The sequence below is a fragment of the Neofelis nebulosa genome, chromosome 14, assembly GCF_028018385.1.
Source record: "Neofelis nebulosa isolate mNeoNeb1 chromosome 14, mNeoNeb1.pri, whole genome shotgun sequence".
Classification (NCBI taxonomy): Eukaryota; Metazoa; Chordata; class Mammalia; order Carnivora; family Felidae; genus Neofelis; species Neofelis nebulosa.
The window spans coordinates 37,282,553-37,354,641 of NC_080795.1; the positions used below are offsets into that span (position 1 = coordinate 37,282,553).

Consider the following 72,089-nt stretch of genomic DNA (forward strand, 5'->3'; position numbering starts at 1 on the left):
TAGGCAATCTAACCCTAAGGCAACAGATGCGGGCCCCTTGGTTCTACCCTAACCATCTTACACCACTGGGTCAGGGAGCGATTACCTGTGAGTCTTACCACAGACGCTCACCCCTTTAAACCAGGAGATGCGATATGGCTAAAGGAGTGAAATGTCCAACCCCTAAAACCCCTCTGGAGGGCCCGTTCAGTGTCATTTTGTCCACCCCTACTGCAGTAAAGGTAGCCGAAGTGGGTACCTGGATTCACTACAGCAGAGTGAAGCCAGCATCCTGAAACCTGGAATGCATTCCTAACCCATCAATGCCATGCAAGCTGACCATATGGAAAAGGCAATCCGCAACTCCAGAGGCTCCAAGAGACTACAACCCTGCTTTAGTCGCTTAGGAAGCTGACTATCTGTGCATGGCAGAAGCTTGAGGAATTGACAGTCCGGTGAAACAAGACTGTCCTTGTTTTCTGTATCTGTTTCCTTACTGTGATGCAGTCACACCTTGTTTCTCACTATTATTGTGATTCGTGCTCCACTCTTTGCCATAGGACTGGCCGAGGCTGCCCTGGCCGGCTGAAAATGTGGTGAGAGGTTTCTGTTAGCACTCACCTTCCTTTTGTGTATCGGATACTTCGTTGGTACCAACAAGGGGAAACAATGGCCGTAAGAGACTAGAAAGTTAGATCCCCACAAACCTTATAGTAAAACAAAATACCCCAGTACCACTACCGGGGATTGGCTCCCCCAAAGCGCAATTATTGGGAAAAACCGTCTTGCCTGGTGGGGAAAAAGTGCATGGTCATCTTTATTAAAAACTTAACATGCCTAGGCCAACGATTTTGTAACTCAACCGCCTGGAAAACCCAATGGTGGGGGACCTCAGATCACCTTGAGCCAGATCCCCACACCCTAACTTCTCTCATCTCTGAGAGGCCTGGGACAGTGTCAACGAAGCCATCAAATGGCGGGACCCAGGTGGACTATACTAGATATGTGGAAGGACAGCCTATATAGTACTTCCCTCAATCTGGTCAGGGTCGTATGTGCTGGAAACTATTTGTCCAACTTTCTTCCTGCTCCCACTTGCCAGACGGAAACATTTGGGAGTCCAAATGTATGGGGACAGAGAGACTCAAAAAAAAGTAGCATGCCTCACAAATTGGCAATTAAAAAGATGATGAATGGCCTCCCAAGCGTATAATCCAATATTATGGCCTTGCCACCTGGGCAGAGGATGGGTCCTGGTGCTACCACACTCCCACTTACATGCTAAACTGCATACATAATCAGACTAAAAGCAGTTACAAAAATTATAACCAATAAAACTCAGAGCTCTTAATTTACTAGCCAAGCAGCAAACCCAAATACGCAATGCTACCTATCAAAATCACTTGGCATTAGAGTGATTACCCGCTTGCTTCTGAGAGAGGTTTGTAAAAAGTTTAACCTAAACAACAGCTGCGTAAAGATAAATAATGAAAAAAATGTCACAGAGGAGATCACAAATCAAACAAAAGAATTGCTCATGTCCCCGTCCGGCCCTGGAACTGTTAAAACCCTAGGGAGTTGTTTGGAAGATGGTTTTCAACTTTCGGGGTATTCAAAACTCTCATAAGAATTATCCACCCAATTCTGGGAGGTTACTCAATCGTACCTTGCTTGGCTCCACTGGTTGTGCGGTCTGTCTCCAGTCTATACTGGTTCCTGACAACATCCCTCAGGACGTCATAACATGAGACTACTTAATCAGACTGCATGTTTGTGTTACTATATATGGGAGACAAAGGAGTAAAAAAAAATATATATAAAAAACTATACCACGTGGCATTCAGGACTCAGTTCTTCCTGTACGAACCCAACTGAGTGGTGCTAGCAGGAATAAAGTTGTTTTCCTGAAACAAAGGCCTCAGTGTCAGCACTCTGTGCAAGAATCCTGCTACAAGGTAAATACTACTACTCTGATGACGTATAATTCAGCGCCACACTAACAAGGAATTAGACCTGGGGTCGAGGGGCGCCAGGGTAACAGCCATGAAGACACGCCCCACCCCGCCCCTACCCCTGCTGGCCCCGCCCCTACCCGTGGACCCCGTGCCGCCGGCCCCCCACCACCCCCCCCATCCCATCCGCCCGCTTGCAGCTTCCAGCTCCCGCCCACCGCGACCCCTGCCAGCCAGGTTCCGACCACTCTGGCTCCGCCCCCTTTCCCTCCTCCTCCCCCTCCTCCCCCTTCTCCCCGCCTCCTCCCCGCTCCCGTCTGCCGCGGCTTGTGCCAACCCGGCCCCGCCCCGCCCCTCCGGCCCCGCCCCTCCCCCCTCCTCCTTCCCGCTCCGGTCCGCCCCATCCCCGCCCCCGCTCCAGCCCGCCCCGGCCCCGCCCCAACACCGCCCGTCCGCCCGTCCTCCTCCCCTCTCCGGTCCGCCCCGCCCCCGTTTGGCCCCATCCCGGCCCCACCCCCTCCCTGCTCCGGCCCTCCCCGCCCCCGTCCCCCTCACCTCGTTCGACCCCGTTCTCCGCTCCCGCCCTCCGGGGGGGGGTCCCTGCACGCTCCTCCTTCCCGCTGGATTCCGCCCCCAGTGCCCGGGGGCCTCCAGTCCCAATCCGGGAAGTCCAAGATGGCGACACTAGGCCGAGTCTTCCTTTCTCGGGGCCCAGGTCCTCGGAGGGTAAGACGACGGAACGAAGATCCGGACCCGGCATGCGGGGAGCGAGGACGGGGGGTTCCGGGGCGCGGAGAAACGCGGGAGCAGTGGGAGCCGGGAGGCGGGGTTGGAGTTAAGAAGGGTCAAAGCCACATTTGCTATCTGAGAAAGTGTGTGAGGGTCATGCTGTGATTCGCAAAGTTTTCATGTCCCTAAGAAGTTTCAAAGTTGTGTGGAAATAGGTGGAAAGACTGGAGACATTGCGCACGTTGGCCCTTTGCGGAGGGAGAGGGACTGGGTGGGAGGGGGGGTCCAGAGGGGCATTGGCCTTATAAGAGACCTTGATTTAAGAGGAAGAGCCATTCATGTGTTGTGCAACTTAAACATTAATACAAGCATATTTACATAAAGCTTTTTATGAAAAGGGAGAAACCCCCAGCTATCTAGACTCCACTTCCCAGAGGTAAAGCTGGGAGAGAAGCACCTAAGGCTGGCTTTTACCTATATCTCCACCATGCTTTGGGAAAGACAACTTGTTTGCTGGTTTGTCAACTTATGTATATCCGTTGGACTCATAGTCCAAATAGAAAATGCGAGTGAAGGGGCGCCTGGGTGGCTCAGTCAGTTAAGTCTGACTTGGGCTCAGGTCATGATGTCAAGACTCCTGGGTTCCAGCCCTGCATTGGGCTCCACACTGACAGCAGGGAGCCTGCTTGGGATTCTTTCTCTCTCTCTCTCTCTCTAAATAAATAAACAGGTGCGGCGGGGGGGGGGGGTGAGGAATGCAAGTGAAGACAGAGAGGATAAGGAGAAAGGAAGATGAAAACAAAGCAATAGTGGGGGTGTGTGGGTGCTTCAGTTTGTTGTATCGGACTCTTGGTTTTGGCTCAGATCATGATCTCAGGTTTGTGAGTTTGAGCCATGGTGAGTTCGAGCTTGTCTCAGGCTGTGTACTGGCAGCTGCAAAGCCTGCTTGGGATTCTCTGTCTCCCTCTCTTAGTGTCCCTTCCTGCTCATTCTCTCTCTCAAAATAAATAAATAAACATTAAAAAAAAAACAACAAACAGTAGTATCCAAGACAGCCTCTTCCACAACCAAATTCAAAAATCTTAATAAATTAAACCAAAAAGTTCAATTTCCTTAGCTAGGTTGAAAAACTGTTTTGCCAGTTGTGAAAAAAACCCTTTTAAATCAAATAGAATGGGCAGCCATAGTAGTTTTTTAATTTTTATTTATTTGTTTGTTTATTAAACATTAAAAAATATATGTGTGTATATATATATATATATATATATTTTTTTTTTTTTTTTTTTTTTTTGAAAGAGCGAGCACAAGCGGGGGTGGGGCAGAGACAGAGAGGGAGACATAAAATCTGAAGGGGACTCCAGGCTGTGAGCTGTCAGTACAGAGCCTGATGCGGGGCCTGAACTCTGGAACGGTGAGATCATGACCTGAGTCAAAGTCGGATGCCCAACTGACGGAGCCACCCAGGAGACCCTTTAATTTTTTTTTTTTTTTTTAAAGGAGAGACACTAGCTTCAAATGTGAACACAAGGAAATAATAGTATGCTAAATCTCTCAAGTAAGAGAACTTTTCTTTTAAAAAGTGATAGTTGTTCAACACCAAAGTTTTGTTGATACTGTTTTCCTTTAAAGGTTTTGGATACAGATCGTTGTAAAAAGAACCTTGTGTTTTCTGGACTCTTCTCAAAGAACTTTCTCTTCCTACAACTCCGTGAGGCAGAAAAGTCCCCAGAGATTTTTTTTCCCCCACAAATCATTAAGCCTGTAGTAATAAGGTCACACAGACTGTATATCCCAGCTCTTCTGACACCCTTAGACAATGAACTCATTTAAAAAGTAATTGTAATCTGATAACTTTGAATTTCTTTTGCTTAAGAAAAATAGAAGTTTTGAGGATTGGGGCTCAGGGCCAAGAGAAGCCTGTTTTGGTGTGGTTTGTTTTCTTGGCACAAGCAGGCTTGGGCTTAAATTCCTAGGAGAAGAGACTTTACATCTATGAAGTGGGTTGTTCCAGGGAACATCAGATTTTTGTTAGCAAATACTAGTTGTTACAATTAAAACCTAATTTGAGTAGTTTTGTTACCAAGAACAAAGAGAAAAGTTTCATTTGTTGAGTTCTATTTATGAAGTGTTACATTAAATTGTTCTGTTTAACTAGTAGGCCTAAGTACAAACAATTACTGAGAACTGGCTCTGTGCCTGGCCCTGGGTTGGAAAAATTTTTTTAAAAATGACCTTTGCTCTCATGCTGATTTCAGTTCTACCCTGGAAAACATTCACATATTCAGCTGTTTATCAGGAAATGCTCATTAAGTGCCTATTAAGTGTTAGGCATTCTTTAGAGGTAGTTGGTTGAAAAGCTATGTGTACCATCATTAAGTTTCATGTATATTTTTCAAGCTAAGAGATAATCACGACTGGACATTGAAATCAGTTTTGTGGAACAAGATGAGTTTAAGAAAAATAAATTGAAATAGAATAGGAAATATCAGAATTCATCTCAGATAGTAAGGTTAAGTTTACTTTGTGAAACTTTTTTTTTTTTAATTTTACCATTCTTCCTTTTGTAGATTAATTCTTAGATCTCTAAGATGCACACTGCCAAGCTTCCTTTCTTTTTGTTAAAAAAAATTTTTTTAAGTATATTTGTTAATTTTAGACAGAGAAGAGCCAGTGGGGTAAGGGTGGAGAGAGAGAGAGAGAGAGAGAAAGAGAGAATCCCAAGCAGGCTCCGCACTACCAGCAAGGAGCCCAGTGTGGGGCCCCAACCCACAAACCGTGAGATCATAACCTCAGCCACAATCAACAGTCAAATGATTGAGACTGAGCCACCCAGGTGTCCCCCTTTCCTTTTGTTTTTATCGAGAGCAATAACTTTAGGATCTTTAGGATCTAACTCTTGCTACTGCCTGAAAGAACTGTGGCACTCATTTACTCACCTTTTTTAGGTCTTTGCTCAAATTCACCTCAGTGAGATCTCCACCCCTATTCTATGCCTTATTTTTTCCCATAGTATGTATTAGCTTATAATATACTATATATATTATTTAATTTACTTGTCCTCCTCCCTCCAAAAATAATCTCTCAAGGTAGAGTATTGTACTGTTTTTGTTCACTGCTGTGTTACCATTTCCTAGAACAGTGCCTAGGGCATAGGAGATGCTCCATAAAAACTTGCTAAAAATAAGTATATGAGTTAAATCTATACCAGCTCATAACATCATGTTTATCTCTAATATATTTTTTTATATAAAAATTCCCATATCAAAAACCTTTTGAAGAGTCAGGGTTTTATTTTTTGTCCCCCCAAAAGATAGCCGGGATGTGTGGGTGGCTAACTTGGTTAAGCGTCTGACTCTTGATTTTGGCTCAGGTCATGATATCACTGTTGTAAGATGAAACCCCATGTTGGGCTCTGTGCTGGGGTTGGAGCCTGCATAAGATTTTTTTCTCTCTCTCTCCCTCTGCCCCTTCCCTGCTTGTGCACTGGAACTTTCTCTCTCAAAAGAAAGAAGGAAAGAAAAGAAAGAAAAGAGAGAGAGAGAAAGAAAGAAAGAAAAGAAAAGAAAGAAAAAAGAGAAAGAAAGAAAGAAAGAAAGAAAGAAAGAAAGAAAGAAAGAAAGAAAGAAAGAAAGAAAGAAAGAAAAGTCAGGTAGTCATGTTAGTTTTGGCTAATGTGATGGGGATCAGTGAGATTACTCAATGAGGGGTTAGCCAGAGTAAAGATCCCAGTTGAAAATATCAAATTGCCGGCTCATTTATCTCCTTGATTTCATCTCCCTTTATTGTGTGGTATTGGTGAAGCATCTGTTTGGTCCACATCTAACTGCCAACAGGTAAGAACTGTAATAAAAATGGGAAGCACACCCTGGAGCACACAGCAGCTACTTTTTCAAGGGCTCATGTTCATTGCTATGAGATGTATCGTTACTTAAAAATGTAATTTCTGTCTTGCTACTGGCAACAACTACATAATTCAACCTAGCCACTGCAGCTAGGAGTCCAGCTAACTTTCTTTTATATTTGCTCAGACTTACCTTCAAGTTGCTGTGGCAACGAGATCTGTGTTCTGCAGTTGCTTAGAAGAGCCTCTGTGCAGTGCTCTGCTTTCAGTTAAGGAGAAGGAGAGGTACTCAAGCAATCCACACGCGCACAGAGCTCGAGAGTAGCATGGCCTGTGGCAAGCCATGGGTATGGGTAGAGTTTGGGTTCTTCAATTCTTTTATGGTTTGTAGGGTTGGTTTTGGATTAGTGGGTGGGACAATTCTTCATTCTGCAGGACTGTTTGTACAGGAGCATCAAGTAGAGCTTCCTGCCCAGCCTCCTCTTGTATTTCCAGATGTTTCTGGCTAAGAGCCATGTCCACTGTGCTTAAGTGGCAGTGGTCTGGACATTGAAAATAATGCAGGCAAGGCACAGATACGTGCCTTCTAGCAACTGGACAGAATAGACTGGGAAGTAGATAGTGGAGGTTTAACTGTCTGCACAGACTATTGAGTTGTGTTGGGAATGCAGAATTATGCATTTTTCAAAGTCATCCTTTGAAAAATAAGATTGTCAGGTCTTTACCAAGCTGACATCTTAATGTGACAGTCAAGGCCCAGTCTGCAGAGCTCTTTTCCTGTGAATTTGGGTCAGGATCAATTTGTTTTTAAAAAAATATTCATGTTGACCTAAATCAGCAGTACCTCATGTTGTACTTAGAAAATCCCCACCCCCCAAAAAAAATTAGGGTGATGTTTCATTGTCTTTGTAACTCACACTTCAGTGTGGAATATACAGTACACTTTATTAAAAAAATTTTTTTCATGTTTATTTATTTTGAGAGAGGGAGAGAGCATGAGCAAGGGATGGGGCAGACAGAGAGGGAAAGACAGAGTCCCAAGCAGGCTCCGTGCTGTCAGTGCAGAGCCCGATGCAGGAACTGTGAGATCATGACCTGAGACGAAATCGAGAGTCGGACACTTAACTATTTACACTTTAAATAGCACTGATCGTGTGCCAGTGTTCTTCTTGCTGACACTTTGTTTTCCTCTATACCCTTTTTATATTGTGTCCTTGCACATATGATCTGATACTGTGTTAACTATTTCTAATCAAAAATTAATTTATGAGCATACCAGACACTCAACAGTACAAAAGGATGCAATGACCGTACAAACAGTCCCTCTCCAAGAGATTAATGCTATGAATAGTTTCTTGTGGATCCTTCCAACAATTTTTGTTTATGTATCAACATATATATGGAGATATTTTCATTAAAAGAAACCACACAAATGAGAGCATTTTATATATATTTCCCTACCTTGGATTTTTCCCTTAACACATGATGCCTCACGTTGTTGGTACTCAATAAATTTGTTGAGTGATTGAATAACAACATATTGTTATTAGAATAGAATATATTCTAATAAAAGATACACAGTATTGTGTTATATGGATGTGCCCTAATTAATTGAGCATCCCTTTGGAAATGCAGATAGATTGTTTTTTGGTCTTTTTTGATTGCAAACAATGCTTTAGTAAATATGTTTGTTTGGCTCATCTGAGTGCCCTGTATTTCTGAGTCCCTAAGAGTGAATTTTGAGATATGCTTGTCAACTTTTGCAAAAAGCCACCTGGTGTTTTGATAGGAATCGCATTGAATCTGTAGATCAATTTGGGGAGTACTGCCATCTTAACAAAATTAAGTTTTTCAATCCATGAACACCGGATGTCTTTTTTATTTATTTAGGTCCTCTTTAATTTCTTAATGGTGTATAAAGTTTTTAATTTATAAATCTTGTACTTTTATTAAATTTATTAGTGTTTTATTCTTTTTGATGTGATTGTAAATAGAATTGTTAAGTTCATTTTGATCTTAGTGCCTTTCTTTGAACATAGCTTCTTCCTCCCACCCAAAAGAGTGAGTTTATCTGTTGGATTAATTCCTAAATGTTGAGTTGCTGGGTCAAAGGATATGTGTAGTTTAGTCAACATTTTGATAATGTGTTGCCAAATTGGCCTCCAAAGAAGTTGGCCCAATTCATTTCAACAGATTGTAAGAGTGACTTTAATCAGATATTTTTTAGTATTCCCAATCTTTTGTGAGAAAAATGATACCTTCTTTGTCTAATTACATCACTTGGTTGAAAGTATGGTTGTATATATTTTTTGCATGTGGGCTATCTTTTAAGGTCTTTGCCCAGTTTTTCTATTTGCAAATGATCTGTTCATACTCATACATCAATAGATTTGGATTAATATTTAACGTGGCATAATTTAGAGTCTTTGGAAGTGACTATTTCAACTTCATGAAACACGCGGCAGAGACCTGGGTTGTATCCATAGCTGCATAAGATTCTACTTGTCTTCTCTCATGTACTTTGGATGGCATCGGACCCTGGCTGATCAGCATTACAGAAAATAAAACAAGCATTTACTGAATGCCCAACTGGTGTTAGAAATCCTGTTATAAAGGGGAGGCTGGCTGGCTCAGTTAGTTAAGTGTCTGACTCTTGGTTTCAGCTCTGGACATGATCTCATGGTTCCTGAGATGGAGCCCTGCATCAAGTAAGGCTCTGCCCTGCTTGGGATTGTCTTTGCCCCTCTCCCCTCACTCTCTCCCTCTCTCTCCCTCTCTCTCTCCCTCTCTCTCTCTCTCTCTCGCTGCCCCTCTCCTGCTGATGCCCTCCCTTTCTCTCTCTCTCTCTCTCTCAAATGAACTTAAAAAAAATTATTCCTTAAAAAAACAAGACACCCTATTATAGTTATGAATGGAGACTGTTCTGTCTTCCTGGGTGCTCACAGTCTGGTGCGGAAGGCTAAGAAAGACTAAGATCCTGAGGGAGGGAGGGATTCATTTGGCCCATTTTTAACAGACACACATGTTTAAAAGTGTCAACAGTTCTTGACACTTTGGCTTGGTTTTGAAGGCTGATTGAGAAAGAAAGTGGCTAGTTTAGGCAAGTGAGAAATCAGCAAAGACCGAGCAAAGACCAGAAGGTGAAAGTTCTTGGTAAGTTTCAGGAATGCTGAGGGCTTGGTGAGCATAGAATAAACCTCTAAGTGGTGAAACTGATAAGTAGGGCTAGGAAGGTAGGTTGAGGCTGTATTATCCAGCTTGAATGCCAGTAAAGAGTTTAATTTTTCTATTTTCAAGTCTAGAGGACATCTGTACTTTTGAGGTATGCGATTTTAATGTGGGAGCCCTGTCAATTAGTAATGGTGACAATGATAGTGAGATAACTAAGCTAAGAGCTATTTAAATATGACCTTTAGCCCACAACTTCTGTGTGAGTGTCTGTTATTACAGGATTTTTACAGATTTGGAACTGGATTTTCTTAATAGTATACCTCGATCATTAAACAATTACTTTTACAGAAAATTGTTTTATATGAAACTTCAGAAACTTTTCTGTGGTACAAACAAGAACAAGAAAAAAGAAAAACCATTTTCCCCTTTTCTATTTTGTATTAGTTTCTTGGGTTTTATCTAGATTAGGAGTCATGCACTCAAATGCCTCAAGTTCTGAGAGGCTCTATAAATGACAGTGATTGCCCACTGAAAAGAGTTTACTTTGCCTGTGTGAGTGAGGATTGGGCAGAGCTTAGGTCTTGTCTCAAGTGGGCATTAACTCGGCCTTATTGGAAGCTGAACCTCAGTGTCAGTAGAGCTTCTGATTTTTATCTGAATTCACTCAGTATCTAAATATTGGCTCAAAAGTTTTAAGACATTGGGGGTGCTGGGTGGCTCAGTAGGTTAAGTGTCCAACTTCAGCTCAGGTCATGATCTCAATGGTTCATGAGTTTGAACCCCATGTAGGGCTGTATGCTGACAGCTCAGAGCCTGGAGCCCGCTTTGCTTTGGATTCTGTCTCCCTCTCTCTGCCCCTCCCCCACTCACACTCTATCTCTCTCTCTCTCTCTTAAAAAATAAATGAACTTAAAAATTATTTTAAAACATTGGGCAGGCCTAATAAAACATCTGGCCTAGGATCACCAATCTGCCTTTATTGTAGGTGTTTATTCTATACATTTGAGACTAGCCAAAATACTTAGGTAATTTAAGAATAAATCTCATTGCTATACAGTCCTCATCCTCCGGGGAGAAGACAGTCAAGACTCTTAAAGAATTGCCATTCTGAGGATTAAAAGTACAATCACTTTTCATGAGTTTAGATGGTATTGTTTAGGACCACATGAAGGAGATAGATATTGTTTATATGATGTGGGGGAGTTGTGCATATGGAGGCAGATGATAACTGATTTTCTTTTTCTGGGAGATTGTAGAACTTCTAATTCTAAAAGTGAATTTGTTTGCCAAAATGGAAGATGAGAGAGGGTTGTAAGAATTTTAGGTTTTAAAGATATCCAGAGAACTCAATCTTGATATGCAAGGTATTATTTCTATTTTCAAAAGACAACTGATTTCTAGGAAAAGCACAGAGCAAGATTTGAAAACTTAAAAGTCTATTTTGAATCTACTTTTTATGACTCAAAAAGAAATGGCAAGGGCACCTGGGTGGCTCAGTCGGATAAGCATCCGACTTCGGCTCAGGTCATGATGGCACGGTTTATGAGTTTGAGCCTGGCATCGAGCTCTTTGTGGATATCTCGGAGCCTGGAGCCTGCTTCAGATTCTGTTTCCCTTTCTCTTTGCCCCTCCCCCCCCACACTCTGTCTCTCAAAAATAAATAAATAGTAAAACAATTAAAAAAAAAAACAAAAAGAAATAGCCAAAATGCTATTTCAGGTTACTCAGAATTCTTTGTAGAAATAGGAGACCGAATACAACAAGATTCTATGAGGTCTGTTCACTTCATGTCTTAATGTTGAAATGAACAAGTTGTTTGTAGACAAATAGATGGCTTGAATTTAATATTCAACAGCATATATGCTATGAATTATTAGAAGGTAATGTGAATTAAAATAGCATATCAATTTCTTCACTTTTGGTTTGGTGGGAAAGATCAGTGTTGATTAGATCAAATAAAATACAACAGGTAAGCCTGTGCTAAGTAGTAACCTAATATGTTATAGACACTTATTAGGAACTGTTAATCAAACTGATTATTTTTACCTGTATATTCTTCTACCATTTGGGAGGTTGAGACAATGTTTTAGGATAAGTAAAAAAAGTTTATGTGCAAATATTTTGCATAATTTATCTTTTGTAAAGCACCACATCGCATTCCCTGTACAAAGCAACACTAAATAAATAAAAATTCATTTTAGAGCCTTTGGAAAATTGGAACACAGTTTTTTCATCATTAGTGAGTAATGACAGACTCCCTAAGCTACTTGTGCAAATTTCCTGTTCTGTCATCTTAATGTAATATTCTCGGAGGCGGTGGCAGCCTTAGGTAAAACTACTATTTATGTAGAGAAAGATTATTGTAGGTTGCTTGGATTATTCTGCTTTGGCAGAGGATACAAAAAGAAAATGCTTTGTCAACCTGAAGCCAAAGGATGTACAATGACCAGCCTGGAGCATAATCAGATTTACAAATTTATCTTCACCAATTATTTTATACATGCTTTCAGATTTTGTCTTTCAGTAACATGTTTTTCCTGATTGTAAAAGCAAGTCATACATATTGAAAAGATAAAAATGCTAAAACCCAACAAAAGGCAAAAATAATCATCCATAATCTCATCACCTAGAGATAGTAATTGTGTAAGGAAGATATGGGTGGACTCTGAAGTCAGACACATCTTGGATTTGAATCAAGTCTTTTCTACTTATTATTTGTCTTTAAAAATTAGTTACTGGGGCACCTGGGTGGCTCAGTCGGTTGAGCATCCGACTTCAGCTCAGGTCATGATCTCGTGGTCCGTGAGTTCGAGCCCCGCGTCGGGGTCTGTGCTGACAGCTTGGAGCCTGGAGCCTGCTTCGGATTCTTTGTCTCCCTCTCTTTCTGTCCCTCCCCTGCTCATGCTCTGTCTCTCTCTGTCTCAAAAATAAATAAAACATTAAAAAAAATTTAAAAAAAAGTTTTTTACTTGATCTTCCTGTGTTTCACCTTTTTCATCTATAAATTGAGGATAGCAATAGAATTTACCTTATAGGATTGTTGAGAGATAATGCATTTAAAGTCTTTAGTAGACCTTGGCACATGATTAATTGTGAATCTACTACTTACTGTTATTTCATTAGTCTTTTTCCCAAGCATATATTTTTGTTTACAGTTAACATATTGTATACTTCTTTTTTCATGTAACATCATATCATAAGCATTTTCTTGTGTAATTTCCAGTTGATAAACAGCCTTATCCTAAATCATTGACCACATTTCCAATTATTTCCTTAGGAGAAATTTCTAGATACCCGAGACCAACTGATAGCAGCTCACTTAGCTTATAGGAATATTCTAGCAGGAAATGATACATTTTGGAGTTGTAGTCTTGCAACCATGACCTGATGGGGAACATCACATGCCTTTTTGGTGTGATCATTAAGCTCTGTAGGAGTTCAGTGAGTAGAGAGAGGAAATATACAAGGTACTGATGAGGGAGGGCTTTGGAGCCTATCAGACCACATTTGAATCTTGGTTCTGGGACTTGGGCAATATATTTAAAATATATTTAACATAACTGTCCCCCCCTCTCCCCCCCCCCCACACCTCCACAGCACAGTGAGGTTAAAATAATACCTGTTTCATGGGCTGGTGAAGATATCGAGTCTTGACACATGATAAGCACTTAATGAAATAACTCTTTATTGTTATTATGTTCAACACTTAAAGTTTGTTTTTATAATTAAATGTGAGAAAATGGCAGTGATTTTCACAAGTAATGTGAGAATGTAAGTTGTAAGGCATAAGATAGGGCAATGCAAATGTTTTCAGTGTAAAATGTTTTAATTTTTTTCCCTATTTTAAATATAACAAATAATTATCTGTTCTAAATTTATTATCCAGAAGACAACATGGGATGAGATATTTGATTTAATAAACTTATAAAGACTTGTAATAATTTTCTTCAGTGATTCAAAGATGGAATGTGATTTTTATCCAAGTTATTCTTATTGAAAGATGAATATGCTTTATGTCAGTTCTTTTTATATAAATTTAAGCAAAACCCCTGTAAATAATAATGCTAGCATTTATAGAACATTTAGTATATGCTAAACAATGTTCTAGGTATTTTACTTATGTTAATTCATGTAATGCTTACAATGTCTCAAGAGTAAGGTTCTTTTATTGTCTTCATTTATGGAAGAAACTGAGGCACAAAGAGGTTAAATCACTTGCTGAAGTTTATACAACTAAAGAGAAAATATGTCCTATGTGGTCTTTGTCCAAAGCCCATGCTTTTACCCATTCCACTGTGTTACTTAACATTCCAGTGGGGAAAAAAGTAATAATTGGTTAAATACAATACCAGTACGTTTACAGTGAGTTTGTTAATCCAAGAATTTGATTAATAGTGAGTTCAAGAGTAAGTTTTTTGAAATTCATCTATTTTGTGGAAATGCACGTGTGAAAATTTCAATTAATCTTTTTTCCCTTTCAGTTTTTCAGTTATGGAACAAAAATATTGTATCAAAACCTTGACGCGTTTCAGTCTAAATTCTTCCCACCCCTTCAAAAACCGATGCTACCACCTGATAGTTTTCAAGGAAAAGTGGCGTTTATTACCGGGGGAGGTACTGGCCTTGGTAAAGGAATGACAGCTCTTCTGTCCAGTCTAGGTGCTCAGTGTGTGATAGCCAGCCGGTAAGTCACGCTCACCAGTTGCCTGGCAAGAGTCTAGTATAAAACATTTCTGTGCCACAGTATTGAAAACACTATATGCCAGAGTTTTTTGATTTTCATCATAATTTTCTGTGAATATCCTTTAGATTATTTAAGTAAATCTCCTTGGAAAAATCAGTTATACTTGTAATGATAGAAATGCAGATGGGATCCTGATTTGCATTGGTTCAGTTTAGGATTTTTCGACTTTACAATGGTGTGAAAGTAATACACAGTCAGTAGAAACTGTACTTGAAGTTTTGAATTTGGAACCTTTCCCAGGCTAATAATATGTGACGAGATACTCTGATGATGCTGGCAATGAATTGTAGCTCTCAGTCAGCCACTCAGTCATGAGGGTAAATAACTGATACACTTCCGACCATCTTGTGCCCAGATAAACCTTCTGTTTTTCACTTTCAGTACAGTATTCAGTAAGTTTCTGTGAGATATTCAACACTTTATGATAAAACGGGCTTTGCATCAGGTGATTTTGCCTAACTATAGGCTAATGCGTTTAAGGTAGGCTAGGTTAAGCTATGGTGTGCAGTAGGTTAGGTGTATTAAATGCATTTTCAACTTAGGGTGTTTTGAATTTATGGTGGGTTTATTGGGTGTAACCACATCATTAACTTGAGGAAGATCAGTAATGATTGATAATGGATAAGTTAAAAACTACTGTATTGAGGCTGCTTTTTTTTTTTTTTTTCAGTGAGAGTGATTATAGTTACTGCTTCAAAGGCTAGTTAGCCTTGTACCTGGGTAATGGATATAATCCTTCCATTTTCTATAAGATGGGTAGATATTTCAAAACATCTCTTGTGATAAATGTGGGAAGGATAAGGCCATGTAGATGGAATTTCTTATTTAGGCCCTATAACTATGTGACTATTTTTAGGACTCTATGCCTATGTAAGTGTAGAACTTTAAAGACTGGTCAAAAAATCGACACCTTCTTCCTATTTTGAATAGTGTAAAATTTTCAGATAGGCTGAATAATAATCTGAATGACAAGTCACAGGCTGAATAATAATCTGAATGACAAGTCACGATGTAATTTACAAAGGGCCAAAGGAATTTCTTTCAGATGTTTCCTTTAATGCAAATTGGCCAGAACATTTTTTTATATTGTAACATTTTTACAAGTATTAAAATCTTATTTTCTTTGTAACACTACATAATTTATGCTTATGGTTTATTTTTCATGTTTCTTTCGAGAGTATGAAACTAAATGCATATAATGCTTTTATATCCATAAATTTGGTCTAAAATCTACTAACATAAATTTTATACATAACAGATTTCATATAGTATAATATAAGCTTACATTATATCATAAATGTATTTTCTTTCTAAAGCAGGCTTGGGCAAGGGAACAGAAATTATTGTAATTAAGAAAATTTACTTATTTTTTTTCATGTTTTAAGTTTTTATTTAAATTTTAGTTAACATAGTATAATATTGGTTTCAAGAGTAGAATTTAATGAATCACTAAATATAACTTACATATAACACCATCATATCATAATCACTTACATATAACACCAATGCTCATCACGAGGGCCCTTCTTAATATCCATCACCCAGCTAGCCCATCCCCCTGCCCACCTCCCCTCCAACAACCCTCTATTGGTTCTCTATTATTGTTAAGAGTCTTTTATTTGCCTCCCTCTTTTTTTCCCCCCCATTCTCTGTGTTTATCTGTTTGGGTTTTTAAATTTCACACATGAGTGATATCACGTGGTATTTGTCTTTCTCTGATTCACTTATTTCACTTAGCATAATTTTCTCTAGCTCTATCCACATTGTTGCAGATGGCAAGATTTCATTCTTTTTGATGCCTGGGTAATATTCCATTGTCCATTTTGTGTGTGTGCACACACACACACACATACACACACACACACCGCATCTTCCGTATCCATTCATTAGTCGGTGGACATTTGACATTTGGGCTCTTTCCATAATTTGGCTATTGTTGATAATGCTGCTATAAATGTTAGGGTGCATGTACCCCTTTGAATCAGCATTTTTGTATGAAGGAAATAATTTTAAACTATGAGTAGATATAAAGCAACTAGTTTAAAAGTAAATAATTCAATAATTGAGTATCAAGTATACAAAAATTATACTAAATTAACTTGTGGAAAGTAAATTCAAACTGATTTGTTTATAGATACAGCTTTTGTATTTTGTCAAAACTGCATGTGTTTAAGCTATAGATTCTCTTTGTTTTTAATTTATGGAATTAAAAAGAAAAATATAATATGAAGTCATTTCAGAATTCATGCAAAGTACCATATTTTTATTTCTAGAAAGATTGATGTTTTGAAAGATACGGCAGAACAAATTTCTTCTCAGACTGGAAATAAGGTACATTAAAAAGAGTTATTTAATTCAGATTTACAAATAAAACATGCTTAAGTAACTTTTTCATGCATTTGGTTTAAGAAGTCTGGAAATTGTTGGATTTCTTTTTCTCTGTGTTATTTTTCAGGTTCATGCAGTTCGGTGTGATGTGAGGGATCCTGAAATGGTGCAAAACACTGTGTCAGAACTGATCAAAGTTGCGGGACATCCTGACGTAAGTTCAGTGCTGATGAGGCCAGAACAGGATGTTGATAACACCCACAAGAGTACTAAGGATGCACTCAGGAAATAAAATATGTGATGTGAGCAAGTGCTGTGTTGAGAAGCTATTTTCTTTCTTAAGGGAAGAGCCAGCTCTGCTCAGAGCAGGGAACAGTTTAGGTGAACTGCTATACCATTTCCTTTCAGAAATACTTAAAAAATGCATTTACAGTCATATAGAACAAACTTGATTGTTCTATAATAAGATTTAATATAATAAATAAATAAATAATATAAAAAATAATTTATAATAATATAATAAGATTATGAAATAAGAGCAATTATCCAACAACACAATATGTAGTTTAAATGATTCATGCTCTTTGCTTTTCCTAATAGCTTTTGATTATCTCCATCAGTAGAGGAGAATAATACAAGTAAAGAAATCAATAAAATACTCCAGGTTTTTCCTTTTAAGACCCGAGTTGTGTATGAGTATTTGGTTGTTGTTTGGTTCACATATGGGAAAGAAGCAATTTCCTCCAGTCGTCTCAGAGAGCGCTCTTCTGAGTTAAAGATATTTTCAGACAGGCCAGTAATATTGAGTCTGCTAATAGAGCTAGGTAGAATCTTTACTGATAGTGAAGAAACATGTTATCAAGCAAGAATTTCATTGGGTAAAGTAAGCCAAAATGTCACCAGAAATTAAAAGGCATTTTGAGATTCCTTGAAATACAGTGTAGATAAGTGGTAGACATGCTTAATCTGTATTTGTTTTCTTAATGATAGATTCTACCCTAATTTTGAGACAGGGAATAGGATTCTGAAATGTAAATAACACAGGGGATTTTTACAGGCTCAAAAAAAGTAAAACTGAACCAAATCTTGTGGTTTTATTTCATAGCAGACTATCAATTTTACCTTAATGGTATTTGGATTAATATGTTTTAGAAGTAAAAACTCTGGAGGGAAAATGTTCTTCCTTATCTAAAAATTTCTATAACTTGCCTTATTGCTTTATTAGGTTGTGATAAACAATGCAGCAGGGAATTTTATTTCTCCCACTGAAAGACTCTCTCCTAATGCTTGGAAGACCATAACTGACATAGTGCTAAATGGTACTGCCTATGTGACTCTAGAAATTGGAAAGCAACTAATTAAAGCACAGAAAGGTATGTTTATTAATTCTTCATATATTGATTGAGTCCCTACTGCACACAGGTTCTGTGATAAGTCCTGGGATATTTACAGAAGTCAATAAGACATTGTTGGTATCTGTGCAACTCATAGGCTAATGGAGCAGAAAGATACCTAAATAATTACTGTATGTTATGATATGAGCTGTAATAAATATACATTTCATGTATGTTGGAAACCCAGAGATAGGAATGACTAACTCTCCCTAGGATGATTATCAGGTTGAGGAACAAGACACAATTTGAGCTGAATTTTCCAAGATCCTGATGTGGAGAAGTTGGGATGAAAGGAGGGTGGCAAGTAAATGAAAATGTCCCAGGAAAGAGACCTGATAAACAGACGTTTAGGGATTGATGAGAAATTTGATGTGGTTAGAGATGAGGAGGCAGAATAGTGGGAAATGAGTGGGGATGTGGATTGGGTGTAATTGGGAAAGTTCTCAATATCGAAATAGAAAATTTGATGTTGGCGTACCTGAGGGCTCAGTCAGTTAAGTGTCTGACTCTTGGTTTTGGCTTGGGTCATGATCTCATGGTTTTGTGAGTTCGAGGCCCACATTGGGCTCTGCTCTGGCAGCGAGGAGCCTGCTTGGGATCCTCTTGTCTCCCTCTCTCTCTGCCCTTCCCCCACTTGCACTGTCTCTGTCTCTCTCAAAATAAATAAATAAACTTAAAAAAAAAGAATAAAAAAAGAAAATTTGATGTTACTTGTGAAGGAAACGGGAGTTATTTTCTTAGGGATTTCTCTTGAAGGTGTCTCCTTCAAGTCATGTCTTGGACTTGATTGGAAAGGATACTGACAACAATGTTGGGGGTGGAAAAAATTAGGGAGACCATTCCGAAGGTTTGTCTTTTCTTTTGGTATGTGGCCACATGACATGAGGGATAAATTAGGAGACATTTAGCAGATAAAATCAATAGGCCTTACTGATTACATGAGAGAATTTGTGCTGGGTGAGTAGTTTGGATGATGATGACATCAGTGTGGTTGAGAACACTGGGGAAAATAGATCTGCAGGGAAGTTACTAGAACATTTCTGTTTAGTACTATGAACAAACTCTATTCATGAAATATAAGTAGTAAATATATGTGTAATTTATGTATGTGTGTAACGTGTGTACATACTTATATGCCTAGAATCAGAGTATATTTGTTCATTTAATGGACACTTACTGATGACTTTTGTGTAACAGGTCCTGTACTATATGCACAAATGACAGAGGTGGATGAGACTCTGTCCCTGAACAAGGTGGGGAGGGTGAGGTGGGACTTGAAAGGGGTATTTCTTAGGGTAGAGAGCATTCTGAACAAGGAAAAGGGGGAAGAGTCCTTAAGGCTTGTGGGGAGAAGGGAAGGCATGGAGTTGGCCAGGTTCCTTCTGGTTCGGAAGCCTTTGCCTCATTAGATTCCATTTCTTCTGTACAGTGTGGATAATTCTCAAGCCAGCTTGAGAAAAAATGTAGGAACAGACAGAAGGATGCTGGAGAGGTGCTGGCTGTTTTTGTATGTGTACAACTGCCATCTTTTGTCCCTGAGCTCATTGAAACAGAAACTTCAGGTCACTTACTCCAGTTCCATTTGGAGCTTCCAAGTTTTTTTTTTTTTTTGGTCTTTTTCTTTCTCTGTCCTAGGATCCTTGACCTGTGTGCCTTTTGTCTCTCCTGTCTCTGATTTTTTTCTCCTTATCTCTTACTCATTTCTCTATTTCTTTCTCTGTCTCTGTCAGCTCTTCATTCTTGGTTCCCTATTTCGTTCTTCATCTCGGTCTCTCTCACCTTTGTGTTTCTCTGCTCCATTGTCTCTTTTATTCCTTCCGCTGCGCTTCTCTGTGACTCTTGATTTTTGTCTGACTCCCCCTTCTTTTCTCATTATTGTCATTCATTTTAACAGACTATGATCTATTTTTACTCATCACATTGGATTAAAATTCTATGGGCTTTATTAAAAATATATGAGCTAAGACTTTTAAAAGATGGAAGCCAGTTTTTATTCTTCCAAGATTCCTGTCAGTTATTGATGCCATAACCTGACAGAGTTTGAAGGACTTGTACCACTGGGCTGTGGAGTACAGTGCACAGGGCCTATTCTGGTATTGGAGCGACAGTCAAGGAACTTAGGTGCTGATGATCTCTGAAGTGTGTCAAAGTGGAAGTCAGTTCAGAAGGCAGGCAGTCTTTGGTAATTTGTGGTCAGAAGTACGTTAGGTGGTCTGGAATCTAGGAAATTAGTTAAGGTTCTATATCCAGGGAACTCAGACTGAGAAGGGAAGGCAACTGGAAGGCAGACATTGGCTGGCAGGAATTGGTGATGACATATGCCCTCGGAGAGGGGGTAGCAGATGATTGAGGATCATGAGAGAGGTGACCTTAGCAGAGGCAGAGAAGCTAGAACTAGGACATTATTAAAGTATGTTTCTAAGTAGCATTGAAGCAAAGTTAATAATTATGAACAAATAAAAGATTTAGGAAACTCCTGGGGTGTCCAGGTGGCTCAGGTGGTTGAGCATCTGACTTCAGCTCAGGTCCTATCTCACGGTTCATGAGTTCGAGCCCCGTGTTGGGCTCTGTGCTGACAGCTCAGAGCCTGGAGCCTGCTTCAGATTCTGTCTCCCTCTCTCTCCTTCCCTCCCCCACTTGTGCTCTGTCTCTGTCTCTGTCTCTCTCTCTCTCTCAAAAATAAATAATAAACATTAAAAAAAAAGATTTAGGAAACTCCTAAAGACGTTAGCCCAATGTACCCTTATAACCACAAAGGTTGGTAAATACATAGCTGATCCTTATTGGGAAGAATATTGAAAATATTATGCTGAGATCCATTAATCTCTAAGGTATCACGTATCAATGTAAAAATTAGTGAACAGTGTGGAAAAGGATACCTAATTTTATTAAAGAATTGAGAGAACTTGCAATGAAGAGAGACTAAAAAAGACACTAATAGAGGGTTTTATTTAAATGTAGTTGAGGAGACTACCTGTTGGGATGAGCACTGGGTGTTGTATGGAAACCAATTTGACAATAAATTTCATACTAAAAAAACTAAATAAATGTAGTCACAAAGGACATGGATAGGATAAATACTGAATTTTTACATGAAACCCTAGATCACTAGAAACAAGAGATACCTCCTGAAACTCGAAAGAGGTGATTTAAGGACGTGTAAAAAGTATTTTATTGAGGTAACACTAATAATACTTTATACCACTGTGGTACTATTTAATTTACAATGTACTTTTATATATCAGTGTGGAAATAGAATGAAATCAAGACTATTATAAGCTTATTAAAAAAGAATAAATAAATGCAAAACATAACTCAAATGTATTAACTTTAGCTTGTTAAAATTGAGGTAAAATTTGTATATAGTGAGACCCACAGATTTTTTGTGTTCAAATTGAACTTTTAATAAGCTTATGCACTTAGGTAACCATCGCGCCAGGCAAGATATCTAACATTTTTACTGCTCCCAAGGGTTCCCTCTTCCATCTTCCACTTACTCCTCACTATCTTAGTTTTTAATACATTTTTATTTGGTTGTTTGTCTTTTCATTATTGATTTATAGAAATTCTTTGTTTAATCTGGACTGAGGACTTTGTCAGATATAGTATGTCTTTAGAATATTTTCTCCCAATCTGTCGCTTGTCTTTTCATTTCCTTATCAGTGTCTTTTGATGAGTAGAGGAACCTAAATTTTTTTTTTTTTTAATTTTTTTTAAATGTTTTTGTTTTTTTTTTTAATTTATTTTTGAGACAGAGAGAGACAGAGCATAAACAGGGGAGAGTCAGAGAGAGAGGGAGACACAGAATCTGAAACAGGCTCCAGGCTCTGAGCTGTCAGCCCAGAGCCCGATGCGGGGCTCGAACTCACGGACCGCGAGGTCATGACCTGAGCCGAAGTCGGACGCTCAACCGACTGAGCCACCCAGGCGCCCCTTTAAATTTTTTTTTTAATGTTTTTTTTTTTTAATTTATTTTTGAGACAGAGAGAGACAGAGCATGAACAGGGGAGGGTTTTTTTTTTTTTATTATTATTTATTTTTGAGACAGAGAGAGACAGAGCAGAGGAACCTAAATTTTGATAAGTCCACTGAACTGTTTTGCAAATTGGCTCTAGGAGGTTGCTTTCCCAACAGCAATTTATATGCATTTGTGCCACATTCTGGCCCACACTGGATTGGTTATATTACATTTTAGCCATCCTCTGTAGTTGTCCCTCATTTGTGGTGTTAGCTTACATTTCGTGACTAATGAAGTTGTGCATCTTTTCCTGTGGTTTTTGCATATATTCTCTGATGAAGTGTCTGTTCTAATCTTTTGTCCGTTTATTTATTAGGTGTTTGTCTTAGTATTGATTGGAAAGTTATTTTACATGTTTTGAGTATAAATCTTTTATTAGATACATGCTCTGCAAATATTTTTTTCTCAGTCTGTGATCTGTCTTGTTCTTAACAATGCCTTCTGAAGATAAAAGGTTTTTAATTTTGATGTTGTTCAGTTTAATGAAACTTTTCTTTTATGACTCATGCTTTTTGAGTTGTATCTAAGAGATCTTTCCTTCACCCAGGGTCACAATTAATTTCTCCATTGTTTTCTTCTGGAACTTTTATAATTTTCACTGTTACAATTAGGTCATGATCCATTTTGAGTTAATGTTTGCATGTGGTATGAGATAACAGTCAGGATTAATTTTTTGCATATATCTGTCCATCCTTTCCTCATTGAAATACTTTGGTACTTTGGTGGAAAATCAGTTGATATAAATGTAGGTCAATTTCTGACCTCCCTATTCTGTTCAGTTGATACATCTATCATTATTTGGTTACTTAGCTTTATAATGTATACATATATATAGATTAGCTTTATATTAATTTGACATCAGGTATTGTGAGTCCTCCAACTTTATTCTTTTTTCAAAATTGCTTTCACTATTCTATGTCCTTAGCATTTTCATATAAATTTTAGAATTCAATAATTTTTACGAAAGAGTCTCCTGAAATTTTGACCAGGAGTCAAAATTTACAGATTTATACATTATAGATTATAGATTTATAGATTATATTGAGTAGAAGTGATATTTTGACAATATTGTCTTTCAGTCAGTCTGCATGCAGTATCTTTGTATTTGTTTAGGTCTTTAATCTCTGTCAGCAATGTTTTGCTCTTTTCAGTGTGTAGGTCTTATTTCTGCCAAAGAATTTTATATTTTTGGTGTTATGTTAAAGGATATTGTTTTCTAAATTTTATTTTATAATTGTTTGCTTCTAGTATTTAAAAATATGGTGGACTTGTTTTTGTACATCGACCTTTTTTCTGTGAGCTTGCTAAAATTAATTAATAGTTCTTACAGCTTTTTTGGTAGATTCCTTAGGATTTTCTATATTCTTGATAATTAAAAAAATTTTTTTTAATGTTTATTTATTTTGAGAGAGAGAGAGAGAGAGAGAGAGAGTGGGGGAGGGGCAGAGAGAGAGAAGGAGACACAGAATCTGAATCAGGCTCCAGTCTCTGAGCTGTCAGCACAGAGCCCAACGTGGGGCTCGCACCCACAAGCTGTGAGATCATGACCTGAGCTAAAGTCAGGCGCTTAACTGACTGAGCCACCCAGGTGCCCCTGTTGATAATTGTTTGTGAAAAAAGTCTATCTTTATACCTTACTTTCTAATCTGTATTTAGTTTCCTTGCCTTATTTTACCAGCTGGGACCTCCAGTATGATGTTGAATAGCAATGGTGAAAGTAAATGTTTTATCTTGGTATCAGGAGGAAATCACTCAGTCATCATTAATTATGAGTTTACCTGTAGGTTTCCCTAAGTGTTCCTTATCAGTTGAGGAAATTTGCTTCTGTATCTAGTTTGCTGCTTTTTTTTTTTTTTTTTTTAAATCATGAATAGGCATTTGTCAAATCTTCTATGTTTATTGACATGCCCAGCTTTAAAAACCTGTTAGTATGGTGAATTCCATTGATTAATTTCTTAATTTTTTTTTTTTTAAATTTACATTCAAGTTAGTTATCATATAGTGCAACAATGATTTCAGGAGTAGATTCCTTAATGCCCCTTACCCATTTAGCCCATCCCCCCTCCCACAACCCCTCCAGCAACCCTCTGTTTTTTTCTCCGTATTTAAGAGTCTCATGTTTTGTCCCCCTCCCTGTTTTTACATTATTTTTGCTTCGCTTCCCTTATGTTCATCTGTTTTGTCTCTTAAAGTCCTCATATGAGTGAAGTCATATGATATTTGTCTTTCTGTGACTAATTTCACTTAGCATAATACCCTCCAGTTCCATCCGCGTAGTTGCAAATGGCAAGATGTCATTCTTTTTGATTGCCGAGTAATACTCCATTGTGTGTATGTATGTGTATGTATGTATATGTATATATATACATATACACACACCACATCTTCTTCATCCATTCATCCATCGATGGACATTTGTGCTCTTTCCATACTTTGGCTATTGTCGATAGTGCTGCTATAAACATTGGGGTGCATGTGCCCCTTTGAAACAGCACACCTGTATCCCTTGGATAAATACCTAGTAGTGCAATTTCTGGGTCATCGGGTAGTTCTATTTTTAACTTTTTGAGGAACCTCCATACTGTTTTCCAGAGTGGCTGCACCAGTTTGCATTCCCACCAGCAGTGCAAAAGAGACCCTCTTTCTCCACATCCTCACCAACATCTGCTGTTGACTGAGTTGTTAATGTTAGCCATTCTGACAGCTGTGAGGTGGTATCTCATTGTGGTTTTGATTTGTATTTCCCTGATGATGAGTGATGTTGAGCATTTTTTCTTATGTCAGTTGGCCATCTGGATGTCTTATCTGGAGAAGTACCTATTCATGTCTTTTGTCCATTTCTTCACTGGATTATTTGTTTTTTAGGTGTTAAGTTGGTAAGTTCTTTATAGATTGTGGATACTAACCCTTTATCAGATATGTGGTTTGCAAATATCTTCTCCCATTCCGTCGGTTACCTTTTAGTTTTGCTGATTATTTCCTTCACTGTGCAGAAAGAAGCTTTTTATTTTGATGATGTCCCAATAGTTCATTTTTACTTTTGTTTCCCTTGCCTCCGGAGACGTGTTGAGTAAGAAGTTGCTGTGGCCAAGGTCAAAGAGGTTTTTGCCTGCTTTCTCAAGGATTTTGATGGCTTCCTGTCTTACATTTAGGTCTTTCATCCATTTTGAGTTTATTTTTGTGTATTGTGTAAGAAAGTGGTCCAGGTTCATTTCTCTGCATGTCGCTGTCCATTTTTCCCAGCACCACTTGCTGAAGAGACTGTCTTTATTCCATTGGATATTCTTTCCTGCTTCATCAAAGATTAGTTGGCCATAGGTTTGTGGGTCCATTTCTGGGTTCTCTATTCTGTCCCATTGATCTGAGTGTCTGTTCTTGTGCCAGTACCATGCTGTCGTGATGATTACAGCTTTGTAATACAGCTTGCAGTCCATAATTTTTGAATTTTTAAACCACCATTGCATTCTGAATCTAAGTCCTGCTTGGTTATATATTATCCTATTTGTATATTGGTAGATTTGTTTCACTAAAATTTTCTTAAGGCTCACTTTTTCAGCTTCCAGCTATTACTTTTAACTGAGGTTCTTAGAGCTGTAACAGTGCTTTTTCAGTTTAGGGATCAGCCAATTATTTGAGGGCAATTTGTATGCAAATGTTGCTTCCTCTTTTCACCTGCTCTGGCAGTCCTCACCTCTGTTTTTTTGTGAACAGATGATGTGTTGGCTATAGCCCTGCTTTTTGAAATTGATTATCATGTTTAAGCTATGTCCAAAACATGTCTCCTTCATGTACCACTGTCAAAAACATAGTACATGAGTGTTCAAAACAGCCTGGTAAATGTCATTTTTGGCTGTTTATCAGAATTTTAAATTACTTGTTTGGGCACCTTGGTGGCTCTGTCAGCTGAGTGTCCGATTTCAGCTCAGGTCCTGATCTCAGGTTCGTGAGTTCGAGCCCATGTTGGGAGCCTGGAGCCTGCTTCAGGTTCTGTGTTTCCATCTCTCTCTCTGTGCCTCTCCCCCTCTTGTGTGTGTGCTCTCTTTCTCTCTCTCAAAAATAAATATTTAACGTTAAAAACATTAAAAAATTACTTGACATTGAAGTTAAAATATTGGCCACATACCCATTATTGTCTTTTAAAAATGTGTTTGTCTGGAGGCACCTGAGTGGGTCAGTCAGTTAAGTGTCCAACTTTGGGTCGGGTCATGATCTCACAGCTCATGAGTTCAAGCCCCTTGTTGGGCTCTGTGCTGACAGCTTAGAGCCTGGAGCTTTGGGATTCTGTATTTCCCTCGCTCTCTGCCCCTCCCCTACTCGCACTCTGTCTCTGTCTCTCTTTCTCTCTCAAAAGTAAATACATTTAAAAAAAATTATTTAAAAAATATTTGTTTGGATTTTATTCAAATAAAACATTTTTTCTTAAATCCTATTATAGGTTAGCCTACCCAGATATTGTACTTGATTTTGGACTAACTTTGGTAATTGAGTCACATGGATTACTTTATACCAAGAAGCTAGAATTCCTTCCACATAGGGCCATTTGAGAATTCTGTAGTCATCACTGCCACTTATGTAATTACTAAATAAAGGTAGAATACCCAACAGGTGTTAGAATATGGAACAAGCAAAAAGAAAAGTATTATTTGTAAGAAAATGTTTTAACTTTAGCCGTATTTTCTTCCTCTCTCCCTTCCTTCCCCTTCCTCCTTCCTTCTTGCCTTTCATCTTTCCTTTTTTTGAAACACCAAACATTTATTGTTTATTCTGTATCAGATTTTGTTCTAAACGCTAAACATTTATTAGCTCATTTAAAACTTGCAGTGACTGTAAGGTGTGTACTATTTTATTCCCTTATAGTTACAGGTGGCTCAGAATTAGTCTTTTTTATATATGAGGTAGATGTTTTAAATTCTCAATTCTCCATTCCTGTCGCCACGAGTTCCTAACTTACCACTAAGCATGAAAGGTGATGCTTTGTATATGAAACATTTCTGAGACCCACAAAAACAAGAGGAATTGAGGGCATATTTAACAGCTCTTTCGGTTATGTCTGTCAGCTTTACTACTAGAATAAAACCAGATGACCAGTCATTTGGCAAAATCACTGGTATGGAAGCAAGTGCACCTTGTTGCACAAGCAAGGAAGAGTAGACCAGGAGTAGAGTGTGGCCTTCTTATTTTTCAGTAGTATGAGTGCAAGTTAAATGCTGTCTAGATTTTAAAGTATATTAGGACCATATGGGCACATTTCTGTGTATTGTGTCCAGTCCTTCCTTAGAATACTGGGTGCATTTAAAGAATGTTTAAAAGTACATTTCTACTCATCATTCAGAATTTATTAGGACAGCATCAGTATCATTTTCAAAAATCACTTTTTGCTAGAGTTATCTCACTAGTTTGATGGAACATTTCAAATTGATTTGTTTAAAAATTTTTTAAAAAGTTTATTTTTGAGAGAGAGAGACAGAGAGAGAGGGAGACACAATATGAAGTAGGCTCCAGCCTCCGAGCTATCAGCACAGAGCCCGACATGGGGCTTGCACTCGTGAACCGGGAGATCATGACCTGAGCTGAAGTTGGGCGCTTAACCGACTGAGCCACCCAGGCGCCCCTCAAATTCATTGGTTAAAATTTCTTGTAGCAACCATGTACCTTACTTTGGTGTATTATGAAGATAATATAAAGGTAAAGTGATTTGGAAATTTTGAAGGGAATCTTTTTTTCTTTTAAACTATGTAATTGGAAGTTTCTTAGGCAGTTTTAGTAGTGGTTAAGGGTGTAGGCCCTAGAATCACACTGCCTGTTTCCATCCTGCTTACACCACTTAATAGTACTGTGAACTTGGGCAAGTTACTTTTCTGTGCCTCAGTCTTTTCTTCTGTAAATTGGGATAATATAGAACCTCCTTCCTAGGATTGCTGTGATGGTTAAATGAACTAGTGCTTGTAAAGTGTTAAGAACAGTGCCTGGCCCAGGCTAGTGCTCAGTTAAGTGTTAGCTATTAAAGAAAACGTTCTTTTCCACTAAGATAAGTGTATGTTTACTACCTCAGTTACAAGGGGACCATGAAATGCCTAAAGTTGAGACCAGGACCCATAATTAAAGTAGACTAGGGGCGCCTGGGTGGCTCAGTCGGTTAAGCATCTGACTTTGGCTCAGGTCATGATCTTGCGGTCCGTGAGTTCAAGCCCCGCGTCGGGCTCTGTGCTGACAGTTCAGAGCCTGGAACCTGCTTCGGATTCTGTGTCTCCCTCTCTCTCTGACCCTCCCCCGTTCATGTTGTCTCTCTCTGTCTCAAAAATAAATAAATGTTAAAAAAAAAAATTAAGGTAGACTAGAAAAACCAGAGTCCTGATGCTACTTATTGTAATTAAACTTTCAAGTTTCAATCTATGTGAATGATGTGTTTATATTAAATGTTCAAATGAGATAATTCTTTACTTGGTAGATAATATTTTTTTAGAAGAGTTATTCTGTTTTTTTAAGTTATATAATCCTTCTTTGAATAACTTTTAGAGCAATGATGATTTTTAGATTTAAATTTACTCTGAGCTTCTATTGAAAAATGGCTAAGAGATGAGGTCTTCTGTGCCCTAATCAAAAAGGCAGAGCAGTGCAGTATTTTCTCTTTTTGCCATGATTGTCAGGAAAATTAATTACTGGCAATAATGGAAGAGGAAAGCCACAAACAATAGCTCAATTGTGTGTTTAAGAAGTATAAGGAGTTCGGGGCGCCTGGGTGGCGCAGTCGGTTAAGCGTCCGACTTCAGCCAGGTCACGATCTCGCGGTCCGTGAGTTCGAGCCCCGCGTCAGGCTCTGGGCTGATGGCTCGGAGCCTGGAGCCTGTTTCCGATTCTGTGTCTCCCTCTCTCTCTGCCCCTCCCCCGTTCATGCTCTGCCTCTCTCTGTCCCAAAAATAAATTTAAAAAAAAAAAAAAAGAAGTATAAGGAGTTCAGTGTTACGTATGTGTAACATATAATGTCTGGAGAGGCAAGAAATGAGGGTAAGGGGTTTGAAGTTTACCCTCTGGAGATTAGTAAGTTTAATTGAAGGATCTTAAGAAGAGATACGTTCTGAGTGGAGATTGAAGCATGATTAATGATTGAGGGGAGAGCCCAGTGAAGAGAAGGGTCAAAGGAGAAAGAAACAAGAACCAATGAAAGCATGGTCTAGTCCCGGGAGCTGTGAATTAGAAACACAGGTGTAGGGTCTTACTCTGGATAATGAAAGAGCTGATGAGCAGTGTTGAATGCCAGGTGAAATTGCAGATGTATCTTTCCAGTGGCATTCACTCGCAGTTGTAACAGTGTAACAGTCCCTTCTAAGAGTGGAGAAGGCAGTCCTGGTATTGAGGAGTTGAGGACTGAGGTCTTAAGAGAACATGGTAGCTAGGCATTAAGTGGTTAATTCAGTAATTTGTCTACGTGGCAAATAGGCAAGTTAGACCGGGAGTGAATTATAAGCCTGAAGAATATGAGAGGGAAAGCACCCAGAATTTATAATGAGGTCTTAAGGAACACATGTAGTATGAGGGTGTGAGAGTGCTGGAAGGGCAGGATCCAGAGAGTGAGGGAGGCACTGTAGCAATATTTTGGCATGTGATGGCAGAGCTCAGGTTGTGGCAGGGTAGCAGGGAAGCTTGTTGGGGATGAGGAGATCGTAGAGCTGTGAGATTTCTAATCTTGTCCTCCTGGTGTTTGAAATCTACCAAGATGATGACAGAGGTTGAGTTTGAGATGTGGCTACAGATCCTTGTATAGGTTTAAGGCCAGGAGTCAAATTTCAGTGAAATTGGCAGAGTAGCTAGGAAGTCAGTTGAAGTTACAGTTAGTAATTAAAAAGCTGGTTATTATCAGTTTCAAAATGGTGCACTTTTTTTTGCATGAGGGTAAAAGATTGATAGGTAGCAATGATTAATGAGCAATCTTTAGAATGTTTCTTTATTTTTGAGACAGAGAGAGAGAGAGAGAGAGAGAGAGAGAGAGAGAGAGAGAGAACGCGCAGGGGCAGAGAGAGAGGGAGATACAGAATCAAAGCCTGCTCCAGGCTCTGAGCTGTCAGCACAGAGCCCGAGGCGCGGCTTGAACTCATGGAACTCGAGATCATGACCTGAGCCGAAGTCAGATGCTTAACAAACTGAGCCACCCAGGTGCCTCTAACAATATTTATTTTGACCTTTTAGCACTATTTTTCATTCTTTAAAGTCCTGCTGTATTGTTCCACTGTGCAGCCTTAACCCTATTGGAATAGTACAGTTTCCAAATTTTACCTCCTTTTTACACTCATAGAATTAAAAGAAGCACTGTCGTCTCATTGCAGGCAGTGGGTGGCCCAGATCTTCTAGGTTGAGAAAATAAAACCTAAAAGGAGAAAGAAGAGGACATCTTTTGTATAAAATGGCTTAATTCCTCTTCTCCCACACCTTAATACACATTTGTTTAATGTGAATCAGAACTTATAGCACTTTATTTTTTAATTAAAATATTTTTTTAATGTTTATTTATTTTGAGAGAGTGAGCGAGAGTGGGGGAGGGGCAGAGAGCGAGGGAGACCGAGGATCTGAAGTGGTCTCTGTGCTGACAGCAGAGAGCCTGATGCAGGTCTTGGACCATGAGCTCATGACCTGAATCGAAGTTGGACACTTGACCGACTGAACCACGCAGGCACCCCTGGAGCACTTTCTACTGGAGCATTTGCTTTGTATAAGGGAAAGTAGCTTTTATGATTTTGCTGTAAGAGTGGTGTGGTTAGCCTCTGTTGTCAGTGTAGTGTGATTGTGTACATGAATGTTCGACATCCCTCCTTTTGCACAGAGTGATTTTGGAAGCAAAATAATTTTCACAGCACTAAAAGAGGCTGAGTTTGATATACAAAAGGAGTTACCATGATGACTATCTTCTCATGTCCTCAAAATGGTACTCCTGCCCCCTTCTCCACCCCCGTATTGTCCAGGATGTGCTGAGTTTTGTTGCTACTTTGGAAAATGCAGAGGGGAAGAGAAGCTAGATATTTTTGGAGGAGGAATAAAACTTACCTGAATATTCTTCAAATTCTTTTTATTGTAGTCTTTCACACTTATTGTCCTTTAAATTTCTTAAAGCATATGTTGTTTTATAAGATATATATGTATACTATATATTACACTTGGAGTATTATCTAGTTTAGTGGCTAAAAAAATAGAAAATCAGTGATTTCTTAGCAGCTAAAGATTATTATTTTAAACTTTCATTCATTTAGTCAATTTATTGAGAATGTATTATGTCCCAAGCACTGTTGATTACTGTATGTTTTGTCACTTTCTAATACAGCTTTATACCGTCAGTTATTTTCAAAAGACATTTGGAAAACAAAAACTGTAAATATTGACTGATAGATTTACTGTTTCTGGCATTCATCATTCCATCTGAAGATTTGAGTTTCTATTTAGTATCATTTTCATTTTGCTTGAAGAACTTTTTTCAATATTTCTTTTAGTATGCGTCTGCTGGCATTGAATTCTTCCAGATTTTTTGTCAGAAAATATCACTTTCACTTTAAAAAAAATTTTTTTTAATGTTTATGTTTTGAGAGAGAGAGAGGGAGAGAGACAACATGAATGGGGAGGAGTAGAGAGAGAGGGAGACACAGAATCTGAAGCAGGCTCCAGGCTCTGAGCTGTCAGCACAGAGCCTGACTCAGGGCTTGAACTCATAGACTGTGAGATCATGACCTGAGCTAACTTTGTTTCTTTTTTTTTTTTTTTAACTTTTTTTTTTGATGTTTTTATTTATTTTTGAGACAGAGAGAGACAGAGCATGAGCAGAGAAGGGGCAGAGAGAGAGGGAGACACAGAATCTGAAGCAGGCTCCAGGCTCTGAGCTGTCAGCACAGAGCCTGACTCAGGGCTTAAACTCATAGACTGTGAGATCATGACCTGAGCTAACTTTGTTTCTTTTTTTTTTTTTTTAACTTTTTTTTTTGATGTTTTTATTTATTTTTGAGACAGAGAGAGACAGAGCATGAGCAGAGAAGGGGCAGAGAGAGAGGGAGACACAGAATCTGAAGCAGGCTCCAGGCTCTGAGTTGTTGGCACCGAGCCTGATGCGGGGCTTGAACTCACGAGCTGTGAGATCATCACCTGAGCTGAAGTCGGACGCCCAACTGACTGAGCCACCCAGGTGCCCCGCTAACTTTGTTTCTGATGATGTCAGTGAATAGTTTTTTTTGTTTTTTTGGTTTTTTTTTTGAGAGAGAATGCCAGCATGAGCGGGGAAGGGGCAAAGGGAGAGGGACAGAGAGAATCTTAAGCAGGCTCCACATCCAGCACAGGGGCTTGGTCTCACTACCATGAGATCATGACCTAAGCCAAAATGAAGAGTTGGATGCATAACTGACTGAGCCACCCAGGTACTACTGTCAGTGAATATTTTAATATCTGTTCCCTTGTTTATGTTTTTTACTGTTTCCTCTGGTTCTATTAAGATTTTCTCTTTGGGGAACCTGGTTGGCTCAGTAGGTGGAGCATGCGACTCTTGATCTCAGGGTTGTAAGGTCACGCTCCACATTGGGTATGGAGATTACTTAAAAATAAAATCTTAAAGAAAAAAAAGATTTTCTCTTTATCACTGGTTTTGAGTGACTGATATGATTTGCCTTGGTATGGTTTTCTTTGTATTCATCTTACCTAGGATTTGTTTAGCTCCCTGGATCGATACAGATTTTACCAAATATGAAAAGTTTTCAGTCTATTTCTCCAAGTGACTTTTCTTCCCCTTCCTTCTGGGACACCAGTTGTACATATGCTAGCATGCTAGATACTGTTCTACAGCTCACTGAAGCTTTGGTTATTTTTTTCCCTTCCCAACTACTTTCCTTCCACTGTCCCCCATTTTCACTGATTGCTGATGCTATGTCTTCAAGACAGTGGATCTTTTCTCTACAAATAATCCCATTCATTTAATTTTTCATTTCAGATATTGTATTTTTTTTTTTGCTTTAGAATTCCTATTTAGTTTATTTTTGTATTTTTATTGATTTTTTTATTATACTCATTTTCCTTGAAATCTTTTAGCATATTTATAATATCATTTTAAAGGTCTTTGTCTGCCAATTCTATCTTTTGTAGCATTTCTGAGACTCTATTAACTGATTTTTCTCCTGGTTATGTTTGTCTTTTTTGTGTAGCGATTTTTGATTGCATGCTATGAATGTTATGTTGTTGAATATGTGTGTGTTTATTAAAATTTTCCTTTGAAATGTGTTGAGTTTTATTTTAGCAAACAGTTCAGTTACTTGTGGATCAGCTTGGTCGTTTCGGTATTCATTTTTAAGCTTTATTTGCATCCGTGTAGGGTAGTCTTTACTTTTGAGATAATTTAACACTCCTAGTAAGGCATGGCCTTTCTGAATTCTCCACTGAAAGTCCTGGATGTTCAGTGAGGCTACTTTGAACTCCCTTCTCTCCCAGCCCTATGTGAAGTCTGGGACTTGTTCAGCTTCCAGCTCCCTGGCACTTGTTCTTCACCTGGCCTCGTGAAGTCTCCTCCTAGACACGGACAGCTTGCTGTTTGACCAGACTCAAAGAGACACTGTGCAGATTTCTAGAGTTCTCTATCTGCATACTTCTCTCCTTGGGGGATCTCTCCTCACAAATTACAGCTTCCTCAGTCTCCCCAAACTCTGATCTCTGTCTCCTCAACTCAGTGAGAATGCCATATTTCACTTATATTTCTCTTCCTTATCTCACAGTCTATATAGTATATGTGTACAGTGTGTGTGTGTGTGTGTGTGTGTGTGTGTGTGTGTATGTGTAGTATTGTATGTTTGTGGTATATATTACATTGTAGAGTATATAGTATATGTATTGTACCTTTAGACAAAAATCTGGGGTGGCCTTAGGGCTCACTTCATGTGTCTTTCTTCTCTCAGGGGTCACTGTCTTTCCCTGCCTGCTGCATGGTATCTGAAAATAGTTGTATCATGTAATTGTATGTGTTATGCAGACGTTTACAGGAAGAGGGCAAGTCCATCGTGGCTGGAAGCAGAAGTCCCTGCTAATATAGCTGTGATTCTAATTTATTCTTACTTAAGTGGGTGCTTGGTTAGTGGAAATCCCATCCAGCTGACTATGCAGGGGGTTATATAGGGCCATGCCTCTGAGGTTTGGGCCTCGATATTGACTCACCCGGTATAGAATGTCGAGTAAGCACAGACTAGGCCGCCTTGATGGACAGCAAGATACTAGCAAGATGTAGCAGTTTTAGAGATTACTCTTTCATTAATTTAGGGCTACTGAAGTTTTACAAAATGCTACATTTTTGTTATATCCTCTTGAATCAGATCCCATTCTTATAAACCATGTTTACCTGACGCGCATAGATTTGGCCATATTGTTAATTACTATATCCTTTTGCAATTTCAGGAGCAGCATTTCTTGCTATTACAACCATCTATGCTGAAAGTGGGTCGGGTTTTGTAGTACCAAGTGCTTCTGCCAAAGCGGGTGTGGAGGCCATGAACAAGTGAGTACTCCTATGTTAATCCCATCACTGAAGATAAACAGTGTACTTTGGTAGTTCATGGAGCTAAATTTCTTCATTCTAGTCTCCATCCAGAGAAAAGTAAAACAAAGATTAATTTGGATTTACTTGAAAACATACTTTCTGTTTCTTGGATGAGTCCTATTTGTCAAGGTCAGCACTGCCCGATAGAACTTTCTGCGGCAATGGAAGCGTTTTATAACTCGGCACTATCCAACAGCCGCATATGAACCTTTGAATTGTGGCTACAGTGACTAAGAATCTAAATTTTATTTAATTTTAATTACTTTAAAATGAAAATTAAGATTAGATAACTACATATAGCTAGTGGCTATCATATTAGATAGCACAAGAGTACAGCCTTTTTGTTCTCCCATATACCTTTATCTTTAGTCTATTTCTGATCTCTATTAAACACACCTTCATCCTTTTATTGTACCTGCTGTGTGAGATTCATAGGACTAACATAAACCAGTCACCATTGCCAGATCTTGTGGCCTTTTCTCAGCAGCATATGATAGCTCTTTGAATCTGTTCCCCATCAACCTTTGCCACTGTTTTTGTGGTAATGTCAGTTGTCATCATGGCTTACTGTAATAGCCCTCTAATGTGTTTCTCTGCTACCAGTCTTTTCCCTCTTTATTTTTTATGCATATTCCCACCAGAATCATCTCTCTAAAAATACAGGTATGCCTATGATACTCCCTAGCTAAAATCTTAGATCATTTTTCCATGACTCTTTAGAATAAAAGCCAAAACTCATTATGACATTCTAAATAAACTGGTCCCTGACCTTTGTTTATTCACTGATTAATTGGATAAATATTTATTTTGTGTCTTTTGTGTGCCTGACACTATGCTGGGTACCAGGGATACGATACGATAGTGATAGAATAGTCCTCACCCCCACCTGAGTGTATAGTCTTATGCCATTTTTCTTGTGTCTTAATTTCCATTGAACTGTTCTGTATTTCCTTAAATATGCCATGCATTTTTATCTCTCTGTGCTTGGGCTATGCTGCTGTTGGAATTTGCTGTGATATTTTCCCTACTTTCAAGGCTGTCATCATATCACTTCCTCTGTGATGTTTTCTCTCATTTCTTTAGAACAGAATGAATTATTCTCTACTCTCTGCACCCTTAAAACTTTATTTTAGTCTAGTGAGAAGACTAACACACCAATAAATAAATGCCACCCATTGTTATAGATTCTAAAATGAAGGTAGTGTACCAATGAGGGGCACAGGGAAGGACACGCAAGACTACTTTTTAACATCCTGTCCAAGCTGTCTGACTTCCCCACTAGAATGTGAGTTCTGTGAGGGAGAAGCCTTATTCATCTCCATATACTTATTTCTTGGCAAGGTCTGATGTGTAGTCTTGCTCCTTGCTGGCTGAACTGCACAATTATTCTCTTTCCCAAGTAGTCTCAAAATTCTTTTTAATGTTTAAATCAGTAACATATATTTATTTGAGATACAAAGACATATTACTATACTTATAAGTCGAGTCTTAGTGTGAATAGAGATAATTACCTTTTTTTTAAGGTCAGATGGTATTAGAAATAAGGAATTAGAACTTGACTATTTTGGCATCATTTGTACAGTATCACTATTTGTCTTGGGTGCCTGGGTGGCTCAGTCGGTTAAGTGTCCAACTTCTCTTGATTTCGTTCGGCTCAGGTCATGAACTCATTCGGGAGATGGAGCCCTCCATCGGGCTCCGTGCTGAGCATGGAGCCTGCTTAAGATTCTCTGTCCCTCTCTCTGTGCCCCCCACCCCCATCACGTGTGCGTGCTCTCTCAAAAAATATTTTTGTCTTGTTAGGACCTTTGATCTTGTTAGAAGTTTCAGTTTCATGTCCTTTAAGGTCTATGATTCTGTGCTGCTTGTTCTTTTGTTTTGTTTTGTTTTGTTTTATTACTGCATAGTGTATTGCATGAAAGAGATACTCAGTAAATGTGTACTTCCTCTCCAGCCTGCATTCCCATCAGTTCTCTTCTCATACTTTATGGTACATGGTCCTACTGAGTAAGGCCTTATAAGTCCCCAAATACTGCATGTTGTTTGTGCCTTTGTCCTTCACTCATTCTGCCCCATATGCCTGGGCTATCTTTTGTTTTCCATCCTATGCTCTGGTATCTCCCATCCTGTTTTCCTCCCCCTTGCCTCTCACCATAAACTCCTACTCCTTCAAGTGTTAACTCAAATATCACCTCCTCCAGGAAGCCTTCCTTCTCACTCTCAGTAGACTCAAGTACTTCTTCCTTTAAGCAGTCATGGCACACCTTACATAGTTCCCAGAAGAGTAACTACTTTGTGATATAACTGAGCTGGCTTCTTTTGAGAGAATAAGACTGCTCTCTTGAGAGCAGAGACTGCCTTTCTTTGAGGGTAAGCAACACTTATAAAGTGTTAGCAGCTCACAGTAAGTACACGATAAACATCTGTTGATTTAACCACAATAATGGCTAACATATAATGAGTATATTGTGCTTAGCATCTTGTCACGCAAAATGAGCTAATGAGGTGGATTTCTTATCATGTTATCAGAATATAAACTAGTTTAATGAGAGTTAGGACTGGAAAAAGTGTATCTGTTGCACCTCTCAGAAGAGATCGGATGGCTTTTCCTCTAGGCATGTTTCCTTAATAGGTTGCTCAGTTTTTCACAGGAAGCCATAAACTCTGCTTGGCTCGGTAATTCTGTTAGGACATGAAGTTACCACTTTCCTAGCAATTTGGAGCAGATGCACTACAAGTACATGCCAAGGGTAGGTATGGTCATGAATTCTGTCAAAAGTATCACTCAGGGAAGCAATCTTTATGTATGATTTGCCCCAAAGAGATGCAATCCACCCATTCTCTAAAATGCACCCGTGGATTAAGACAGATTAACAGACTGTGTTTGGAGCACCTGCCCTCCCACCCCCACCCCAATAGAATGAATTTTGCTGAATTGCTGTTTGTGGGGTTTTTTTTTTGTTTTTTTTTTAATGTTTATTTATTCATTTTGAGAGATAGAGAGAGCACACATAGGAGGGGCAGAGACAGGCAGAGACAGAATCCTAAGCAGGCTCCATACGCTATCAACCCAGAACCTGTCTCAGGGCTCAGTCTCATGAATGGAACCATGAAATCATGACCTGAGCCAAAATCAAGAGTGAGAGGCTTAACCAACTGAGCCACCCAGGCACCCTCTGATTTGGCCTTTGAATTGATCTTGTTGGGTCATGTTAATTGATTTCTTGTAGTTCCATAAGACTTATCTCTTTGTATCTATTGCAAATATGCAGTATTGTATTATTACATTACACAATTTTCATTTTAGAAGCCTTCTTGAAAGAAGTGTTTTTCTGATTTTTTTTTTTTTTTTTTTTTTTTTTTTTTAATCAGGAACAGTTGTGCTTTTCCTGAGATATTAGCTTGCTTTTTCCTTATGGGCACTGCAAAGTGTGTAACTGATTAGGTTTCATTTTTGCATAGTGTCATGGAAAGAATGGATGCAAATTTGTGACCCACGTATTGTGATTATATGGAATGCCATAGAACATATAGGTATTAGCTCCATTCTTGGTTCCTTTGTGTTTCCTTATCCTTTTTTTATCTTCGTTCCTTCTTTCCTGCCTTCCTTCTTCTCTCTATTTCTTTCCTTCAAATGATTTTATCTTCCTTATTTGCATTATTTATATATTTTTCAATGGTTACCCTAAGTCATTTTTTAAAACTAGATTAAGTATATATAGACACAAATGTACATATGAATATAAATTCCTAAAATGAGACAATAAAAGTTAAGACCTATCAAGTAGGGTTTTAAAACAGATTGCTTCAAGTTTCCATGTTTTCTATTATTGTTATATTTTGTGTCATACCATTTAGTAAGATTTTGTTAGGTTCCTATTTCCTTTTGAGTGCAGTTCAACAATTATATTAAAGCCTCATTAAACATGGATATAGATAGTATTTTATATCTTTGTAATTAATTCATCTCTTAAAAGCACTTGTGATGCTGTAAACATTGTAATCCAATGGCCTATATATAAGTCAAGCTATTTTGGACTTTGTACATGTAGGACTGAACTCCAGAAGATGTGGGGGAGGGCATGATTCTCTCACTCTTCATGCTAAATTGTGATACTTACTCTAATAATGTATTTTGATATTGGACTTGGTTTGGCAGTGTAAATGGTGGGTGGTAGAGCATAGTGATTATGGAAGAACACTAAAATGTAAATGTGGTAGGGTCCCCTCCCTAAGGAAAGAAAAGAAAAAAGAAAAAAAAAAAAACCTCAAGGCAATCTGTATACGCATGTATACGCATACATGACAACATCCTTCATGACCTTGTAACATGGGACACTTCATCAGACTACATGTTTGTATGTTACCATATGTGGGAGACAAAGAAGTAAAAAATATGTAAAAAACTATGCCACGTGGTGTTCGGGGCTCAGTTCTTCAGAAATGAACCCAACTGAGCGATGCTGGCACAAATAAAGTTGCTTCCTGGAAAGAAAAGCCTTGGCGTCAGGACTCTGTGTGAGAATCCTGCTACATAAATAGTAGATATTAAAACAGAGTGATTAAAGGTACAAATTCTGGAGCTAGACCACTTGAAGTTGATTTACTGGCTGTGTGACCCAGAGCAAGTGATTTAACCTCTCTGTGCCTCAGTTTCCTTGTCTATAATATGGGAAATAATAATAGTATGTACTTCGGGGTTGTAGTCCCTGGCATGTAGTGAGCATGCAGTGAGTCTTGGTTGTTAGCATTTTTAGCATATAGTGTAATATTTCAGAATCTATGTTTTTTAATTTTTAGGTCTCTTGCAGCTGAATGGGGTAGATATGGACTACGATTCAATGTGATTCAACCGGGGCCTATAAAAACGAAAGTAAGGTTTAGTTTGCCTAGTTGCTCATTGTGAATGATTAAGGAATGAAATATTGATAGAAATATTCTGATTGTTGTGTGCAGGACTTGTCAGAGATGTCTGAGCTTGGGGCCCTAGTGGTAGAGAAGAGGGTTTTGCCATTATCCACTATAAGTAAGGAGGTGGACAGGAATACAGCAGCTATATAATTTCTTGATAAGATCTATTTCAGTGTCGTAATCTGGGACCTTTTGTGCCATCAGTTTTGGTATTTTGTCTGATTTGCTTCAGTGATCTGTTATTACCCTATATTTCTTAATCTTCACCGTATTTTAAGGATTCTTTCTTTGATTGACATCCTTTTTTTTTTAGTTCCTGGAAATGGAAGTATATTTTTATTTTAAGAGATGTTCTAGAAGGTTCTCTGCTCTTGCGATAGGTAGCGTTTTCTTTGCTCACGTCTCTGCCTTTCACTTTCAGACACTCAATTATGCATGCCATTTGACTCCCATGTCTCTGATTACAAATCTTTCTGATGGCGTGCATTTCACCTATAATTAATAATCATTACAGATACTAACTGCAACTTATAATGATCACTAGTGCTGTTACGGTTGGTGCTCAGAATGTCCACAGGTTCTGTGTTCTCTCACACTGCCCCAGATAACTTCCCTCTCACTTTCTGTTTTCATGTGAAGCAAGAATTTACAACACTAACTGGCATATAGCTCTGAAGGCCTCAGTGAAGTGTGATCACTTGTTCTAGTTGTATCAATAAATACTTTAGAAAATAATGCTAGGGAGCATTTGGATTGTAGGTAGTTCTGGGTATTAAATATCAACGAGGAAAATGGCTGTATTAGTTTCCTTAGCAGCTTGAAGGGGGAGGAAATGGAAAGGAGAACTACCCGAGTGACTGAAACTTGACTATCTTATTTGACACTTCAATAGTAAAGAGTCTAATACAATTAATGGAAAAATAACTCAAAAGCATGTATTAACACACCTGATTCAGGGCAGCACTGTGCTGAGCGCTATCCGAAGAAAACCCTGGAGTCACAGAGCTTCTTTTTAAGCCCTCACTAACTAGGAAAGATCACCTGCATTTTATTTACTTATTTAACATATATTGAGTGTCTGCTGTATGCAAAGGTGCTGAGAAAATGCAAAAACATTTGTGACAGAGTCCTTGCTGTCAAGGGCTTACAATGTAGCAATAGAGGTATAGGTCCTTGTGATCAAGGAGCTTGCAGCGTAGCAGTAGAGGTATAAATTGTACACAGATAACACGCATGTAGCTTTAAAGAGTTTAAAAGAAAATTGAAGTCTAGAAACTCTGAAGCAAGCACTGGTAGAGCCAGGTAGCCCATTGCTACCCTTTGTCTCCACCGGTTGATTTGTGCGCAGGGAGAGCTGGAGGACCCCCCAAGGGGCCTCCTGAGGGCTTGCTCTGTCTCATACCTGTTTTATTGAAGACAGCTGTCACCTCGGCTCCCAGGCATTGATACAGAGAAACCCAGTCTTTTGTGTATTTATTTTTTGATCCGCGCACATACGTACTTCCATCTTGGTCCGCACCTTCATATCATTAACAGAAGGCAGACATTGTTTGGCAAATTTAGTTTTTTGGTTTTTTTTTTTTTCTTTAAGACCTACTTGAATTTAGTATTCCTCCCTACTTGTTTTCCTCCTTTCCAATTATTTTGAGAAGAAAGGAGGAGAAAAGGAATTTCCCCTGAAAGGTTTCCTACTTGAGGTACTTTTGTGATTTCTAAATTAAATGACAATATCACTACTATGTCCTGCACACTGGGCTTGTAGGTATTTCCGAGTACTTTCATATACCTTTTCTCCTTTGATGCTTATAACAGTCTTGTGAGGTGGCTAATGACAGGTATCCTTATTTTATGGATGAAGAAAACAAAGGTAAAAAGGTCATATTTTCTGGTAATTTTTTTTATGTCAGTATAAGATAAAATGTCCTGCTTTGAGCTAAAATGAATATGGAAGAATTTGGCAATCTCCTCTGTTGTTTACATGGCCTAAGGTATGAACAGGCTGCCATAGTAATATTCCATTTCTTACAAACTTGTTTCTTAGATAGGAAAGGAGTTGCGTTAACAAAAAACGCGACCTAACTATTTTCTTAATATCTAAGGGTGCCTTTAGCCGTCTTGACCCAACTGGAGAATTTGAGAAAGAAATGATTGACAGAATCCCCTGTGGTCGGCTGGGAACTACAGAAGAACTTGCAAATCTTGCTGCTTTTCTTTGTAGTGACTATGCTTCTTGGATTAATGGGGCAGTAAGCATTGTTTCTCTTAACTTTTGGGGGACGTGGATTTGGGGTGGAAAGGCATGTTGTGGAACCAGTCCTGACAATATTGAATATAAATATGATTTAAAATATTTATTTAGCTGCAAACAATATAAAATGTTAATATAGATTGTTTAGCCTATGGAATTTTTTCATGGATAAATTAATTTTATTAAATGCAAATTATCTTGGAAGACATGCCTTTAAGATGATTTTTAATATTGGGTAGAATTTGAAATTGTGGAGATGGGGGGAAAAAGGATTCTAAAATGAGTTAATCAGATTAGGTTTAATCATCACTTTGTCTTCAGAATTTGGGCTTTGATTGAAAGTGCCGAGGAGATGTTCCATCCAATCAAGATGAGAGAATGTCTAATGGTTCAGAACCATTTTAAAAGGCGTTAGTTTCAGAATTTTTGCTTTTTTTCTTTCCTTCAGGTCATTAGATTTGATGGTGGAGAGGAAGCATTTATTTCAGGGGAATTCAACAGTCTGAGGAAGGTAATGCCGTTTTGTGAATATAATATAATATTAGTAGCTAAGATACTAAGCTTTAAAAATATGCAAGAACCACATTAAGTTGGCTTTCTGTTTGTGTTAGGTCACTAAGGAGCAGTGGGACACAATAGAAGGACTCATCAGGAAGACAAAAGGCTCCTGAGATCACTCTGGCCTTCATCTTGGTTACAGTGGAAATGATACAGTCTATGATCTTTTGAATATTTTCAAGTCTAATAAATTGTTAACGAACAAACACGGACTGGGTGTGTATCGTGTTGGGCCAGCTCTCGGTATACATTTTATATTTAAATATCTGTAAGATGGGAAATTATCCCTTCAAAAGTTTTTTTACAAATAAAAAAGGCTAGTGAGTAAAGGCTTTGGTGGAGGTAAAATGCTTGGAAATGCAGAGAAGGAAACAGATATTATAACTTGAAAAAGTCAGGAGAATCCTAATGGTCAAAGTAGCATTTGAGTTACATATTAAACCATGCCTATGGGGATGGGGCCTAAAAAAACCAAAGTAGAGGGTATACAGTAGATTTAATGGACTCTGCCTTTTCATTATATTTCCTTTTTTTAAATGTTTATTTGTTTATTTTTGAAAGAGAGAGCGTGCATGCTAGCGGGGAGAGGGGCAGAGAGAGAGCAAGAGAGACAGTCCCAAGCAGGTTCCATGCTCAGCACGGAGCCCCACCTGAGGCTTGATCTCACGACCCTGAGATCATGACCTGAGCTGAAATCAAGAGTCATATGCTTAATCAACTGAGACACCCAGGCACCCCTCCATTATATTTCCTTTTCACTGGACTTGTGAATTATCTTCTTTAGATAGCTCAATATTAATTCAAAGAAAATTTTACCGGGACCTATTTTATAGCCTGGCATTTTATATGGTACTGAGTATACAACATGAACAATCTACAGCCTTGCCTTCTTGAAATATTATCTAGCAGGATAGAGAGACCTATAAATAATTATTTTTGATGCATTGTGATAATTAATATTCCAGCAGTGTTGAAGTGTGGAAGAGGAAGTAATTCATTCTGACTCTAGAGTTTAGAGAAAGTGACACCTAGGAAATAGTATTCCATCTCAGCTTTAAAAGAAGAGTAGATCTCTCTAGGTAGGGAAGATGAACAAGCTTATAAAATATTTTTGTGTATAATTTCATTTCATATTGGGTTTGACTAATTTGTCATCCTGAGGATCAAGTAATAAAACCATAGTCTCTAGTCTATGTAGCTATAATTTTGAGCTTATATTAAAAAAAAGGTCCGTTTTGCTGTCACAGGCATCACTCATAAACATGCTCACTGGACTATCCCCATTGCCCAAATTACCAAGAGAGGGGACCAACTTTCATCATACCTCCTCTGAACAGATCTGCAAAGGAATCTAGTGTTCCTGCCCCACACGGACACTCTTACTACGTTCACAGTTAATTGTGCACATAAATTATATTAAATTGTGTACATAAATGGGTAATGTTATAGTTTTGGAATAAATGGCCTTGACATTCTCAATTATACTGGGCCTTTTAGGATGTCACATGTCTTCACGCTCTTGCAATGCAGGTACCCAGTCTGCATTTTACCTTTAATGCTAACCCTCATTTTCCTCTTGTCTGCCTACACCTTCGTTTTCAAATTATCAGTAGCTCTTATGGTGTAGGAAAAAATAAAAAGGTGCCAGTAGTTATATAAATGAACTTGTATAAGTTTCATCACTTCTTCTTTTCCTCGTTATAAAGTTCAGGATTATAATACCTGTTTGGCGGGGTTCTTATGAGGATCAAGTGAAAGAAAATACTGTAAAATGTAAAATAAACGAATGAATGGTGGGCCCCCCTGTCGTTTGACCCTTTCATTTTTAAGACTTGTTTATCATAGAAAATATGAGAATACAAATGAATAGAAAGCATTAAAAACTAACTTTCTAGGGGCGCCTGAGTGGCTCAGTCAGTTAAGTGTCAGACTTTGGCTCAGGTCGTGATCTCACGGTTTGTGAGTTCGGGCCCCGTGTCGGGCTCTGGGCTGACAGCTCAGAGCCTGGAGTCCGCTTCAGATTATGTGTCTCTCTTTGTCTACCCCTCCACTGCTTGCACTCTGTCTCTCGCATTGTCTCAAAAATAAATAAACATTAAAAAAAATTTTTTTTTAAACCCTAACTTTCTAAAGAAAATACCTGTTAATACTTTGGTATATTTGTTTTTGGTCTTTTGCCTTTTAATTTAATTTTATATTTTATGGAAGTAATTTGTTTATATAATTTGCACAGAAAGAGAACTACCACAGTCCATAGTAAGCTCCTCAGCTTTTTAAACTTTTTTTCCTGTAATATACACTCTTTCCCTCCACTAAATCTACCAAGAAAACCATATTTCTAATTTTGCTTAAATTAGTATTCAGTGTTTACATTTTTTATAACTTAATAACTATCGTTTTTTTCCAGTGTTTTTTCAACTTTCCTCTTTTTTTAATAGTTGAGAGTGTATGATAAATCAGATACTGTTTTTTAAAACAAATCTGATTTTTTTTGTATTTCATGGTTTATATATATCATACTTGATTTGATTCTTTATTCTCAGAATTGGTTATTTTCATTTCCAGTAAAATATAGAAAACTATGATGAGCATCTTTGTGCATGAAAAACCTTTCAGAATTTGGAATTTTTTCCTCCTCACAGATTTCTGGAAGTCACATTAATAATCAAAGGTTATGGAGCTTTTAAAGACCCTGGATACACATTTTAAAATTGGTATTCCTAAGATTTGTATGGGTTTAGAGCACCCTGAGCTGTGTGTGATTGTGCCAGTTTCCACAAATACCTGCCAACATGGGGTAGTCTGATTTTCAAACTATTTCCTCATTTCATAAGTAAAGGATAAAGCTTCTCTTCAAGTATGTGTTTATTTGTTAGTGATATTGAATACTTTTCTACACGATTGAATGTCCTGTTTGTGTTTTTTACCTGTTGGTATCTTCACTGGGTATCATAAAAACTTTGTTTTGTCCAAGTTTTTAGACACATTTTTCTTCTATTAATCATCTCTTAGAGTTTGCTTCTTTATTATATTCTATTACAAATGATGAGTGAGGAAGAAGAGCTTGCAAGCATGGAAGAGAAGGCCAGAAAAGAGAGATTACGAGGATATCAATTCATTGAAATTTCTTGCTAGGAAAGAAACATTTTCAGGAAGGCTGCAAGACACATTATTGATGAGTAGTCACTGTCTGTAATGACATACCACCTTGGGGCTGTAACCACATCAATGTTTCATCTTAAGAATTATTAGTTTGTCACTCTACTTAGTACCTTTTCAAAGGGTCCTGCTTCCAACACACTAATGGAAGAGTTAATACTCAGTACATTAAAATAAGGATTGTTGGTGATAATATCACCGATCTTATTAATATATGAAAACACCTTCAGGAAACGTGTCACGTGTGGAATAACAGTTGTCATATTGTTCTTATGGAAAAAGCTAAAGCAGCAAGAATTTAAGTGACTTTGAATTTTTTTTTTTTTTGTCAACATTTTTTATTTATTTTTGGGACAGAGAGAGACAGAGCATGAACGGGGGAGGGGCAGAGAGAGAGGGAGACACAGAATCGGAAACAGGCTCCAGGCTCCGAGCCATCAGCCCAGAGCCTGACGCGGGGCTCGAACTCACGGACCGCGAGATCGTGACCTGGCTGAAGTCGGACGCTTAACCGACTGCGCCACCCAGGCGCCCCTTAAGTGACTTTGAACAATAGAATTTTAGAGCCGGAAAACCTTAGAAGATACTTCTTAACCCCTTCATTTTATATCTGAGGGAACTGAGAACTCAGGGAAGTTACGATATGCCTAAGGTCACTCCATCAGTCAAGGCTGTTTTCTTCCCAATTAGACCATTTCTTGGGATCCTAATTTAAAACCAAGAGGCAATAACAGGGTCTTTATGACCTACAGTTCTATTGCAAAAGACTTCAAGGGGAAAAAGCTTATAAAATTTTTTGTTCTTGATCAATTTTATTATTTTGTTCATTGAACATAAAACTGTTTATTAGGCTTTCGTGAATTCATTCTCAACTTCAATCCCTTTAACTTGAATTTTCTTCTAAAGTCTTCTTTTTTTTTTAATGTTTGTTTATTTTTGAGAGAGAGGGAGAGACAGAACAGGTGAGGGGTAGATAGAGAGGGAGACACAGAATCCAAAGCAGGCTCCAGGCTCTGAGCTGTCAGCACAGAACCATACTCGGGGCTCAAACTCATGAACTGTGAGATCGTGATCTGAGCCGAAGCCAGACGCTTAACCGACTGAGCTACCCGGGCGCCCCTCTTCTAAAGTCTTCTGTTTCTCAACTGTGAGGTAAAATAATCCTTGTGTTTGGAGACAGGATAAATGGCACTTAGCATAAAATCAACTAATTCTGGCAGAGGAGATCTTGCCTGCTCTGCCTCACACTCTGCCCTCTACCCAGGCTCTGCCACAGCAGCTTTCCTTCTGTTCCTAGGGGTTCTTCGACCTACAACCTTTGCACTAGCTGCTCCTTTGTCCTAGGAATGTGCTTCTCTAAATCCCTGCTCACGCACCATTAATTTCTTGAAACTTTTTGTTTGATGTATGATTTCTTAAGGTACACAAACCGAATTATCGCAAAATGAATACACGTGTGTCAACACAACCCAGGTGAAAAACATCACCAGGAGTCCCGAAGCCTTGCTTGTGTCTCTCATCATGACTTAACCTGCTGTAAAACGGGTCACTCTCTTGACTTCTACCACCATAGCTAAGCTACTTTTGAAGCTTACATAAAGTAGAATCATATGCTATGTATTACCCTGTTTCTGGTTTTTATCTGTGTCTCAATTCTTTATGCATTCTCATTGCTACATAACAATGTGGTATGAATACACCACAATTCATATGTTAGTCCTGCTATTGGTGGGCATTGGGGTTTCTAGTTTGGGGTTAGGCCAAATACAATGCGACTGTAAGCATTCTTTTGGTGACAACGCAGACCTTTCTCTGTTAGGTTGATAAAACCTAGCAGTGAAATTGCTGGGATATAAGGCGTGTATACATTCACACTTAGTAGACACTGCCACAGTGCTTTCCAAGATCATCCCAGTTTAACCTCCCACCCGGCAGTAAGAATTTCCACTGTGCCACGCCCTCACCAATACTTAGCATTTAAGATCTCTTTATTTTTTTTTTAAGTGTATTTCTTTATTTTGAGAGACAAAAAGAGTGCGATTGGGGGAGGGGCAGAGAGAGAGAATCCCAAGCAGCCTACGCAGAGTCAGAGCAGACCCCGACATGGGGCTCGACCTCACAAACCCCAAGATCATGACCTGAACTGGAACCGAGAGCTAGATGCTCAACCGACGGAGCCAGCAAAGCGCCCCTCAGAATCCCTTTAATTTTAACCTTTCTGATAAGTGTGTGGCGGTATCTCATTTGCTTTAATTTGCATTTCTCATTACTAATAAAGTTGATTACTTTTATTTATTTTGGCTGTTTAGAGAGCTCTTTTATTTGTAAAATGCCTGTTCAACTTTCTTACACATTTTTTCTACCGGGTTATGCTTTTAAAATTAATTTTTGGAGTAACGTTTACATATCTCTGGATAAGTACCTTTGTCAATTATATGTGCTACAAATTGTTGGAGGAGGTCATCGGGAGGACGTGACCGCTGGTTGACCCGAGAGCTGCACCTGGGCAATCAGAGGGTTCTCATCCCTTTGGAATGTTGGTTCCACGTACCCACTGTTTCCTGGCTGGAGCGGTTTTCAAGCGTGAAGCCTCGAGTCAGCAACGTGTTGTTGAAACTACCTGGACTCTCTGTTCGTGCTCTATCTCCCTCAAAAATGAATAAACGTTAAAAAAAAAAAAAAAAAAGATTCCGGTGGGTGAGTATGAAGATTTATCCGTCCTGGGGTTATTCAAGACAAGCCTCCTGAGTAAGTTCCCTTGTTTATTACTCTGCCACCTATAATTTGGAATCCTGTTTCTTTCTTCAGTCTCTCCCTGCCCTCCGTGTATGGGGAGGAATTTCAGATTCCACCTGGAAAGCTCCCAAGGTTTTGAGCCAACCCAAATGTCTTCTCACACTCTGATGTTTGATTTTTTTACTTTCTTAACAGTGACTTTTTTTTTGAGGTGGGGGGCAATAGAGTTCTTAAGGTTAACAGGGTCCAATTACTCAATGTTTTTTCATAATTGGTTGTTAAGGAATCTTTCCATGCATGAGGGATGGAAGATACTCTAACACATTGTTGTCTGTATACCTTTTGCACTTGGATTGATAATGTACCTGGAATGAATTTTGTTTGTAATCTGAGGTAGGTGTGCATAAGCTACCTTACATCTGCCCTGTCAGATTCCTTTACTCTCTTCTGTTTTCTGCTCCAGGAGGCAGGCCCATCACTTAGAAGGAAGTGTGACTGATTTAGCTGAGCTGTAAGAATTTCTTTACCTGATAGAGCTCAGGAGTTCAAGTTCACCATGATAGGCCAAGTGCTAGATTCATGACCATTATTCCTATGGGCTTTCTAGGAAGTGACCCCAGATATCAGACTTTTATCACTGTTGTTTTCCTTTTAAAAAAATTATATGTATTTATTTTTGAGAGAGAGGAAGAGAGAGAGCGTGAGTAGGGGAGGGGCAGAGAGAGAGGGAGACACAGAATCCAAAGCAGGCTCCAGGCTCTGAGCTGTCAGCACAGAGCCTGATGTGGGTCTCGAACTCACAAACAGTGAGATCATGACCTGAGCTGAAGTCCGACGCTTAACCGACTGAGCCACCCAGGCACCCCACCTTAGTTTCTTCTTCAATGCTACAATGGTAAGAGTGCCAAGCCTGCCCTCATTTTGGTATATACTTTGTAATTAACAGCTATTTTCATCTGTCACGAACAGAAGAATGTAAGAAATTCTGTATATTCCTATTCCTTTGGAAAAAATCTTTCACAAAGAACTATTTGATTATGTCAGTTGGGCAAAAAACTTCAAATATTTGGATTTTGGGGGATTTCTTTGTAAATCTTATTGTTGGAGGCTTCTCTTCATAAGACATACAATGATTCACTGAGGCAGGCAGATCTACATTTATTTAGATTTCTTAGGCCATAATAACTTGAGCATCCTACATTTCCACCTGGATTGATTACCAGTTACATGTCCACTGACTTTTTGAGGAAGAAGCAAAAATACAAGCAATGAGTTATTTTCCTCTTTATTCTTAGTCGTTAAATTCAACCTAAGGTCAGTGCTTCCATTTACACACTAGAAGCAAAGCCAATCTAATACATCATTTTGATAAATTTTATTTTTTGACAGATCTATTTCCTGTTCATCCTTGAGGGAGAGAGATACCTCACTTTTATTTTGTCTTGATTTCTATGAATTGAGAAAAGTAGTGCTGAATTTATAGAATTGGGGACATTTAAACTGATCTAGAACCATTAATTCTTTGGTGGTAACTTTGTAAATTTCATAAAGACACATAACTCTTAGCTCTCTGCTTCACAATCAAAGAATCCGAAGTCACCAACCATTACATGTCAGGTGTAACCAGTATAGGATATTCTAGCTACAAATATATGAAACTGACTTGGATGTAGGTCAAAAGAACGTTTTAGAATCTCCCTTGCTAAGTATGATAAATGATTACATTAGTATTTCTCTTCAGATGTTATTTTTAACTCATTTGAAACTATTTGCAGATAGAAATAGAACTATTTTGAATGCTGATCTCAATATGAAATATATAGAATTCACAGAATACACAAAATTTTGATGATACAACATTCAACAATCAGGGTGCTATGAATTTAACATTAAAAGTTAATTATGTAGTAAAAAATAGAGTTGTTATAGCTAGAAAAAAATATTTTCAGAGGCAGCAGACACCCTTGGTGGAAATGGACAGTCCTACATGGAAAGAAAATCCAGGAAGTATGCAAAGTAGACACCAGGATACTCGGCATATATAATTTAATCAGAGATCACACAATATGACATAAAAACAGCAGTTGACTAGAATAATTATAATTTGCAACACGTGAAAACAGTTTAGAAAATGGATTAAGGTCACACTCTGACAGTAGGCTTGTTGGAAATACAGATGTAGAATCAGACAGATTTATGTTTCATCTGGTGCTACTCTTCCTTGCCATCAAATTAACTTGAACCAATAGCTTGGTATGGATTCAAGCAGTAGACGTGTTGTTGATTAATTAACTAAGTCTTGTCTAGTGAGACTGTTAACCTCATAGAGCCACAAATAACTAACTATTGATTGATATTTTGGTATTTTAGATGCAAAAGCACATTCCTCCTAATAATTGGAAATACAGCTTAAGACTATCTTGTGGGACAGACCTATGATTGTCTGAAGCGGTAACTTGTTAGGTATAATTCTCCTATTCAGTGACACATGTGCATTTACACATCAGAGACTAGAATTTTAGAGATTAATCCTAGTGGAATTTTTAGGGAAATCATGTCCAACTATATTTGTGACAGCAAGAATGTGTTCGGTTATTTTTTGTTCCCAGTTGGGTGTATTGGCTGGCCTGAGCCTAAGACGTTCTTTTCCAATCATGTAGTTACAAAAACTGTACATTACAAACAGTGTAGAAACAGGCTGAAAAGAAAGTGCCACACATCCTGGGTAATTAGCTATATGCAGTTAAATTTACAGATACAAAAGAAAATACAGCCTACTCCCTTATAGTGCACAGTTATTTTTTAGATACAATGTATCGCTAGTAAGTGGTCATGGTCATTAACTCTAGTTGTCTCCAGCACAGAGAATGAGAGCAAGATCCGTTCGGTACAGCTTTCCTCCATCTGATAAAGCCATTATGCTCTTCTTGTATGTTGGAATATTATTAATATCCAGGTCCTGTATAGAACATAGATGGCATTGTTATCCAGTTAAATATGGAAGTTAATTAACCACTGTCAAGTGATAAAACATAGGATGAAAACTGCTTGCTACATCAATCCATTAAGAGCTGGATTGAAATCTTACACTAAAGTGAATAATCACAAGGTTGTTTTAAAATATATTTATCACAGTTACATTGATTGAGGCCAGTGCCAAATCAGGTTAAGAATTGAATTCTGCTGCTGCTGTATAAATCTTTAAAGTAGACTTCCAAAAATGGATGTGTGGTGGATGGATCCTTATAGTCTGCCTAAAAAGTAAGTGGCATGGTAACAAAATTACCTGTTTATTCTTCTCACACAGATCCTTCAGTAGAGCATCCAGTTCATTTTCATCTATGTACCCATTGCCGTCCTGAGGGAGCAGAAAAAAACCAGTATACAAGCAACTGAGCAATAACGGGGGATGTAATAAACAGAAACAATCGAAATCCTCAGAAATCTCACTGGCAGATATTCCAATGTCTTCATGTCCGACCCTCAAGATGCTTAATTGCTCCCGAGGTCCAAAATACATGTGAATTGCCTCTCATTCAACACCTTACATTTATAAAACACTTTGAACTTTTCAAAGCACTTTCAGATTTAATATTTCATCTTATGTTAACAATATCACCTCCTGTTGAAGTAATTAAGTGGTCATAAATACGTTCATGTGAATGAGGACCCTGAGGCCTGGGGAGGCTATGTGACTAGCTTGATGTCACAGCAGGTAGTGGCAGAGCTATGCTAGAGCCCAAGAGGTCAGATTTGGTCCAGAAGTAGAGAAATTAGAAGAAAATAAAGGACGTCAACTATTGACATTACTAACAAACTTTCCTCACGTGCATGATGTCACCATCTATCACATGGTGGGGAGGATTTTGCTGGATGTTTTCAACTAACTTAATCCTCATTCCACCCTGTAAAGTGGGTATTATTATCTCCTGTTTACAAATGAGGAAACTGAGGTTGAGAGGAGTTTGGTGTCTTATTTAAAGCCTCAAAATAGATAAATTACAGCATGGGATTGGAATCCAGATTCGTCTGATTGGGACATACCATAATACATTTCCTGTGACAAGAATGAATTGGCTGAGTAATTTTAATAGCTCCTGTTACTTTTAATATGGACCTTTAGTTTGAGGGATTTGTTTTCACTGAACTGAGCATTTTCCAAACTCTCCTAAACAATCAAATTATAGACAAAAATGAACTTTTACCTGATCATATAACTCAAAAGCTTTATTGAACTCTTTCCCACACATTTTGACTCCCTGGGTGATAGAGAAGAGAGAAAAGGTTAAAATGCTACTATTGTATTTCATTGTGTTTCCCTTGGCAAATCTCCCACAGTCTAACTTTCCAAGGAAAATAATATTTACAGTAGGGAAAAGAGAAATACCTGAAATTTCAGAAGAAAATTCTCCTGTACTGGTAGTAACCTTTTGAGAGAGAAATATTAATAGATGAGATTTTCTGGACAAGGATCAACTTATTATAATATCCATGTATTTCCTAAACTCACCTGGCCATCTCAGTTAATTCCAGCTTCCCATCATTATTCGAATCAAATAATTTCAGCTGAAAGACAGAATATTATTGTTGTAGCCACTGAAGAATGATTTATTGCAGGAAGGAGTGTTATATATATATATATATATATATAACTGTGAGTTATCAATTACTTATACAGGCAGCAAAATTCTAGAAACTAGCTTTTATTAAGCTTTGAGTAAATTTTTAGTTCTGTAAGTTGGGTCAATTGCCAGAGTATATCAGGACAATGTAGAATAGAGCAATAGTGATCTTAGCTAGATTCTAGAATACCATCATTTATTTTTCTTGCAAGTATGTGTATGTATCAAGATGTGAGAGAGAATGTGTCTGGCAATATATAGCACACCCTAAAACTCTCCAAAGAATGATATGAGAATAAATATTTGTTTCCTTCTTTTAATAAACTTACAGACAGAAGCAATAGACTTCTATTGAAGAAGAATGAATAAATTCTTAGAGAATAGAGTTTTTGCATCATTTTCAATTGTTTTATTTACCCTTGGATACTAGCTACCTCCTCATTGCACTTACAGGTACATCATACACCAAGACACGTCCAGATATATAAATACACTCCTACCCTTATTCAGGAAACATTCATGTTTTTAGAAAGTAGCAACTACTGCTGTACTATATTACATGGAAGGATTATAGATGAAATGTGTTAAAATATATAAAGTTTGCACATTACACGTGAAAAAGCAACACTTTTGTTTTTAAAGAAAGGAATGTTATCAGGGTCATAATGGCTATAGGTTTAGTGAAGTCTCTTTAGGGAGAAAAAGAAGAGTCTATGGTTTCAGATGTTCTAACATTCCTTGTAGGAGGCAGATTTTTTTTCAGGGTCTGATACTGACACATTTTACAATCTATTGACCATGAGTCCTAATATTGTCAAACTGTCTACCAAGACATTGGACTTGATCACACAATTTAGTGTCCATAGGGGGATATTTCTCAACATATATATTTAAATTTTAATTAGTTCTTGATTAATTTGCCTCTCAGATTTGAACTGGTTTATGACATTGAATCAGATATGCCAGGCCAATCCAACAGGGGGGAAACTCCCATCTGAGTGGTTTTTAAAAGACTGCTTCAAATTTCCACCTGGAAGGAGTCTTTACTTTAAATAGACATCCCATAAGACTGGCACAAAACAGAAAACTGATAAATGTAGGTTATTGTCCATTTCCAGAAGTTATTCAGATCTGTCCACTGTGACACGTTTGTATGCTAATGCTATGACAAGTAGATAGAAAAGGATACTTCCTTGCAATGAAAATTTTTAATCGGTTTGAAATTAAAGATTAGTCTCACTCCATAATCTCACTGTATAGTGAATAAGACAACAGTAAAATTCTAGTGATTTTCTTTTCCTTACATCAAAGTAGGATGGGCTGAAAGTAAGCCTCCATTACATCAAATATAATCAAACCTTTTATAAGATGACTTTCCAGGGTAACTAAAAAGTCTAACCCCTTTATCAACCTAATATAACATAATTTTTATAATATACACATATATTTTATGGGTTTTTATTTTAAAACTGTAAGAATTTACTGTGCATTTACAGTACTTAAACCACATATATGTACTGATATGGATAATTTAAAATTTTGCCTGAATTTCAAAAACTAATTAAAATGTTGCCAAAATAGTGGTCCATAGTTTAATCAGTTTGGCAAAGAATTTTCTTCATAGTCTTAATTCTGTGAGTCAAAATGAAGAAACTACCCACTTGAAATTAATGACCTTCATGGGCACTGGATTATTCTACCTAGAACTTCATAAATGTGTTCATTCCTAAATCATTAAGGGCTTATGTGTAAAGCAATTTTCTTGGCTCTATTATCAGTATTCTATAAGAGGTCTTGGTTATACTATTTATCATAGCATCAGGGTACATTTGGAATGCCTCACTCAAAGTTTGGTGATATAGTTACACTGGCTTTGTAAGAAAAATGATGTTTTATAGATAAAAATTACCCAGTTCCACAAGAAAAGAAATACTCGTGTTGATTACTTATGTTAAAGCCAAAGATAACAGCTCTCACTCAGCCTCACAAGGTGTAAACATCCTGAAGTATTTCACTTTTCAAGTGAAATGATACCTGTGTGCAAGTGATGCCCATACCATGGTTTATTTCATGTATCCTCCATAGCCTTGGGAATTAACAAGAATATAGTAATATTTCATAGACCCTGGGCTACAGTCTCTCCAAGATCAGTCTTACCATCAGGTCTGTATACTCAGCTAGTTTTGTATCATCAACAGTCTTGTTTGCTTTTTCCAGCAGGTCCTTTAGAAAGTTCTGTTAAGACAAAGAACGCTCAGATAAATGTCATCAGTAACCTACAGTCTGCTTTCATTTCAGGCCGCCCTGAAATGGAACATCCCAAGAATGCAAAGAAGGCCTCTTTTTGAGGGTAGAACTGGGCGAGGAGAAGACCTTAGAAGGGACATTATTCTACACGGTTCACGTGGCATTCCAATGATGCCGCTGCCTTTGACAGGTATATCTGCCTTATGTGTTATAGTCTGTGTTGCACTGCTTTTGTGACTTCAGTTAAATGAGTATCTGGGTTGTGCACTGTGTAGGAATCTGAGTACAAGCTTGTACACCAACCAGCCCAATGGATGCATTTCTACATAATGTTATCTTCACAAAGGCGCGTATGACTTTTCTAAGAAACACAAGGGCCCCTCTCTATGCCTTTGTAACATGAGTGAAAATTCTTAGTGAGCCAGATGGAGAACTACCTCTAATTTCTAGTGGATTTTCTTTCCTTGCAAGCTGTATTTTCACATCAGCTTTTGACCACTAGGAAGCTTGTTTCACTGAAGGGCCAGTCAGTTAACTTTTAGGCTTGATGCTGTCCCAAGCACCTTGGAGAGAATGCTTCAGCTGGTTGTTCAGACTAAAACAGCTGGCCACAGATGATATTATCTAATCCTTGAAGGATATATGAATCATATTAAAATAGAGATTATTGTGGGAAGGATGAAAAAAGATGATTATTAATTTGACAGTTGGAGTTTAGGAGTGAGTTTACTTAAAAAAAAAAAAAATAAAAAGCTTTATGAAAGCCACATAAAAGTGTTAGCACTCAGGCATATGATAATCATTTTGTCTAGTGCTGTTCATTTGCAACTTCTTTATTATTTTCAGAAAATGAATTAAAGCAGTTATGGAAAACTGAGCAAATACTATGCTTGGATATTATTGAAGGATTGGGTATCTTTGGTTCTGTAGTGGTTTTTCTGTTTCCCAAATGTACCAGTTCTGCTGGGCTGATTTAACTTCATTCTTTCTGAGAAAGGAGACCTTTTTCTTTGTTTGATTAAATTTATTTTCATTTCAAGCATTGCACTTCAAAGCCAAAGTGAAGCATGGAAAATTCAAAGTTATCTATTGGGGGTGAATTTTATTTTTGAGCCTTATGAGCCTTTTGTCAGAGATTAATTGGGTTAAAAAGCCTCATCAGAGACTAAAATGGTGGTCACAAAAATAGCCTGGGAGAAACCTCGGGACGCTGAGATTCAAAGTCGTGTCTGAGAGCAAGTGATGTTTTACTCTATTATGGATCTTAAAATTAGCTTTCTTGAAAGATCCATTAAAAAAGAATGCCAACTTATCTTTAAAATTCCCCAGAGAGGAGGACTTCTATTTAGAATCTCTTTCTGAGAATAAAATGTAGAACAAAGAAGGTCAGTATTGGAAATGAGCTAAGGTTTTCATTATGAACTTGAAAACGATTATTTTTTTGGTCCTGTAGAATAAAAACACAAGTTTAACTGTCACCTTGTGAGCTCTAGGTTGTTGTGTTGCAAGTTTGTGTAAAAGACCTTGTTTTCACATTTAAAATGTTTATATTTCCAAGAAGCTGCTGTTGAATGTGTTTTAGCAATTTTACAGTGGTACAAACATCCTAGTTCCATCTCTAAAACTGTATGTGAATGGGGCCTCTGGATGGCTCAGTCAGTTAAGCCTCTCTTGATTTTGGCTCAGGCCATGGTCTCACGGTTTGTGAGTTCGAGCCCCATGTCGGGCTCTGTGCTGTCTTTGTGGAACCTGCTTGGAATTCTCTCTCTCTGCCCCTCCTCCCATCTCAGAATAAACAAAAATAAAAAACTTAAAAAAAAAACTGTATGTGACTTAAAACGTGTTAAACCATGATGAGGAAATGGTATCTGATATTCCTATCTCCACACGGGACAACAGGAGAGGTAGCTCTTGATGCCTGAAGCTTGGAAGTATGTGGTGTTGTGGGGGAAAAAAAAACATCATTAACATTGTCAGATCGTCTAGATTCTTTTCATAAGCAGCTAGGTAACTGAAAAATTATCCAATCTCTGTAAATTTCACCTTCTCTGCGTGGTGGGAATGATAATACCTGCCTTGCAAGTTTTCTGTGAGGATTAAATGTCAAAATTCATTTCAAGCCCCTAGTACTCTACCAGCCACATAGTACTGAGCACCACATAGGTGCTCAGTAAGTATCAATTTGCCTCCCTTTTAGTTATTCTATTTCCTGCAGATAGACAAAATAGGGTCTTCTGGACTGAGAAGTCTTGGGGACGATTTGAGGAAATGAGAGAAAGATGTTGCCATACTTCTGAAAGACTAGTAAATTACTGAGTTCCTGAACTACTGAGTTCGTGAATAATGTAATTTATTGTGCCTCATGAGTGTCACAAAATCTTTCATGCACAGAATTTTACTTGAGCTTCACGATAAATCTGAGAGGAAGGTATTATTACCCCCATTTGAAAGATGAAAAATCAGACAGAATAACTTGATTTCTAGACCACTTTGCCTTCTCCTTTGTATCTTCTTCCTCCCCCACCAGCTCCTCTGTATGTTTGTGAGAGGTAAGTTCCTAAATTCACTTTCAAAGTTGCAACTTTTCAGAAGTGGGATCGTGCGAGGACTCTGTCGTTCTTGTTGAGAGGCAGAAGGTGGTATGGAATGTCGAGGGAACTTGGAGGCAGAGGAGTCTGGGTTTAAACACTGCAGCCCTGTGTCTTCATTCAGTGTCGCCTTAGCGCATCACTAAACTTCTCTTTATCTCTTTCCTCAGGAGCGTAGTACTAACTTCAGAACTCAGGTGGAGATTAGGTAAAAGAATGTGCATAACATATAGTAGGTGTCCAATACTTGTCTCTCTCGAGAGAGAAATCTCTTTATATTAGTTGTTTAATTCGTAAAATAAAATGGCAAATTTCAATGAAAAGGAGTGTCTTCTTTGGCTTAGTATCCTGTTATATCTGACTATCTAGTATAACAATTTGTTTGCACCACAGAAAATGCTAATTTCTTTTGCATTGCTGAATAGAACTGAAGACGTACTTGAAGTCTCTTGTTTCATCTGGTACTTCATTAACAATGTGGAAGAGTGGGGGAAAGTGTGCCGTTGCTCAACAGTTAGTTGCTTTCGTGGGAGGCTTTTTAAAATGTTACAGAGTTCATAACTGTATTTAAAAGGAAAAAGAAAGCTTAGCACACGTATTTATTTCCTTACCTTAAGCTCCTCCGTTTCTATGAAGCCGCTGTGATCAGTATCATACTTTCTCCATGTCTGTAAGTAATTTGGGATAAGGAAAACCAAACACATTAAAAAAAAAAAAAGCCACCATTTTCCTGCGTTAAGTAGCTTTCTGAAGACCTCCCTCATTGACAGGGCTCTGTTTTACCTTCATGAATTCCTCACAGGACTTCAGCTGCTGGCATCGGAAGAGCAGCAGGAAGTTCTCTTCTGTCGGTAACACGTGAGCCAACTGAAAAAGTTGTGAAAAGTTGTAAAGAAAGCAAGCCTCTGTCATTACTTCCTGCTTAGTTCTTTTTGAACATATTTATTGGAAGCAGTTTCATTGCTTAGAAAGCCGGGAGAGGAAAAACGTTAGGAGTGACCTTCCCTTGCTGATACTTTGTTCCTACACAGAGCCGGTGTCTTTTCCAATGCTTGGGTGGCCTTGCCTGGCTGGCTGGCTGGCTGGTCCGCGTGCACCCAGAAAGCTCAGATAGGACTGGTTGGACCACTCCTCATCTGAGCAGATTCATCCCGGCCTTCACCTCTTCTGTGCCACAGAGCAGTCTTGTTCCTCTCAGGGCGCATATAATGTGGGGTACATACATGTCAATGTGGGGACGTACATGTCGTGTAGAAGGAAAGAAACTATGAGAAATGTGAATGTAGTGGAAAGGAAGAAAGGGAAGCAATGAATTCCCGGGTCTGAGGAGAAAGCCTAGAGATGCGAGGAAGATACACTAAAGATACTTGTAAGGCAGTGGAAAGAGAGGTGGGAAGACAACTCAAGATGAACAGTGGAACTAAACAGAAAGAGGGAAAATCTGTTCTTAAACTGTTGGTTTCATCCAAGAGGGTGCCCACTGTTGGAATCCAGGGCCCGGGTTTATGATCCCCATTTCAACACTATGACCTGTCTCTTTAGATCTCATTTCATAACTTCAGTTCTCTTGCTCCCCTCCTTTTTTTTTTAGAAGATAAAAGGGCTCCAGATCCCATTTTAAGATGATTGTAATCTATCTATTGTGTGCAGGGAGGGTGGGAGCTGGATTGATGGCCTCACTGCAGGCATGGGTTCTATTCTTGGCTCAGCTGCTAATTAGCTGTGGTCCCCAGCAACTCCCTCAGCCACCTCTGGAACTTAGTACTCTCATCACTACAATAAGGAATTGAAGTAGAAACCAACATCTCTTAAATGTACTGGGTTCAAAAGGACTTTGAGAATCTTGTAGAATCACCATATCTTCACCATTAAAGAATGAACCTACACAAACTATATTTCATCTGATTTCCAGAAGTTGATGATTCACTTGAAATTCAGGCATGGACGCTCATCCCTGGATTTTAGCCCAAGAACCTATGGTATGGATCAACTTAAGTTCAGTATAAGTTCCAAAATTTCTACTAAATTATAGGAAAGACTAGCTCCCCACCCCCTCCTTTAAAAAGTTTCATCCACTGAGGGGTATTAAAAAATAAAATTTAATAGAAAACATATCATTCCAACTTATATGCAAGTAACCTCTGCTTTTTTATGCCCATATAATATGTCCTTTCACTTGTTTTTGGGTCTTTAAAATGATACCTCAAACCAGATCCATTCAGTTTGTAGACACTACATATGGAAGTGAAACTAAGAACAGACCCAAATATCTTACTAGGATATTAATATGACTCAGTCAGAAAACGTTTCTTATTTTGAAACAAAGGTCACTAGTATAGTTGTATATTAACATAAGCATTCATTTAGGGAATAGGAAATAGCAAGTTGCAATTCTTCTATTTATTGGTATGTAACTTGTCAGATACCACTTTGTAGGTTGTCGGACCATCCATTTCAGGAGGGCAGAGGCCGCTCTTCGTCTTCATCTGCTGAATGCCCAGAGTGTGCTCAGCCATGCTTTATGCCTGACATAAATGCTTGTGGAGTGGTTGATAATTTCACTTCATTAAACATACCTACTTAACATGACTTATAGTATTCATTTTTACTGTCTCCATTGTAATTTTCTATATTGCTTGTATTTTAATAACTCAGTATTTTGAACACAAAATAATTTTTCTGAAAAAATTACACTTATTAAAATCCTCCAAATTCATGAAAACAGAAAAAAATAAAAGAATGAACTAGCAAGCAATTACAAAATGTAAAGTAAGGGAGAATTTTAACCATCTTTGTTTTGAAAATTAAAGTTCATATAACTTGCATTAAGTTTAGACGTCTCTAGAATGTCAAATATAGAGATGGTAAAAATTGTTCTCCATGTCTAGTATAAATGTATGTTTCTTTTGCCATGCCATTTTGGTCCTACTTGGTTTCATTATTTACAAAAATATAGATTGAAACTACATTTGACATATTCAATCTATTAATTTGAACTATTAATGTTAAACTGAATATAGAGCCATCCCACTTTATAGACATTAAAAAGGAGTCTTAAACATGTAAATAATTATAATAAGACAAGCTAGCCATTAAAAGAGACACAATGAGGTGAGCCTGGGTAGCTTGATCAGCTAAGAGTCCGACTTCGGCTCAGGTCATGATCTTAAGGTGCATGGTTTGAACCCTACATCAGGCTCTGTGCCGACAGCTCAGAGCCTGGAGTCTGTTTTGGATTCTGTGTCTTCCTCTTTCTCTGTCCTTCCCCCACTTGTTCTCTCTCTCTCTCTCTCTCTCTCTCTCTCTCTCTCTCTCTCTTTCTCTCTCTCTCAAAAATAAACATTAAAACATTTATAAAACAGATTGACACCGGAATAAATGTGAATAGGATGTAGGTATAGTGAACACAAAGAAATCATCTTTTTTTAAAGGTGTGTTTCACAATGTAATGGTCCTGCTATTGATGTTTCCATCAACACACTGTGCATCAGTGTTCAAATTTCAGAGCTGGGTGCAGTAGCTCTCCAACTCTGGTGTCTAAGAGCGTATCTACAAAGTGTGAGAGGCCTTTTATTGAAGGTGTCAAGTAAGGCTGCTTTATTCTCAGATTTGCTAAGTCTCTGTGGTCCGTGCAAGTATTCGGTCCTGCCTGTTCCAAGGTTTTTGCTAATTTCTTAATTCTTGGGCTACCTGCCTGCTTTTTTATGAACTCTCAAAACTCTGTTGTGGGTTGGAAAAGAGAGCGAAGAATAACTGCAGGGGAACGAATAGAAGGCAGACAGTTGTGACCAGAAACCCTCAAAGCTTCAGTTGTGAGAACTGGTTACTTGTCACTGAGAGTTGGGAAGGAAAAGTGTGTTTGCCTGTCTCTCCTAGATATAAATGCAGACTATATAGGAGGATAGTGTCTGTGTCTTATTTACTGTTTCTCTGCCCGGAACCTGCAAACATTTCAGTAAATATCTTACTAAACCTATGAATGAAGGCAATTGACTATGGTCTACTGTCAGCAAAGGCTGTATATAAATAGAGATTTCCTTTAGAGATAATTCAAACAACTTATTACTGAATTTTGGATAGAGATTGGGATGGGTATTGTGGTATTCCACCCAGAACTCCCTTTAGGTCCTGACAGTGTTACTCTGAGAGAGTCTTTGGAGGTGACTTTGGGAGATTATCTAGGCTGAAGAGAACTGCCTTCCCAAGGAGCCAGTGTCCCAAGAGTGATCCACGTGGAGATAAAAAAACAAAACAAAAAACAAAACAAAACAAAAACCACAGCCCTGTCACACAACTTGAGACTGGCCATCCCAGCTTTAGAGCCCACTGTAGCATCAGCTAAAGCCTCCGTTGAGACTGTATCACAGCCCCTAGTCTCTCTCTGCCCAGTCCTGTTCTTTTCATTTCCTTTCAATAGGTATTGGTCCCAAGAGCATTTCTGAATAAACTTCCTTAAACTGCTAATTTTCAACTTAGATCTGCTTCCCAGAGAACTGAACATGTCACAGGGTTGTTGTTTTTTGTTTTTTTTTTTTACATCTTTCTTTTATTCCTAGGTATTATGTAGAACTCCTGCCTTACATTTTGAAGTAGGTTGAAAGTCCTTGCTATAGCTCATGTAGCTGTGATTCAGAACCTATTAGGCACTGCACTGGATGCTGGGGATTCATAGTCACTGCTGGTAAGAACCTTATAGGGAGGCAGATAATTTCAAACATTTTCCCTACAATTTCAGAAAAGTAGATATAGTGATAAAGGTAAGTATTAGGTGCAAGGAGAACACATACGAAGGGCAATTTTTACTAGAAACCTAACGCCTGAGCTAAATAAGTCAAAGCACATATGAGGCATAATTCTTAACTCTTGAAGACATTCATGGTACATGTTAACCTCCTTCAGCACATATTAACAAAGCATTCACTTCTTTCATTTGGGAACCAGAGAAGTATTTTTCCTAGGCAATTAAGTGACTCCAGGAAATTTGGAAGGCAAATAATCTCATATAAATTTAAGACAAGTTGAGTTTAACAATTAGAATATGAAAAATTATATAAGAAGTGGGAAAAAGGGTTGGCATTCAGAATGGTGTAGATTTTTAGTTTTTTTAAAATATATTCTAGCAAATATATTTATTGAGCTTTTACAGTGTGCCGGGGTTGATCCATTTGTTTGACATGCTTTATCAAATTTGATGTTGGTCCTCCTATACCATCCCTGTTTACAGACAAGGAAACAGAGGCAGAATGGATAAATGAACTGCTTGCTATCAGACAGTTTATAGTTTGAGCCAGGTTTGAAATCAGATAGTCTGACTTTCTTCACTTTTAGGTCCTCGTCTGTAACCTTCATCACCCTCCATTAAAATCTTCAATCAAAAACGTTTTCCTAATCATTTAAAAACATGCAGCCAGAGGGAAGTTTTTAATCTGATTTCATTGTCCATCATTTCCCCAAATTCTGAGGTGGAAAAGTAGTCTGCCATGAAAAATTACATTCACTAGAGCTAAACTCATATGCTCAAATCCCACTGTGGAAGAAAAGAGGGAAAGTCTACAGAAGTGTCTGCTTCCCTCGGAGGGTTGTTACAGTTTTAGGATTAAAATAGCTTTTAGATCTATTTTTTTCAGTGGATGTACTGACCTGGACAAATAGAATAAAACTGGAGAGGGTGGTAGATTCTCACATGTTGCCCAAGGGATCAGGTGAAAAGCTTACATATTTGATATCTGTCTAAGGGAAATATCTATGCTTACTAGAAATTTCTTCTCTGGTGCTCACGTTATCTGCTGAATCATTCAGCCTTCCTGTTTTAATTATTTTAATCAGCCTTCTCTGAAATAGAGCTATTAGTCTGAATAAATTTAGAACAGTTTTTTGACTGTCATGGTATTTGTTCAGTTTTCTCAGAATTTCAGTGCTGCTGTTTTCAGTTCGTATTAGGAATCTCTTTATATTTGTGTGAATTTTAAAATCTATTTAAAGACATGAAATTTAAAAGTCCAGAGGAAAGATATCTATATATTACCCTTCATTTTAAATATTTCTAGATAGCAAAAGTATGTTGTTGGCAAGGTCAGTGCACTTCAGGACAGAACTTTGAAAATTAATCACTGTATTTTCTGATCTTTTGAGCAACGTATTTCACTTAAAGCCAAATCACTTTAGCCCATTTCCAACAGGAAAGCAGACTACCACATGAATATCATTTGGCTTACCTTGAGTAGATTTTGATGAGCCCATGAATACACCTATTAAATATATAGGCAAATCTACTTTCTTTTCCGTTTGAACACCAAAGTTACAGTATCTTGATATGAGTAGGTAGATTATCACATATTTTGGAAAACATGGGGTTTCCCTTTCCCAGCTAGGATTTGTGTGTTTGTGTCCCATATTATATATAGGATTTCTTAGCAAGTGATATACGTTAAGTTGAAAAAAGAAAAGATGAACTCCATTTTATACAACTTCCTAGTGACACTAGAGGGCATGTTATAAATTCAGGCATTCCCTACCCTTCCCATCCCAGTTTTCTACATGTAATCTGCAACTTTCAACTTCTTTTTTCCAATGATTTTCAGAACCTCTCTTTACTCTCTTCAGTCCTACTTAACCACCCTAGACCGAATCAACGTGCCTATGAACTCCTGCATTGAGTACTCTTTCTGTTCTCCATTCTATAATTCTCTTCTTTTCAACTAATTACCACTCCACCCCTCTTCTTACACCATGGCTGATAACTCAGATTAATGAAAAGAATTCTGAAATCCGAGTCCAATCTAGGCTTCTCTGCAGGTGTTGTCCTTCCTGCCAGTGGGACCTTGGACCCACTTTCTGGATTTCATTTAACCTTTCTGGATTTCAGTTTCTTCATCCTTAAAATGAGGATTTTTGGCTAGTTATTCCCAGGAGTCCCATTCAGCAAAAAATTCTGTGTCCTGGAATGTTAAGTGAGACACATAAGAATTTATTAGAAAGTTTTCTCTTATTCTGCTTCAGCTGATCTGAAAGTTTTGTCCAAATCATGTTTCAAGTGCTTTTGTCTGGTAACTTCTCTATACTTTGTGCATCCTGTTCAACTGGGCTAAACATAAAGCCTTGCCATAAGAAATCAACCTACTGATGATTGAAACTATTTTCTTTTCATGCAGAAAATGCACAGATCATTTATTAATTAAAAAAAAAAAAGGCCAACCAGTTTAGAAGAAATTGGCTGGGTTCTGGCTGTTCCCCCATTTATTTCTTATTTTTTCCTTAACATTAGTCAAATTCTATTGAAGTCTCAGGTTCCCCAACTATAAAAATAGACCCTCATATTGTATTTAGGCTTACTTTATTTTGTTGTGAGGATCAAATGAGAGAATGTATTTATTTAGAAATTGTATATTGTCATACTAATGTAAATTTTATTATTGTGACTGCTATAAAAGTTCCTCAATTCTTTATTTCAGCCTTCCTTAACTTTATCCTCTTCTGTTAACTATCTTTTCTCACACATGCAACCTACTTTCTACAACAGTTTCTTATCTCAAACTTCTAGAGAAATTTCTTTCCTCATACCTCCAGGACAATGCATCTGCTAGTGATCCCTGGACACTCATTCAAATAGGACTTCAAATTATAATTCTTAAGTGATTGTATCATAAATAGTAAAACCTGGATTCAAAACAGATTATTTTAGTCCTTTAAAAAGTATAAAATGCATGTGAATTGGATCCATGCTTTTTTATAATACTGTTTAACCTACTATAACTGAAGAAATTAAAATAAGTAGCTGAGACCATTGGAGTCTTTCAAGGTGAAATATGTTAAATATAAAATGATGGTCCTTCCTCTACTGGAATGATAAAATGTACCAAACTCTGAGATAGGCACATCTATAATTTCACTGATTTTAGATTTTCCAACTAGTTTTAAATAGATTTGCCTCATATCATTTATGTTCATTTAAATGTTATTTTCTTGTCCTCAATGATTTCATACCTTGATTAGTTGGCCTCTATGTCAATCTGTAAGTCCCAGTACTGTTAATTTATCTATTTATATAGTAATGAGTTACACATAGGCAAAGGGGAATGTGTATACTCCAGGGAAATATTTTAATTACAAAGATAATAATAGTATGTCCTTCCTTAACTCCGTTTGTAGTAGCTGCTTGAAAATAAGTATTTCACATTGACATGAAAGATGTCCTATATGATCAAGTATTTGAAAACCAGGTTAATTCTCTGAATCAAAGGTAAATTATAACTACATGTTGTTGGCAGCCAGAGTACATCACAACCTAATCTATTAAGAATATTATAACAATATTATTATACTTTTGATATGGCATATTTTAAAATGACCTTATTAATTTTTCTGGATAAAGCTGTCCACTCAATTTCTCTAAGAGGTTGCAGAGATAGAGTAGCTGGGACACCAGAGTTTCAAAAAGTACAGGTAAGTGAAGCAACAGCTCTTGCACAAATCTGAGAATGCGGAAGAATCGAGGCATAATCAAAGTTTTGCTTCCCTGATTCATAAAAAATATTTGTCCCCCACAGAAATAGTCATTGTCAGAAGATAAGATTTGACACCCACAGCTATACTTTTAGAGACTCAAGGGAAATCCTTGCCTATAACACATCATAAAATATTCACTAACTTTGTTTACCTCTTGTGTTTTTATTAAGGTCAATTGCCAATCTAGAATAGAATTTCAGGAACCAGGATGCAGCTTTTGCCATCGTCATAGGGATTACAAATATGTCACTTTATATTTTAATAGAAAATTCTATACTATTAAATAAAAATACCATTATACAATGCACTTGGTGTTTTATCCAAGTGAAACAGGGTAACATAAAGGCATAGGTACTCATACAGAAGTCTGGGACTTGGGCTTCTAACTGTATCGATGCCAGCAAATATGCACATGGCCGAAGGCAAATCATTTCACCTCTCCATGTCTTGGTTTCATAATGTATTAAATTTAGGCTCTGGATTAGGCAAACTCTAGGTTCTCTTTCACTTGTGAGCATTTAAATTTTTTTTTTTTTAATTTTTAGAGAGAGTATGAGTGGGGAAGGGGGGAAGGGGGAGAGGGAGAGAGAGAATCTCAAGTGGGCTCCACGCTGAGTGTGGCGCTTGATCCCACAACTGTGAGATCATGACCTGAGCCAAAATCAAGAGTCAGACACTTAATCAACTGAGGCACCCAGGTGCCCCACATTTCTGACGTTTTTTAGTTCATAGTTGTGAACAGAAAAGAACATGTTACTTAGTCAAAATAATCCTCTCCAAATTGGTGTTGCCACATCATGTTTGAGTTGGTCACAACTACAATAAGCTCACTTATTAAAAGTAGATCCGAAACATGCATAAGTTTCTTACCTCTACAATTCCTATTTTTCCATCCTCTCTCTGCCCATATTGATCCACAAAGGTTTTCATCTCTGGTGATAACTCCTAAAATTATATAAAAGTAGGTAAGAAGTTTATTTAAATAAAATACCAATTATGCTTGTGATGGTGTTAATGATTTATGCAAAAAAAAACCCTGGAATTCAAACCATTTATAATTATGCATACCAATTAACTATTCTCATGAAAATTAAAGACATAGCTGATACACAGTATTTACTGGTTTCAAATGAAAGGGTTACGATGATCACTTCTGATTCAATCACTGAGTTATCTTCTATTACTAGTTTTGAGAATACGCTATACTTTGAAAATATAGTCAGATTTATTCAGTTCATAACTGTTAGTGAATTCAAATATAATGATCACTGTTGATGTACTTTAAACATTGCTTGCTTCAAGAAACGTTCTTTTATATTGCTCCAACTAATTGCCCTATAACATTTCCCTTATTTTAACATGTTTTATCCATGGAAAGTAATAATAGGTATTTTCAGTTTGGACAAGCAAAAAATGTGAATGTTGAAGAGTGACTCACATTGTCACTCTTCAGTGTTTCCAGTGTCTTCTGTGTTTCCAACATAGAAGTGGCATTTATTGATTAAATAAATTGAAAAATTAAATTAAAAAAAATAAGTCAGATAAAAAAAATGACTTGACCAATTTGTACTTTCATTAGAGACAGACAATACTGATGACCTTATTATAAACCATTGGTTATATGTTTTGGATCTTTGCCTCCAAGAATAACTTAGGGAGCATTTTCCAGGGTTTCCTTGTTTCCATTTTTTTCTGAGATGTTTTCTCTCCCATGTATTTTAGTATAAGAACACATGTTTAATAGTGACAAAGTGAATGCTTGGATCTCATTTGAATTATTTTTTTCTAATCTATTCTATTGCTTACATAATCTCTTCACATATTGACAGATTAGAGGGCCGTGAACTGTAAACTAGTGATCTGAATATAGAACTAGTATTCAGGAAGTTGCATTTATACCCTTGGGTCTCTAACATAGCCCATTTTAAATAGCCCTGTTGCATTAACTGAAGCCTATTTAAAATAGGTCAGCCTTTACTAATGTCCTATTCTATGTCCTTGGGAAAGTATATTAAAGTCTCAGTTTTTGTTGTAACTAACAAAATGGTGGTATTATCTATCACATGAGTTTGCTTTAGGGATAGATAGGTTAATACAGTTTAAGAGTTATATTTAGGCTAAATATTATTACTATTAGTTGTTATAGAATCCTTTTTGAATTAAAGTGAATATGTTTAGTAGAACTGAGGTAGTAAATAGTAATCAAGCAATTTAATTACAATGTAGTCTTTAAAACAAAATTCTTCTGTGGATTAATTGTAACTTGCATTTATTAAATTTTATTACAGCAACAACTGTAAGAAAATGAAAGCATTTACCTCTTGGCAACAATGGGACTGTCAGTTATATTTTATGCACATACCTTAAGCAAAAACCAAAGCATTTGATTTTAAATCTTAAAATTGTATAGTACCACTAGTTTATCTAGCAGACTTTTTATTTTAATGTTTATTTATTTTTGAGAGAGAGAGACGGAGGTGGGGGGGGGGGGTGGAGGGAGAGAGAGAGAGACAGAGCATGAGCAGGGAAGGGGCAGAGAAAGAGGAAGACACAGAATCCAAAGCAGGCTCCAGGCTCTGAGCTGTCAGCACAGAGCTCGATGCAGGACTCAAACCCACGAACTGTGAGATCATGACCTGCGCTGAAGTTAGACGCTTAACCAATTGAGCCACCCAGATGCCCCAACTAGCAGACTTGGCATTTAGTTTGTGAACTTCTTGGGTTGTAACTATGTCAAAAATCTATGTTTTAAACAGTGCAAAATGTAATGATGATGACAATAAAATAAAGCTTTATAAAAATTAATGCAAATTTAAAGACTAAATACTGTGTTTAGTACAAAAGGTAGTTTTCCAACCTATTTTGGGTTGTTATATTTCATTAATGTTATATTCACTTATAGTTAATATTAGTGAAATTTTTAAAATTTCACATTATTAATCTGAGAAGCCAATGTTTCTATTAATACAATGAAATTTGTTATTCTGTGGCCAGAAATGAAAAGAAACCTGGTTCTTAAGGTTAGTTGTTATGTCCTAAAAAAAGAGAAGAAATATGTAAAGGTTTACTACAATGGGGTCAATAGTATAGTGAAATATTTGTCTAGTACATGAACCTTTCAACCTAGATCTCAATTTAGATTTTAACTATGCAAAGCCTATATATATATATATATATATAACCCAGAAAAAATTCAATAATCAAAATATTAAGCAACTTGATATAATCTTGTACCTGTGCTCAAGTCTGTTATGTTTGGATTAATATCTAATATACAGACTTTCTAATATTCTATTAGAGACTGGACAGTAGAAAAGAACTTTAAAATCTTTAGAACTCCAGCATGAAGTTATTTATTTACCAAAAAAGTGCAAATATTAAAATGAGAAGAGGAAAAGAAACATCTGAAAAACTATAGTTTCTAAGTATTTGAATTTCTAAATTGAAAATAAATCACAATGTTAAAATTATATCTAGAAAAATTAAAATACAATCATTTAGCTGCTGGGGGCATTTTACAATGCTTTAATTCAAAATTTTATGGCTAGTAACATTTTCCAATCAGATATTTTAAACATATATTTTTAAATGAGAGAAGGAATTGTTTTTGCTTTATTAGTCAAAGATATATAGAGCTGTGATAATATTACAGGAATCTATATATGGTAATATATATAAGGAGGGGAGGGTGTGGAGAGAGTATATAAAACATTTTCTATTTTATTTGATCTCATTCTATTATACTTTCAGGTTCATATAATATTAAATTGGGGTAAAACAATTCCCAGAGTGTTGATTTGGTTCATGCTTTAGCAATTGATAGTTCTGCAATACATTATAATACATTTTAGAGTCCTCTGTTAGTCTTTTGAATATGTTGTATAGAGCTGTGTATCACACAATTTTCAATTTAGATAGGAAAAAAGGTAATTCTATTAGTTATTTATATATTTATAAGATATATAAATAAGCATATATATATATATATAATCAGTGCTTAAGGTGTTGATCTGCTAAAGAATCACATACACCTATGTTTTCCTCTAAAGACATAAAAGATGTATCTAATCTGTAATGTAAAATCTCTTTCTAACCAGTAGTTAAAAGCCAAAGATCATTAACATCTAACTAGCCCAAATCCAACAGTCTTTGGAAATGTAGTCTTACATAAACTCCAGTACATTAGTAAAATTCTTATCCTATTTTCCTCTGCATAATCATCTCCTCTGTATTCTAAAGCTGGGTATATTTTAGTTTTATGCTGACAACATCTTTTCTTAACAGGTAAATTTATACCCAAAAGTAAGTCATTCATAATTAGTAAGGACTGTCATTTACTTAATTACCTATTGCTTAAATCACAAATATAGCTTGTTTTCAAGACCCCATTAATTGTTTCCCATCAAAATATAACTTTGCTTTTTAAAAATACATGAAATTCTTAAAATTGTTTTACTTGTTACATCTCTGACTTTTGGGTTTCTCCCTCTCAACACAAATCAATACCTTTCTTGTTAAATTCTTGCTCATTATTATGTTGCAAGTTGTTCAACTTTCCTCCAGTGAGAAAGATCAAGACAGAACATTTTCTTATCTGTCCAACCACGTCAACAATAAGTGGCAATAGAAAAAGAGATCCATAATCTGCAGATCTGTTTCCTGACCACCAAGGGGCAGAAATGTGTTTTTACCCCCCACCTCTCACAGAGTTAAGGAGAAGTTAAAAATGACCTAATAGAACTCAATCGAAGAGGTGGTGATCTGCTAAAAGAGCTCATGCACCCACATTTTCCTTTTAAGCATTATTAAAGCACGTACAAGTATAGAATCTATATTTTAAAAGCTCTGATTTCAGATGTAAGGTTGTTGTTGTTGTTGTTGTTTTCCCCTTTAGGGGATTTCTTTTTCTCTCCCTCCAACACCCCCCACCCCCTAAGCCTGACCTCATCTTCCCCCCTACACAATTGGGAAAGGCGCTTTTTCTCTCCTTTCTCAGTCAGTAAATCTGCATCCCCCCTGTCTACATTCCCTGGAAACCACTTGATTTCGGTGGCTCATTATAAAAACTCTAGAATATTTATATATTAAAGGTTGAAGGTCTTTTTCCTCCGTTGCAAACTTAAACCTACCAATCCAGCCTTCTTCCGTGCTTGCTGGAGCTCCTGAATCAAGTTCTGCAGCTCCTTTCCTTCCAGATAGCCACTTCCTGCAAAGACAAAGAGGCACCCAGGTATCAGACATCTCATTCTGAGTTTCATCCCCTTTCAATTTCCATGACAGCTATTGTCTGGCCACCCGCAAGGCTCTCTCTTGCCTCTACATTGATTAACCCTGAAAGGGCGGCAGCCCTGCCCTCTGAGTGTCAAAGTTTAGACCCACTAATGGCAAAGGAGGATGGTAAGGATGTTAAGTGTAGCCATACAAACTTTGGGGTGCACTGTCCCCCAATCTCTTCTCGCTCTCTCACTTTTCCTCCTCGTCCCTTCCCCCTCCCCCCCATTTTCTACTATTAACGTTCTTGGAGAGGAAAAAAACTTTAAGGTTTTGGGATAACAGAAAAAAAATATATAAACTTTCAAGTTGATGGTTTGGCAGCCAGCCGGAAAGACAAGATTAGGGAGGTGGGAGAAGAAGTAAAGAAACGAGGGATAATAGGATCAGGAGGCTTAGGGGAGGGGGAAAGGTGGAAAAGGGCAGGAACAAGGGGTCTTCAAACAGTTAAAAAGAGAAGATAATCACCATCTGCGTCGAAATGAAGCCAGATCTCGAAAAACTGTGAAGCTGTGATCAGGGAGGATTGCAGGTGGGATTCTGC

General features: G+C 37.7%; 2 protein-coding genes across 2 annotated transcripts in view; one reads left to right on the top strand and one right to left on the bottom strand.

Moving 5' to 3' along the window:
- The first annotated feature begins 2,477 nt into the window (after window positions 1–2,477).
- DECR1 (2,4-dienoyl-CoA reductase 1) lies at window positions 2,478–42,626 on the top strand. The gene is made up of 10 exons (XM_058698506.1): window positions 2,478–2,657; window positions 14,154–14,356; window positions 16,690–16,747; window positions 16,872–16,958; window positions 17,970–18,117; window positions 34,559–34,658; window positions 39,501–39,573; window positions 41,711–41,857; window positions 42,308–42,370; window positions 42,471–42,626. Exons 1-10 carry the CDS (start codon window positions 2,607–2,609, stop codon window positions 42,528–42,530), a joined length of 990 nt encoding a protein of 329 aa, XP_058554489.1. The 5' UTR covers window positions 2,478–2,606; the 3' UTR covers window positions 42,531–42,626.
- Window positions 42,627–49,581: 6,955 nt separating this feature from the next.
- CALB1 (calbindin 1) overlaps window positions 49,582–72,089 on the bottom strand; it is a 22,750-nt gene continuing 242 nt past the window's right edge. The window contains exons 1-11 of the mRNA XM_058698507.1: window positions 72,014–72,089; window positions 71,404–71,480; window positions 67,145–67,219; window positions 58,553–58,636; window positions 58,381–58,437; window positions 55,092–55,169; window positions 52,823–52,878; window positions 52,700–52,739; window positions 52,518–52,571; window positions 51,599–51,670; window positions 49,582–51,271 (exon numbers count right to left, since the gene is read on the bottom strand). The exon at window positions 72,014–72,089 is cut by the window's right edge and continues 242 nt beyond it. Coding sequence (XP_058554490.1) covers window positions 51,158–51,271; window positions 51,599–51,670; window positions 52,518–52,571; window positions 52,700–52,739; window positions 52,823–52,878; window positions 55,092–55,169; window positions 58,381–58,437; window positions 58,553–58,636; window positions 67,145–67,219; window positions 71,404–71,480; window positions 72,014–72,089 — 783 coding nt within the window. The 3' untranslated portion in view covers window positions 49,582–51,157. The remainder of the gene's footprint in view (window positions 51,272–51,598; window positions 51,671–52,517; window positions 52,572–52,699; window positions 52,740–52,822; window positions 52,879–55,091; window positions 55,170–58,380; window positions 58,438–58,552; window positions 58,637–67,144; window positions 67,220–71,403; window positions 71,481–72,013) is intronic.

Bases quoted from the DNA above. Each gene is read 5' to 3' on its own strand.
- DECR1 (XM_058698506.1), top strand. From the start codon at position 2,607: ATGGCGACACTAGGCCGAGTCTTCCTTTCTCGGGGCCCAGGTCCTCGG. The intron at 14,357-16,689 runs GTAAGTCACGCT...TTTTATTTCTAG, and splicing joins CAGTGTGTGATAGCCAGCCG to AAAGATTGATGTTTTGAAAG. The intron at 39,574-41,710 runs GTAAGGTTTAGT...TTAATATCTAAG, and splicing joins CGGGGCCTATAAAAACGAAA to GGTGCCTTTAGCCGTCTTGA.